The following is a 72089-nucleotide window of genomic DNA, read 5'->3' on the forward strand; positions in this document are numbered from 1 at the left end:
TTGGTAACCATGTCAACCACAACCATGATGGAGTTGTATCCTCCCTGGACTTGGGGTAAGCCTACAACAAAATCCATACTGATGAATTCCCATTTCATTTTGGGGATGTCAAGCGGTTGCAGTTTCCTTGGCATCATGACATGTTCGGCTTTGATACGTTGGCAAGACAAACACTCAGTGACATATTTGAGAACGTCACATTTGAGCCTCTCCCAATGGTAGCTCTTCCTAACTACATTAAGAGTCTTAGCATAGCCAAGATGTCTTGCGAAAGGGGAATCATGAGCTTCCCACATTATCTTCTGCTTAAGTGACTGGCTTGTTGGTATACATAGCCTTCTTCTATAGTAGACAAGTCCATTATCAATGGAAAATTCCTGATACTTAGCTTGCAACTTTTGATTTTGTTCCTTGGTAGAGATCTCCTTTAGCATTGTTTGGTAGGCCAAATCATGGCATGCTTCCTCTCTAGCTAACTCAAGTATAGGGTTGTTTGGCATAGATACTTTTGTAGCTAGAGATCTGGCCGTTGATGGATTCTGCAAGATTAGGGAATTTAGGAATGCCTTGTGACTAAGTGCATCGGCAACTACATTCTCTTTCCCTGGTCGGTACTTGATTTCAAAGTCATATTCCTCCAACACTTCAATCCACCGACGTTGCCTCATGTTGAGCTCGTTCTGGGTAAAGATCCATTTGAGACTCTTATGATCGATTACTAGAGTAAACTTGTTACCCAACAAGTAGTGTCTCCAAAGCTTTAGAGCATGGATGACAGCTAGTAATTCCAAATCATGCGTAGCATAATTCTTTTCATGGCTCTTCAATTTCCTTGAAGAGTATACTACTGGATGACCTTCCTGCATAAGTACACTCCCCAAGGCAAGAATGCTAGCATCAGTTACTACTTCGAATTCCTTATTGAGGTCTGGAAGTTTTAGGATAGGTGCTGATACCAAACTTTGCTTCAATCTATCGAAGCTATTTTGTTCAGGAGTTGACCATGTAATGGAAGTCTGCTTCTTTAGTAAATCCGTCAGAGGTGCTGCAATCAAAGCATAGTTTTTTATGAAGACCCTATAACATCGTGTCAATCCAAGAAAGCTGCGTATTTCTTTGACAGATACTGGTGTTGGCCATTCAAGCACATCTCTGACCTTAGCTGGGTCTACTGATATTCCTTCTTATGATACTATGAATCCCATATATTCAAACTAACGCTTGAAGAATGCACACTTCTTCATTTTTGCACATAGCTTATGTGACCTCATTGTCTCAAGGACAATCCGAAGTTGAGGTTCATGATCTTCTTCCTGTTTAGAATACATTAAAGTGTCATCGAAGAAGACAAGCACAAAATCATCAAGATATGGCCTAAAGATGTCCTGCATTAACCTATTGAAGGTGACAGGTGCATTCATAAGCCGGAATGACATAACCAGGAACTCAAAGTGCCCATATCTTGTATTGAAGGCCATCTTTGGGATATCTTCTTCCTTGATCCTTATCTGATAGTAACCTGACCTGAGATCAATCTTGGAGAAGATCTTTGCACCCTGAAGACGATCAAGAAGCTCATCTATTCTAGGAATAGGATACTTGTTCTTGACTGTTGATTGGTTCAACCCTCGATAATCAATACATAGTCGAAGTGTCCTATCTTTCTTTTTCTGGAATAGTACTAGAGCTCCCCATGGTGAATTGCTAGGCCAGATGTAGCCCTGATCTAACAGTTGCTTGAGTTGTTCGTTCAGCTCAATTGCTTCTGGTATGGACATTCTATAAGGTCTCTTGGCAATTGGTGCAGCTCTAGGCACCAACCTAATCTCATGATCCACTTCTCTTTGAGGCGGAAGCTCAGTCAACTCTTCAGGGAATACGTCCGCATATTCCTTTAGCCAAGAAGGTCCTTCATGAGACTCTTGCTTTTGATCTAACTTGTTGAGTTTGATCAAGTAAACGGGTAATTCCTTTCTGACTCCTTTTATGATCCAAGATACTTTGGCCAATTGGATTCTTGGCACTCCTGCCTCACCTTGAGTTGTGACTAATTCCCTTTCAGAGTTTCGAAAGGAAACTTGACCCTTTTCACAGTGAATGTGGGTGTCATTGGGCCTAAGCCAATCCATTCCGAGTAGACACTCATGGATACCTAAATTCATGACTCTGAATTTAACTGAAGTCTTCTTTCCTCCCAGAAATAATTCCACCTTAGTAGTTTGCCTGGTACAAGTAACCTCACGACCATTTGCCAATTCCACACGCAGGGTAGGTGCTTCTACTGTGGCTATTCCTAGTCTTTTTGCACATGCTCGTGAGATAAAGGAATGTGTACTGCCACAATCAATCAACATTTTGAAACCTTTACCTTGATAGTCCGACAGTGTCTGAATCACCAAGAACTAGTGATTCAGACCCTTTTTTGTGTAAAGCGGCATGGACTGTCGCTCTTTCGAATTCTGCTTCCATGGTCGGATCTTCCTCTTCTTCTTCTTCACTTCTTTTCCTATTGGCAATGCAGGCGGTTCTTCCTCTTCCTCGGGTAGTGGCTCCTTGACCACGGCCTGTTCCTTGGAAAGGTGCTTGGCGATGTCCTCCGTCGAGCTTGGGACATTGCCTCTTGAAGTGACCGGTTTTGATGCAATGGAAACAACGGAGGTTTCGGCCATTACTTTGAGTAGGAACAAAGTTGTTGATGTTATTCGTCCTTTCTTTCTTTCTTTGTCCTTGATTATGACCTTGAACTTTCTTCATTTGAGGTCTAAATGCTCCTCTGTTCGGGTCATTATAGGACCAAGTTTTGTTACCCCTTGGTCTAGCTTGCACCTCTTGAATTATAGGTGCCGCTCGAATTATAGACGAGTATTTACTGGTGGATTTAAGCCCGCACAAAGCTTGGACACCTGCTGTGTCATGTCCATCTGTAGCACATACTTTAAAAGTGAGATGAATTTAGAGTAGTATGCGTCAAGAGTGAGTCCTAGCTGTTTTAGCTTGTAGAACTCGTTCATTTTCTGCGTGCGATATGCAGGTGGTAAATATCTACCCTACATGGCTTTCTTCAGCTTCTCCAAGGTAACGGATCCCTCTGCAATCCCTTGGTCCTTGCACCATTGCTTCCACCAAAGTCTAGCTTCGCCGGTGAGTTTTAACTTGGCGAGCATAGCTTGATTGGCGGGTGCAGTACCGACTGCTTCGAAGTAATCCTCCATGGATTCAATCCAAATTTCAGCATCAGCCTGGACGAATCTGCCTCTCCCATCAAACTCGGGTGGCTTAATCTGCTTGAGAAGGAACTTCTTCTCCTGGATCACAGCAGTACTTGATGTAGGAGGCGAATTAGGAATCTGTACCTGGGGTTGTGCCTGAATAAAGGTTTTCTTAACGTTATTATACGATAATCAACGTTAGCTTATATTACATCTTTAATTCAGTTATATCGTAAACAATGTAGCTACTTGACTTTTTATCAACTCTTATACACAGCCAGACATTGATATAAAGAAGTCTTTATTTGTATTTACATGGGCATAGCCCTTCCGAATACAATGTTTCATGTGATGATAAGCCAATTGTTACATTTACTTTGGGGAGAACAACGTTGTATTGCATTTATCTACAGGAACTGTGTAATAGTAGGGTTTTGGGTCATGGATCTTCAGGAATCGATAATTCATTGGAAGTTCAGGATATCCTTTCCGTTGGAATCCATACTTCTTATGGCGGCCTCCGACCTCGAATATGTAAAGTCGAATTTACATGAGCTTCCACAAAAACGAACAGCTTCACGACTTTCAGGTCCTCCAACCACTTCATCCTCTTTAGGTTGGTCTGTAGGTAAGCAAACCGATGGGCAGCTATATAGTAGATTCTTGAAGCACCCGTCCATCTTCGTTCCATGTATAAAGGTGATGGATTATAGATCTGCTCCAGGATGTTCATCATCCCAATTCTTTGTCTATAAAGCGGAGAATGCATTGCAATCATAAACATGACCCGAAATACCAAAAACTTGTTCCACGCTTCGTAATTCTACAAGACAACATTGAAGGTAAGGAAATTTTTGGACAACAACAATTTCTTTACTTCATTTCTTTGAGATCTCATCTAAACAATTCCGTTGTTGGTCGGCTCTAATACCAACTGTAAGGTGTCCACTAGTATCATCCAGGACACGTCTTAGCAGTCCATCGGAAAGGATGTCAAGAAAGCTCCGCCCGGCACTCCCATGGAATGTTATGGGGTTTGCGATCTAGGGCTTTCCGCGTCTGCCACGTAGCGGAAGTATTCTGGCCGTTCCCACTTAGGATCGATCAGAATTGGGGTTTTCATGATTGGTCATTTCCTAACAGCAACTAGTGTCAGACCCAAGCGAACTACTTTACGCAGAAACACCAGGTCCGGAGCCGATTCACGCTGCACTTGGTTCAAAGAGAATGGGAAACGAGAGGGATGCAAAGCTCAACCTCTCTGCCATAAGGCATGGTCCCATTCCGTTCCCCTAAAACAGCGTAAATCGGTTAAGACATAACTCTAGGTCAATGCTTTTGTTGTTCGTGTCCTTTGACGATCATCCCGCTGTTCTTCGAGATTTGAGAAAAGTTCCCGGCCAACCGAGACCACCCAACCATAGGACGGACCCATGGCCCATCCTCCGCACTTTCCTCGGTTTGTTTTAGTTATGTAATTATCTAAAACATTAATTGGACATGTAACAATCAGCTTCTTTAATTAAACCGTTAAGCATTGGCTCCTTCAAACACAATATTAGTGAGTTTGGGAATCTCCCAATTCCCATTTTTTGAAATACTAAAAAGGTGGCACCCAGATAACAAGCTTGTAAGTTTCTCAAAACAATATGATGTGACCTATCATTGGAAAGCGCTTGAAAAATGGAATCTATTGAGCTATAGAGTGCTCGATTTGGAGTTATAGTGTTTGAGTTATGACAAATCCAAAGATTTGACCACGTGTCCCAAACTTATGGGAAATTCCCATATTCCCCAATATGGTGTTTTCACGTAATCTTATCACGTGACATAGAAAAACAATATCAAACAAGTTCTTTATTAACATATCATCATATTTATCTTTGAAATACAAGGAGTACTGCCCGTAGGCTTGTCCATAATCCACCCGAAGGCTATCCAGTAATCCGCAGGGATCACTATTCCAAGCTTCCGCCCGTAGACTAGTATGCGGGCCTCAAGATCCAATCCCGAGTCACATTAGCCTCTTGTGCAGGACCCGGAAGGTGAGGGATTTACGGTCAGAGCCCCCCTAGCACCCAAGCATCCTCTTGCTCCAACTAGAGCTCAACGGAGAGACCTCTCGCAGCGGGTTTGGTCCACGTTCCCGGCGCGGCCAACAACCCCCTTGGTTAGGGTCAGGCAGGCAGTCGGGGGTAACTGAAGCTGCCTCTCCCTTTAGGCTTTCAACCTGAAATACAGATATTCATTTAATTTGTAATTCATAAATCAAACAGTGCTCTAAAATCTCTAGCAAGCACAAACATTTCCATTAATCGACCTTGTTGTTGGCAAACTGCTAAGGAAGGAGTCATTCCTTTTGAATGCATCTAGCACTGGACCCGGGGTACCTTGCAACTTGGCAAGATCCCTATATTTTGAGTCAGGGTGTACCCTATTAACCCAACTTGGTCGACCCTAAAGTTCATTGGACACTTTAGTTTCTGGTTTTTAACCTTCCTTACTTAGAAGGATATCAAAGAATACATCCTTTTGCAAGATAACTTGCGTAAGGATCCGCCATCCTTGTTGAGGGTATTTAACTTTTCTTCTTATGAATCAATCACAAGACCATATGACTTCCTACTTGCTGCGCAAGTCCTGCATCGTAGTAGACAATGAAACAATCCGTTTCAGTTTCTTTAAGCTGATGCTTGTTAGAACTAGGGTCTCCTTTTATTATTTTCTTCAAGAACTTCAGGGACAACCCTAGTTCTTTTACATTATTGACCCTACAATCAGGGAAGGTGGGCAAGTATCTAAGGTATAAACGTTTCTTGGATTCTAAATCATTCCCAATGCATATTTTGCGGCATAGGTATTTCTAAGCTTATATTAATTCAGTTAACTTTTAGAAGGTAATATCGAGATCACCTCGGCACGATTTGTTATCTATGTGACAATTGATTTTTCAGTCTTAAACTTTATTGCTTTGAGGTTAGGTAAATTCTGTTAATCTTTCATTTTTCCTTGCGAACAAAACTCATGCCAAATAAACAAATTTTCCCTTGCTAAGATATGCAGTTAGTAGATATAACTTCCTAGAGTTTAAGCAATGTAAGAAACCTTTCATGAATTTCATCTTCTAGGATGATTTGTGTAAAAAAAAATAGGGGTTGATGGTGCAAGATGCAGTTTTTATACCTTCAAGATTTAGCCAAAATATACTACTTTAGTGGGTAAATAATCTTGCTCATAATTCGTTTCAATGCATAATGCTATTTGAAGAAAAACTACGTTTTATACATTATCCATTTTACATGTTCAATTAAACTAAATTCCTTCTTCGTAAATAACTAGGACAAAATATATATTATCCCTAACAATTCATCTTGCATGATTGAAATAAAACCGATATAAAACCAAGAAGGAAAAACCTGGTTTTAGGGTGAGATATCCACATGGATACCGGGAAATGACCCTCCCGCAGCTACTCCTTGGACTTTCTTAGGGGGCATCGTAGTTGTAATCCTTCGAACGTGAAGGCAGCTTTTACTCTCCTTTTCGGAATTCCATTGTCTCTCTTTCGAGGCAAGGAGCCGTTTAAAGGATTGACCACGAGAAGGGGTAATAAGACCTTTAAGGTCTTAGCTTCTTCGGAAGGGAAGGGTTTGTAAAGCCTAAAAGGAAAAGGCCCTATAGCGATTCATACGTCGTGAAAATGGTGTGTGTGAGTGGGGTTTCAAAAAATATATGAAGGCCTTGGGAGATCTTTGGGCTTGGGGTAAAAGGTATAGGAAGGGGAATTTTTGGAGAGGTTTTGGGACACAGAGTAGTAAAGGTTTTAGGGATTTTAACCCGGGGTGATAGGGGAAAGGTGAAGGGTGAAGGCTTATAGCACGGAGGAGAGGGAAAAAGAGTGTGTAAGGAAAAGGGGACACGGGGGTTAAAAAGGGCTTAGGGAGGGTGTGATAAAAAGGAGTATGAGGGGATGCAACACGGGGTTTCAAGGAAAACACAAGAAGGGACTTATAAATTTAAGCACGGGGGGGGAATTTGTGGTTTATGAAGCCAATAGGAGTGGGGGTTTAATGGTCCCACAGAAAGGGTTAAGGGTTTAAGACCGGGGGGAGGGGGGGTGAAAGGATTCTAAGGGAAGGGTATATGAAGGGGGGCTTAAGGAGCCCCCCCCTTAGAAGCTTCAAGAAGCTTCTGGAAGCTTCTGAGGGTTTGAAGGCCCACGTGGGGAGAGGGGGTGGAGTCACTTTGAGACGGCGGATATATGATGGCGACAGCGGTAGCAGAGCTGGCGGTTGGCAGTAGGGTGACTCCTCCTCAGCAGTGGTGGCGTTTCATCACCCTCCTTCTTCTACACAGGGTATAGTCGGCGTAGCATGACGAACCTTCACTCCACCTCCCTCACGATACGGCAGCCTCCTCAATCATTCTCACCTCCTTCTGAGGGTTTGCGGCCCTCCCTAATTATATAGGGGAGGGGAGGGAATCCTCCCCCCTCAACATGTCAATGGGCATGCCACTGAAGCCGCGAGCAAGCTCTAACAAGGAGCTTGTTGGCTCCTCTATCCCCTTCCAGTACGATGCGCCACTATGAGGAAAAAGAAATAATAAATTTTTGATATATATTACAACAGATGACGACAATTTTCGTAATGCTAGCGCGTTTCTCACCGGAGCAGCTAGCATGGGTCAGCCGATGCACAGCTTTCCCGTTCCACCTCAGCACGATCGGTAGACTCTAGATGGTGCGATGCGTCGGTCTCCAGTAAACACAGTCGCAGGTCTCGCTTTGCTTCAAAGTCATGTGGTCGAGGAGGAGGTAGCTCCTATTGTGGGCACGCGGATGCAGTTTCCCCCACTCACACTGCCACCAGGGAGTCAAAACTGTCTTTCACTGGTGGTGGCGGGCAGACGTCTATTGCTCCCACTCCTTCAGGCACCCCACCGATCACTCCCACTCCTTCATGCACCCCACCGATCACTCCCAGGGCCGACAAGAAGTACACGAAACCCACTCCTCCACGTATGTATTTTCACATGAAAATTTTTGCAGTAGCACTTATCAATTCAAATTGTGTTTAACACATTTGTATTAATGTCCTGAAAGTACCCATTTGCAAAATCTTGCACGTTACTCGTATCTCATAGATAAGGCCTCTGGCCATTTATACATGAATGGTGATGGAAAAGCCGTCATCTCTAGGATGCATGAGTTGTGCCAACAAGTATTTTGGCACAACATTACGGACAAGTGGAAGGAGATCCCAGATGCCAGCAAGGAGTACATAATCGATACATTGTATCGAGAGTTCCCTCAGCCCTCTAGCAATGATAGATTTTCGAGAGGGTGGATGATGACACGTATGCCTGATTATCAGTCGCATAGGCGGTCTGATGCATGCAAAGCAGTCAAGCAGGGCAAATCAAAGCCGGAGTGGCTAGATACAGAGGACTGGAGTAATCTCCAGGATGAGGCGACATCCACTCCAAACAAGTGGAAGCAGCAGAAGGACGCAGCAAAGGCACGGTTAGACGCAGGATCGGTGCATCACCTTGGTAGCGGCGGCCACGCAACATTCGTGGCAGATTTTGTAAGTATTAATAGGGTAGAGTACTCTAATTTAATGACATCCATGTTGATGTATGTATTTCGAATATGAATCTCAAGTACATTTTTTTTCAATGTTTGTGTGCCACAGCAAGGTTTTACGAATCGCGACTCGACTGCACTGGAGGTGACATATGGGGAGAAGCATGGTTTGAGTGCCGTGATCGAGAAGCTCTATGCTCGCGGAGGACCGGTAAGTAGTAATAAATATCATTCCTAATTTGAGAAATCTGTCATTATATGTCAGTTTGTATTTGGTACTCACAATTATATATGCATTTGCTGTTGCAGACTCCTTTCGATATGCCACTACAGTGATACGAGTTTTTTGATGTGGATGAGTCGTAGAGAGCAGATTAGGCTACATAGGATTACTCCCCATCTTGTATTATGTATGGCATTATGGCCTCTATCCTCCATATGTAATAGCAAAGTATATATGATTTGGACTTCTATCTTGTAGCATGACTCCATATTTGCTTTGTCGCAGTAGCACTTTTCAATTTAAGTTCTGCTATTTTTCTTTATCAATGCAGTGCACATTTCTGTTAATTAATGTCATGAAAGTACTTGTTTGCAAAGTCTTGTAATTATTTGGGATCGATTGTCTAACTTCTTTGACAGCAGGAATTGTCTCTTAGCCCTATGTGGCTCTAACAGTGGTAGGGCTGCATCTGCAGCCCTGCCACAAAAAAAAATTATTCTCTGTAACCGTCGATATCAGTGTCGGAAAAGTATTCTGCAATCATTGGTATTAGTGTCCGAAATTCACTGTAACCGTCGCTATTTTCGTCGGTATGTGCGTCGCTAAATAGCGACACAAATAGCGATGGTTTTCTAGAGATGCTAATACCGATGCTAATACCGACGATGGGGACATTTTTTATATATAAAGAAAACGTCATTATAAACGTCCTTATAGCATGTATATGTTGTAGTGGGTGGAAGGAAATTCTACAAAAAATTCTTTTGGAAAGTCTCCCAAGTAGTGCGACAATCAATGCTTTTGTGGACAACTGTCCACCATAGGGATGCTCGGTCAACTAGATTGTTAGTGACACACTTAATTTTGTCTTTCTCAGCATATTGTTATTCATGGAAATAATCATCAAATTGACTAATAAAAGCAAGTACAATCTTTCCATCGCATGACCCATTGAAAGTATGAAATTTGAAGTTTATTTTACTTATCTTTGTCTCTTTCCGAATAGATTGCGCTTCAAGTGTTGCATCGATCGTACATCGTATAAGATCTTCAGGTTGTGGTCTATCTTGGTCAGCGGTAGATCTTTGCAGATTGGCCAATTGAGCTTGCAAGCTTTGACGTGCTCTTCGTTCCTCTTGAAGCTGCATCATAATCAAATCCAGTTTTTGCTCCATCGTTAGTTCGGGTAGGTCACCTTCAGCCCATCAAATCTTCCATGGTTTGATCAGACATCCTGCAAAATTCCAAAAGACCTCACACACTCGAAATCTTGTTAGCGAGATGAGTGTAGCTCAAAGTCGGGTTTACAAGGCTTATTTCTCTCTTTTTTTTTTTATGGCTTTTTTTAGTATCTCTCATTTGCGGATGCAGAATTTGATATCACGGTTGTCTTCCAAGAAGATAATCTTGCGTATAGACTGCGTGTTGTAAACTGTTTGCTGGAATCTGGTTCTGTCAGCCCACAGGTGTGAACAGGGGCTTCCAGAGAGTTGAAGGCAGCTTCGTATATAACCAGATAGGAATTGCCACTATGGTAAAGAATTGGAGTTGAAATTTGAAGCTTTAGAAGCTTTGAACTTCTAAAGCTTTAGTTTTTAATAATTTTGTAATTTTTTCGTGGGGACAAGAGGACGTTCTGAACCGTTTCGGCGATGTGCGGTACATACTACCACCATCGACGGAAAATTTTGGGGGCTCTAAGCTTTTTAAAAGCTTCTTCTAAAGCTTATCAAGCTTATAATCCAAACTTTAACGGAAACTGCTCATATGAGTAGAGGAAAAAATGACTTGTTATAGAAGCTTTCCGCGTGGTCCTCGGCCTGCAAAAGCCGGTCCTTCGTGATTTGAGTGTGTAGCAGGGGGTTATTGACTGCCAGGAACACGCTGGTATCGACCATTTGCCACGAGACTGACTGTAGAGCTCGATCGTTCCAAGAGCTCCGCCTTCACGCAAGATGGTAAGCGATTGAAAGCTCTCGATCTCAGCTTTGCTCTAATACCACTGGTGCGCAGATCGGACGTGGTATGCGCGCGTAGTGAGTGTCGAAAGGTCCCCAAGAACAAAAGAACTCTACTTTTGCATAAAGAACAAGGAAGAAAGCTTGCACGACATGAAGCAAGAGACTAATTGGGTACAATTTTCCCCCATGCCTTGTGTGAGCGCTCCACAAAGCATGTATTTGATATATTATTCATCTCCAAGCTCAAAAAACTAGCCCAATTTACAATTAGCACGCTTTTGCTTTTGTGTTTGCTTTTGTCCCACTAAAGAATTAAAGCTATTGGGCGTCCAAGGAGTCGGGCGGTATTCAAATACAATGTCCAATACAAATATTTAAATTGTGCGTCCATGCGCATACAAAAAATAAATAAATAAATGTCAAGTGCTTCAATAAATAAGTGTGTCAAAATATTGGCGCCATGCCTAAGATGCGCGCCCATAAAAAATGATAATGATTTGAATACACGCTATCCTCTAGTGCTTCCCAACGCCACCGTTGCCTGTTCTACACATCAACTGAAGCATTCACAATTGTTAGAAAATAATAAAATTAAACCGACAAAAGTGAATACTTAGTAGTCTTCAGCTACAAAATAAATAAATTGGTTAGAATTCAATCCTAACCTTAATTTATTACGAGTGTGCACTCTAAACTCATAAACGTCTATTAATTTAAATATGTATTTTACGAAATCACCCGCTATGGAATCACCCACTTGCACATTAAAGTAACAAGACGCCCGAAAAGGATAGGCGTCCCCATCGACTTTTCGCACAAGGAATCCACCTTGTGTATGAGCCCCGGTAAAAAAATTTTACGAAATCCACCACAAAACCTCACAGAATCCACCGTGGAATATGCCTCCTGGCATCAAAATGGGATCTACTATCTCTAAAGCAAAGGAGATAACAATACCATATCTTGTATATGTGGTAGAAACTCTTTGGATCTTTTCTTAATCAAGGGATTAACAAAAGTTTCTTTTTCTTTTACATTTTTGGTCCTAAAGGATTAATCTAAGATTGAATCACATTCTAGTACTTTGGAGATAGAAGGAGAGGAAGAAACAGTCATTGGAGTAGTGAGTATCCTAACTAAGAAGGGAGTCAATTGGTGGTAGAGGGGTAAACAAAAGTCATTGTGGATCAATTCGTGTAGTTGAGGTATGCACTTTTGATGTAAAATCCATAAAGATTATGATGCATTTTTTAGAGAAAGAGAGAAAACCCTAGAAAAGAGGGAAGTTGAGAGTGAGAAAGTGCATGTTGAATGTGATATTGGATCTTACGAGCTAAGGAAAGAATGTGATTTGGATGCTTATTTAGTAAGCACTCAAAGGAAGTTGGGGACTCATAAAGTATCTTATCACAACGCGATGTCATGACACTGCATGTCCACCATTGCAAACCTCAGGGCAGAGTTTTTCACCAAGAATTTGAACACATTAGTCAATGTCATTGGGAATTTATTTCCTGTTGTGTGTGTTTTTTTGCATTTGCATGATGCATGAGTACATGTAGATAGACTAGGCACAATTTCTTTAATTGCATCCATATTTTTCATGTGACTATTGTCTGTTTGATTGCATTGCATGGATTTTAATTTACATTTTTCAAATCACATGAATGATTGGGCACACCGTTCTCTTTCAAAGCATACTTTTGCTAGGGCACATTACACGAGAAATAGATTCATATGAATAGGTATTTGGGTTCTCAAAGTTACAGGCTATGTTGAAGCATTAAAAAACTAATGAGATTTGATACGATTCAAAGATAGGAGGTGTTTATCTCATGAAAGATGAATGTGGAATGCAGAGTATTGCCGTTTTCAAGCCCATGGATGAAGAAACCATGGCTGAAAATAATATTCGTGGTTTTACTTCTTTGTACTTTGAGAAAGGTCTCAAGAAAGGGACGAGGAGTGGGAAAGGAGCTATTAGAGAGGATAGCGGCCTGGTTGTCTTGAGGATCGAGGGACTCTTGGTAGGACTAGTGACCAGCAGTAGAGAAAATCCTTGTACCAGCAGTAGAGAAGCATTGGCATCATTCACAACATCTCTCACAAGAACAACTTCAGAGGTGACTTCCACCATTTTCTAGTGATCAAGCTCCCATTCAACAGGTTGGCACTCTAGGAGCCTAGCCAGGCAGTTGCTGCTGGTTTTTTTCAGATTAATACATATGTTTCCACCTTCAAGCGCGTCACGAATACCCTAGGCACTCATTATGATACACCTAATGTAACATTCCGTTTTACTAAACGCGTGAACCTGTCTCAAATGAATCTAAAAAAATGGGAGAAATGGAAAAAAAAAATTCCCCCCTTATCCCTCCAACCGACTGACGAGCTGGACGGGGAGGGGAATAGAAGGAGCTATTAAGCTCCTTGGTGGAGCCTTATGGAGAGAGGGGGACCATGCGTGATGACACGCAGGGAGGGAAGATCCCCCTCCCCTCCAATATTTAAACGAGGGGGGGGGCTGGAGAAGAGGACGTTGAGCCGTGAGAAATAGAGGCCGAAGGAGACAACCCTGCCGTGATTGCGAAGAGGAGAGTGCCGCCATAACACCGAGCTGAGGGAGGAGGACAGAAGGCTGCTGCCGCCTACATCCTGACACCGCCGCTGCCATCACCAACCAGTCCACGAAGAGCCGTCAGGGATTTGTCGTCCTCCACACTCCACGTACATTCAGAAGCTTCCAAGAAGCTTCTAAGGGGGGGATCTTTAAGCTCACTTTCTCATTGATATTCCCTTAAAAGTCCTTTAACCCCGGTTTCCATTATAAACCCCCTTTGTTCCCCTCGGGTTTAATCCTCCCTAAATCCCCTTTGTTCTCTCCCCCCCCCCCATTTTTAAACCCCCCTAGGATTTTTAAATTCCCTTTTCCCCTTAAGCCCCTCCCTTAGACTTTGGGAACCTACCCTCTGTTTTAATTCCCCTAAGACCTTTTTCACCCCCTTATAACCCTCGTAACCCTTCTTCAACCCCCCTCATAACTCTCATTTTCCCACAACTCCCGAAGTTTTTTTTCCCTAATCCCCCATATCCCTGTTATTATTTTCCCCCCCAAACCAAAAGAATCCAAACCATCATCATGGCCTCGGATGGTATCCCGTAAGGAAATAATAGTCGTGAGATAAAAGGATAGGGAGGAAAAGTAGAGGGAGTGAAAAGGAGTGAAGGAGGAAGAGTGGGAAAAAGACAAAAGAAAGGGAAGGAAGGAGAAGACGGTGGAATTCCAGGAGAAAAAGGGAAAGGCTATCTCACATTCGAACTATGATGTCGCCGAAAAAAGTCCAAGGTGTAGTTGCGGGAGGGTCATCCCCCGGTATCCATGTGGATATCTCACCCCAAAACCAGGTTTTTTCTCTTGGCTTTAATTCGGTTTTAAGTCGATCATGCAAAGGAAAAATGTTAAGGATAGGATATATTTGTTCGAGTTATTTGTAACGAAGGAGTTTAGCTTAGGAATGACAATGTATAGAACTTAGCTTTCTTCAAATTGCATCAAGCATTATAAATTACGAGCAAGATTATCCATTTACTATAGTAATATATTTTAGTTAAATCCTAAGGTGTAGAAATTATATCTTGCACCATTAGTCTTATTGCTTTCGCAACGAATCATGGTAAATGGCTAAATTCATGAAAGGTTTCTTTCGATGCTCAAATTACTAGGGAGTTATCTTTGCTATTTGCACATCTTAGCAAGGCAATTGTTGTTATTTGGCATGAGTTCATCTTTAAAGAAAACAGAAGTTAAATGTTAGGAATTAACAAGTATAAAAATTAGATATATGAACTCATTTGGAAAGAAAATGTAATGGGGGATTGTTGGATGACACTCTATTAATACTTTTCCCTTGCTATTTGAGGACTTGGGGACTAATAAAGTGTGTATACACCAATTTCATAGCTAGGCCTTTTTGTCCCAAGGAGTATTGTCGCTCTTTGTATCACCTTGGCATTAGGCTATATGCCAAATTAAACTGTATTGATTGGGAAAGTAAATTGTCACAAGGATAGTAAAACCGTGACAAGACGATTAATATTACCTTCCAAAAGATAACTGAACCAATCTAAACATAGAAACATTCATACCCTAAACACTTGACTACTTTCCTTACCGTAGGGACAATAAATTCATAAAGATAAGAAACTAGGGATTGTCCCTAAGGTTCTTAAAAGAAGAAACCCTAGGCCTGACATACGTCAGCTTAAAGAATCTAAACAGATTATTCCATCGCAGGACTTGCACAACATGTATGAAATCATTTAGTTTTGTGATTGATTCACAAGGAGAAAGGGAAAAAACCCTCATGAAGGACGGCAGATCCTTACGCAAGTTATCTTGCAAAAAGACGTATTTTTGGATATCCTTCTAAATAAGGAAAGTTGTAAACCGGAAACTAGCATATCTAAAGCACTTTAGGATTAACCAAGTTGGGTATGCCTAACACTGGAATGTAAAAGGATCTTGCCAATTTACAAGACACCTTGGGAATGAGTGCTAAAACACTCAAAAAGGAAAGAACACTTCCTTAGCAGTTTGCCAAACAACTCGGTTGATTAACGGAAATGTTTGTGCTTGCTAGAGATTTTAAAGCTATGTTTGAATTATGAATTACAAATTAAATGAGTACCTATACTTCAAGTTAAAGGCCTGAAGGGAGAGGCAGCTTCAGTTACCCCGGACTGCCTGCCTGACCCTAACCAAGGGGGTTGTTGACCGCGCCCGAAACGTGGACCGAACCCATCGCGAGAGGTCTCTCCGTTGAGTTTTACTTGGAGCAGGAGGACGCTTGGGTGCCAAGGGGGGCTCTGGCCGTAAATCCCTCGCCTTCCGGGTCCTGCACAAGAGGCTAACGTGACTCGGGATTGGATCTCGAGGCCCGCATACTAGTTGACGGGCGGAAGCTTGGAATAGTGATCCCTGGAGATTACTGGATAGCCTTAGGGCGGATTATGGACAAGCCTACAAGCGGAAATCCTTGTATTTCAAAGATAAAATGATGAAATGTAAAGAAAGAACTTGCTTGATATTGTTCTTCTATGTCACGTGATAAGATTACGTGAAGGAACCAGTGCTTAACGGGGTTAATTAAAGAAGCTGATTGTTATATGTCAAATTAATGTGTTAGATAATTACATAACTAAAACAAACTGAGAAAAGTGTGGAGGATGGGCCATGGGTCCGCCGTCCCACGGTTGGGTGGTCCCGGTTAGCTGGGAACTTTTCTCAAAAATCTCGAAGAACAGCGGAATGATCATCATCATCAAAACAAATAACGAGAATGATGACCTAAAGTTACGTCTTACCCGATTTACGCTGTTTTAGGAGAACGGAATGGGACTATGCCTTATGGCAGAGAGGTTGAGCTTTGCATCCCTCTCGTTTCCCATTCTCCTTGAACCAAGTGCAGTGTGAATCCGCTTCGGACCTGGCGTTTCTGTGTAAAGTAGTTCGCTCGGGTCTGACGCCAGTTGCTGTTAGCTAATGACCAAACAGGAAAACCCTAATTCCGGTCGATCCTAAGTGGGAAACGGCCAGGATACTTCCGTTCTATGTATGAAGCGTGGAACAAGTTTTTGGTGTTTCGGGTCATGTTTATGACTGCAATGCATTCTCCCCTTTACAGACAAAGAATTGGGATGATGAACATCCTGGAGCAGATTTATAATCCATCACCTTTATACATAGAACGAAGATGGACGGGGTCTTCAGGAATCTACTACATAGTCGCCCACCGGTTTGCTTATCTACAGACCAACCTAAAGAGGATCAAGTCGTTGGAAGACTTGAAAGTTGTGAAGCTGTTCATTTTTGTGGAAGCTCACGTAAATTCAACTTTACATATTCAAGGTCGGAGGGTTGAAATGAACTCATATGTATATGAGGAAGTAACCCGTGTAATCCCAGCCGACAGGATTAAAGTGTTGGGCCGCCATGAGAAGTATGGATTCCAACGGAAAGGGTATCCTAAACTTCCAATGAATTATCGATTCCTAAAAATCCATGACCCAAAACCCTACTATTACACAGTTCTTGTAGACAAATGCAATAAAACGTTGTTCTCCCCAAACTAAATGTAATGATTGAATTATCATCAAACGAGACGTTGTATAAGGCTACGCCCATGTAAATAGAAATAAAGACTTCTTTTATCAATATTTGGCTGTGCATAAGGGATGTTAAAAAGTTAAGTAGCTACATTGTTTACGAGATAGCTGAACTAAAAATAAAAGATAAGTTGACATCGATTATCATATAATAACATTAAGAAAACTTTTATCCAGGCACAACCCCAGGTACAGGTTCCAAATTCGCTTCCTACATCAAGTACTGCTATTACCCAGGAGAAGAAGTTCCTCCTCAAGCAGATAAAGCCACCCGAGTTTGACGGGAAAGGGCAAATTTTTCTAGGTTGATGCTGAAATTTGGATTGAATCTATGGAGGATTACTTTGAAGCAGTTGGTACTGCACCTACCAATCAAGCCATGCTCGCCAAATTAAAACTCACCGGCGAAGAGACTTTGGTGGAAGCAATGGTGCAAGGATCAAGGGACTTCAGAGGGGTCCGTTGCCTGGGAGAAGTCGAAGAAAGCCGTGCAAGGGAGATATTTGCTACCTGCATATCCTACATAGAAAATGAATGAGTTCTACAAGCTAAAACAGCTATTCATCTCACTCTTAAAATATGTGCCACAGATGGACATGACGCAGCAGGTGTCCAAATTTTGTGCGGGCTTAAATCCACCCGTAAATACCCGTCTCGAATCTATGCGTCCATCAGATCTTCAGGATGCACTAATTCGAGCGGCGCCTATAATTCAAGAGGTGCAAGCTAAACCAAGGGGTAACAAAACTTGGTCCTATAGTGACCCAAACAGAGGAGCATTCAAACCTCAAATGAACAGAGTTCAAGGTCACAATCAGGGATAAAGGAAGAAAGCAAGGACAAATAACGTCAACAACTTTGTTCCTACTCAAAGTAATGGCCGAAACCTCCGATGTTTCCACTGTAACGAACCCGGTCACTTCAAGAGGCAATGTCCCAAGATCAGCAGGGGACATCGTCAAACGCCTTTCCAAGGTGCAGGCCGCGGTCAAGGAGCCACTACCCATGGAAGAGGAAAAACTGCCTACAATGCCAATAGGCAAAGATGTGAAGAAGAAGATGAGGAAGATCCGACTATGGAAGCAGAATTCGAAAGAGCGACAGTCCATGCCGCTTTACACAAGAAAGGGTCGAATCACCAGTTCTCGGTGATTCAGACACCGTCAGACTATCAAGGTAAAGGTTTCAAAACCTTGATTGATTGTGGCAGTACACATTCCTTTATCTCACCAGGATGTGCAAAAAGATTAGGAATAGCCACAGTAGAAGCACCTACCCTGCTTGTGGAATTGGCAAACGGTCGTGAGGTAACTTGTACCGGGCAAATTGCTAAGGTGGAATTCTTTCTTGGAGGAAAGAAAACCTCAGTCAAATTCAGAGTCATGAATTTAGGTATCCATGAGTGTCTACTCGGGATGGATTGGCTTAAGCCTAATGACGCCCACATCCACTGTGGAAAGGGTCAAGTTTCCTTTCGAAACTCTGAAAGGGAACTTGTCACAACTCAAGGTGAGGCAGGAGTGCCAAGAATCCAATTAGCCAAAGTATCTCGGATTATTAAAGGAGTCAGAAAAGGATTACCCGTTTACCTGATCAAACTCAACAAGTTAGATCAAAAGCAAGAGTCTCATGAAGGACCTTCTTGGCTAAAGGAATACGCTGACATATTCCCTGAGGAATTGATTGAACTTCCGCCTCCAAGAGAAGTAGATCATGAGATTAGGCTAGTGCCTGGAGCTCCACCAATTGCAAAGAGACCTTATAGAAGGTCCATACCAGAAGCAATCGAGTTGAAGGAACAGCTCAAGCAACTGTTGGATCAGGGTTACATCTGGCCTAGCAACTCACCGTGGGGAGCTCCAGTACTATTCCAGAAAAAGAAAGATGGGACACTGCGACTATGTATTGATTACCGAGGGTTGAATCAATCAACACTCAAGAACAAGTATCCTATTCCTAGAATAGATGAGCTTCTTGATTGTCTTCAAGGTGCAAAGATCTTCTCCAAGATTGATCTCAGGTTAGGCTATTATCAGATAAGGATCAAGGAAGAAGATATTCCAAAGACGGCCTTCAATACAAGATATGGGCACTTTGAGTTCCTGGTTATGTCATTCGGGCTTACGAATGCACCTGCCACCTTCAATAGATTAATGCATGATATTTTTAGACCATATCTTGATGATTCCGTGCTTGTCTTCTTCGATGACACTTTAGCCTATTCCAAACATGAAGAAGATCATGAACCTCAACTTCGGATTGTCCTTGAGACAATGAGGTCTCATAAGCTGTATGCAAAAATGAAGAAGTGTGCATTCTTCAAGCATCAGATTGAATATCTGGGATTCATAGTATCATCAAAGGGAATATCAGTAGACCCAGCCAAAGTCAGAGATGTGCTTGAATGGCCAATACTAGTATCCGTCAAAGAAATACATAGCTTTCTTGGATTGACAGGATGGTATAGGGTCTTTATCAAAAACTATGCTTTGATTGCAGCACCCCTTACAGATCTACTAAAGAAGCAGACTTCCATTACATGGTCAACTTCCGAACAAAATAGCTTCGACAAACTGAAGCAAAGTTTGGTATCAGCACCTATTCTAAAACTTCCTGACCTCAATAAGGAGTTCGAGGTAGTAACTGATGCTAGCATTCTTGCCTTGGGATGTGTACTTATGTAGGAAGGTCATCCAGTAGCATACTCTTCAAGGAAATTGAAGAGTCATGAAAAGAATTATGCCACGCATGATCTGGAATTACTAGCTATCATCCATGCTCAAAAGCTTTGGAGACACTACCTGTTGGGTAACAAGTTTACTCTAGTAACCGATCATAAGAGTCTCAAATGGATTTTTACCCAGAACGAGCTCAACATGAGGCAACGTCGGTGGATTGAAGTATTGGAGGAATATGATTTTGAAATCAAGTACCGACAAGGGAAAGAGAATGTAGTTGCCGATGCTCTCAGTCGCAAGGCATTCCTAAATTCCCTAATCTTGCAGAATCCATCAACGGCCAGATCTCTGGCTACAAAGGTATCTATGCCAAACAACCCTATACTTGAACTAGCTAGAGAGGAAGCATGCCATGATTTGGCCTACCAAACAATGATAAAGGAGATATATACCAAGGAGCAGAATCAGAAGTTGCAAGCTAAGTATCAGGAATTTTCCATTGATAATGGACTTGTCTACTACAGAACAAGGTTGTGTATACCAGCAAGCCAGTCACTTAAGCAGAAGATATTATGGGAAGCTCATGATTCTCCTTTCGCAGGACATCCTGGCTATGCTAAAACTCTTAAAGCAATTAGGAAGAGCTACCATTGGGAGAGGCTTAAAGGTGACGTTCTCAAGTATGTCACTGAATGTTTGTCTTGCCAACGTATCAAGGCCGAACATGTCATGATGCCAGGGAAACTGCAACCGCTTGACATTCCCCAAATGAAATGGGAATTCATCAGTATGGATTTTGTCGTGGGCTTACCCCAAGTCCAAGGTGGATACAATTCCATTATGGTTGTGGTTGACATGCTTACCAAGGTTGCACACCTAATTCCAGTAAAGACAAATTATAAAGCCTTCGACATTGCAAGATTGTTTATCAAGGAGATATTCAAGCTACATGGGTTACCTAGAAGAATCAAAAGTGATCGAGATTCTCTCTTCACATCACACTTCTGGTGAGCTATCTTTGAAGCTATTGGGACTCAACTCTATTTTAGCACCGCCTACCATCCCCAAACGGATGGACAAACAGAGCGAGTAAATCAAATCATTGAGAATATGCTTAGGGCATACTTCTGTCGAGAGCCGAACAGGTGGATTCAATACTTGCCATTAGTTGAATTTGCCTACAATGCTTCTTACCAACAGAGCATTCAAATGACCCCTTTCCAGGCATTGTATGGTCATGATTGTCGAAGTCCCCTAAACTTTTTTGATCCAACCCTAAGAGTTGAAGCTTCAAGACAAATGTTGGATCAAATAAGGTCAATAAGACAAGACATACAAGCAGCCAAGGATAGGCAAAAGACATACACAGATTTCAAGCGTCAAGATAGAGTCTTCGAAGAAGGAGACATGGTCTTCATTTGTGTACGCCCTAAAAAGAGTTCTCTATCCCTAGGAGAATGCAAGAAGCTAAGTCCAAGGTATTGTGGGCTGTACAAAATCCTCAAATGCCTAGGACCCAATGCTTATAGATTGCAACTCCCTGAGAACCTAAAGGTTCACAATGTATTCCATATCAGCCTATTGAAAAAATATGTACCCAACCCTAATCATGTACTTGATGACCAACAAATTGTAATGCCTAGTCAAGGAGTCCTTGAACTAAGGCCGGAAAGGATCTTAGATGTTAGGGAAAGACAGTTAAGATCTAGAACCCTGAGAGAATGCCTCGTCCAGTGGAAAGATTATCCCGAAGAGGATGCCACTTCGATAGATGAAAGCTCTCTCAACCATCAATATCCCCAGTTTATTTTGAGATGAGGACATCTCGATTCCTCTAAGGGGGAGAGAATGTAACATTCCGTTTTACTAAACGCGTGAACCTGTCTCAAATGAATCTAAAAAAATGAGAGAAATGGAAAAAAAAAATTTCCCCCCCTTATCCCTCTAGCCGATTGACGAGCTAGAGGGGGAGGGGAATAGAAGGAGCTATTAAGCTCCTTGGTGGAGCCTTATGGAGGGAGGGGGACCATGCATGATGACATGCAGGGAGGGAAGATCCCCCTCCCCTCCAATATTTAAACGAGGGGGGGCCGCTGGAGAAGAGGAGGCTGAGCCGTGAGAAATAGAGGCCGAAGGAGACAACCCTGTCGTGATTGTGAAGAGGAGAGTGCCGCCATAACACTGAGCTAAGGGAGGAGGACGGAAGGTTGCTGCCGCCTACATCCTGACGCCGCCGCTGCCATCGCCAACTAGTCCACGAAGAGCCGTCGTCCTCCACACGTCGCGTACATTCAGAAGCTTCCAAGAAGCTTCTTGGAAGCTTCTAAGGGGGGGATCTTTAAGCCCCCTTTCTCATTGATATTCCCTTAAAAGTCCTTTAACCCTGGTTTCCATTATAAACCCCCTTTGTTCCCCTCGGGTTTAATCCTCCCTAAATCCCCTTTGTTCTCCCCTCCCCCCCCCCCCCCCCCCGGTTTTAAACCCCCCTAGGATTTTTAAATTCCCCTTTCCCCTTAAGCCCCTCCCTTCGACTTTGGGAACCTACCCCCGGTTTTAATTCCCCTAAGACATTTTTCACCCCCTTATAACCCTCGTAACCCTTCTTCAACCCCCCTCATAACTCTCATTTTCCCACAACTCCCTAAGTTTTTCTTTCCCTAATCCCCCGTATCCCCATTATTATTTTCCCCCCCGAACCAAAAAAAATCCAAACCATCATCATGGCCTTGGATGGTATCCCGTAAGGAAATAATAGCCGTGAGATAAAAGGATAGGGAGGAAAAGTAGAGGGAGCGAAAAGAAGGAGTGAAGGAGGAAGACTGGGAAAAAGACAAAAGAAAGGGAAGGAAGGAGAAGACGGTGGAATTCCAGGAGAAAGAAGGAAAGGCTATCTCACATTCGAACTACGATGCCGTCGAAAAAAGTCCAACCTGTAGCTCTGGGAGGGTCATCCCCCGATATCCATGTGGATATCTCACCCCAAAACCAGGTTTTTTCTCTTGGCTTTAATTCGGTTTTAAGTCGATCATGCAAAGGAAAAATGTTAAAGATAGGATATATTTGTTCGAGTTATTTGTAACGAAGGAGTTTAGCTTAGGAATGACAATGTATAGAACTTAGCTTTCTTCAAATTGCATCAAGCATTATAAATTACGAGCAAGATTATCCATTTACTATAGTAATATATTTTAGTTAAATCCTAAGGTGTAGAAATTATATCTTGCACCATTAGTCTTATTGCTTTCGCAACGAATCATGGTAAATGGCTAAATTCATGAAAGGTTTCTTTCGATGCTCAAATTACTAGGGAGTTATCTTTGCTAGTTGCACATCTTAGCAAGGCAATTGTTGTTATTTGGCATGAGTTCATCTTTAAAGAAAACGGAAGTTAAATGTTAGGAATTAACAAGTACAAAAATTAGATATATGAACTCATTTGGAAAGAAAATGTAATGGGGGATTGTTGGATGACACTCTATTAATACTTTTCCCTTGCTATTTGAGGACTTGGGGACTAATAAAGTGTGTATACACCAATTTCACAACTAGGCCTTTTTGTCCCAAGGAGTATTGTCGCTCTTTGTATCACCTTGGCATTAGGCTATATGCCAAATTAAACTGTATTGATTGGGAAAGTAAATTGTCACAAGGATAGTAAAACCGTGACAAGACGATTAATATTACCTTCCAAAAGATAACTGAACCAATCTAAACATAGAAACATTCATACCCTAAACACTTGACTACTTTCCTTACCGTAGGGACAATAAATTCATAAAGATAAGAAACTAGGGATTGTCCCTAAGGTTCTTAAAAGAAGAAACCCTAGGCCTGACATACGTCAGCTTAAAGAATCTAAACAAATTATTCCATCGCAGGACTTGCACAACATGTATGAAATCATTTAGTCTTGTGATTGATTCACAAGGAGAAAGGTAAAAAACCCTCATCAAGGACGGCAGATCCTTACGCAAGTTATCTTGCAAAAAGACATATTTTTGGATATCCTTCTAAATAAGGAAAGTTGTAAACCGGAAACTAGCATATCTAAAGCACTTTAGGGTTAACCAAGTTGGGTATGCCTAACACTGGAATGTAAAAGGATCTTGCCAATTTACAAGACACCTTGGGAACGAGTGCTGAAACACTCAAAAAGGAAAGAACACTTCCTTAGCAGTTTGCCAAACAACTCGGTTGATTAACGGAAATGTTTGTGCTTGCTAGAGATTTTAGAGTTTTGTTTGAATTATGAATTACAAATTAAATGAGTACCTATAATTCAGGTTAAAGGCCTGAAGGGAGAGGCAGCTTCAGTTACCCCCGACTGCCTGCCTGACCCTAACCAAGGGGGTTGTTGACCGCGCCGGGAACGTGGACCGAACCCGCCGCGAGAGGTCTCTCCGTTGAGTTTTACTTGGAGCAGGAGGACGCTTGGGTGCTTGGGGGGGCTCTAGCCATAAATCCCTCACCTTCCAGGTCCTGCACAAGAGGCTAACGTGACTCGGGATTGGATCTCGAGGCCCGCATACTAGTTGACGGGCGGAAGCTTGGAATAGTGATCCCTAGAGATTACTGGATAGCCTTCGGGTGGATTATGGACAAGCCTACAGGTGGAACTCCTTGTATTTCAAAGATAAAATGATGAAATGTAAAGAAAGAACTTGCTTGATATTGTTTTTCTATGTCATGTGATAAGATTACGTGAAGGAACCAGTGCTTAACGGGGTTAATTAAAGAAGCTGATTGTTATATGTCAAATTAATGTGTTAGATAATTACATAACTAAAACAAACCGAGGAAAGTGCGGAGGATGGGCCATGGGTCCGTCCTACGGTTGGGTGGTCCCGGTTAGCCGGGAACTTTTCTCAAAAATCTCGAAGAACAGCGGAATGATCATCATCATCAAAACAAATAACGAGAATGATGACCTAAAGTTACGTCTTACCCGATTTACGCTGTTTTAGGGGAACGGAATGGGACTATGCCTTATCACAGAGAGGTTGAGCTTTGCATCCCTCTCGTTTCCCATTCTCCTTGAACCAAGTGCAGCATGAATCCGCTTCGGACCTGGCGTTTCTGCGTAAAGTAGTCCGCTCGGGTCTGACGCCAGTTGCTGTTAGCTAATGACCAAAGAGGAAAACCTAATTCCGGCCGATCCTAAGTGGGAAACGGCCAGGATACTTCCGCTACGTGGCAGATGTGGGAAGACCTAGATCGCAAAACCCGTAACATTCCTTGGGAGTGCCGGGTGGAATTTTCTAGACATCCTGTCCGATGGACTGCTAAGACGTGTCCTAGATGATACAAATGGACACGTTACACTTGAACTCCGAGAAATGCTACATAAAACAAGGCAAAACATTGGCCAGCTAGCAAAAGAAACTTCTGCAAAACTAGGCAGCGAGTGAGAAACAGATCATGCTACTGAAGTCAATTCTGCCAAAAAGATAGCAGATGCCAAACTTGCCAAAGACTTTCAAGCTGTCTTGAAAGTATTTCAGAAAGCACAATGAACATCTACTGAAGGAGAGACACCTTATCCACCTTTTGTTCCACAGGCTGTTTTGCCTTGTAATTTCAATGCAAGTGAGCTAAACCTAATTACAATCAGGAGCAGCGGGCTTTACTGGTGAAGCAAAGGAGGCAAGAAGTGCTTTTACTGGATAATGAAATAGTTTTCAATGAGGTGCTTATTGAGGAACTTGATCAAGGTATCCAAGAAATACAACAACAAATTGGAGAAGTGAACGAGATTTTCAAAGATCTTGCAGTTTTAGTTCATGAACAAGGCATTATGATTGATGGCATTGACTCAAATATCGGAAGTTCACATGCTGCAACAGTTCAAGCAAACCGAGAGCTTTCAAAGGCAGTAAAAAGTCAGAAGTCCAATTCATCCCTGGTCTGCTTGCTCCTTGTGATCTTTGACGTGGGGCTTCTGATTCTTATAATTGTACTTGCAGCATGATCTGCAGTTTCAGGGGACAGTTGGATTGCCATTACCTTTGTGTTAACCTTTACCAGCATCAATGATATTGCTTATTGATAGCATCGCGAGGATCCAAGCAGATCTCGACAGCACTGTCACTCTCTTTCACGAGAGCTTCGAGGGTGCCGTTGCAAGTTGGCAAAGGCTAGAGAGGAGGGCATCGATGGCCGGTATTGCCAGCCTGAGCCGATCCAATGTGAATCATCAGCACTAGATTGCCAAGAAGACGCCTTTTGTAGCACCGGTGCTGAAAGCTTTTCTCCGGGGGTTTCTCTCATCCAGGTCATCCAACAATGAAGTGGGGATCCTCATGCAGAAGGCGCTGCATGGAAGAGAAATCTTGTACAACTGCAATTAACGGGAGAAAGAAGGCATGCCGTTCTGAAAGGAGGAGGCAAACAAACGCATGGCAACAAGGCAAGGAAGGTTTTAAAAAAGTGTTCTTCTCCTGAAGGCAAGCAGTAGTCGAGGAAGAAGCCAAGGAAGTAGAAGTAGCAAATCCTGCCACAACAAAAGACAACGATCGACCGAATGACGATCATGAAATCAAAGCAGAAACTACAGAGTCGTCGACTCCAGATGAGACGCACTAGATTGCCAAGAAGACGCCTTTTGTAGCACCGGTGCTGAAAGCTTTCTCCGGGGGTTTCTCTCATGCAGGTCATCCAACAATGAAGTGGGGATCCTCATGCAGAAGGCGCTGCATGGAAGAGAAATCAAGGCTAGTGCTGAAGGAGGCATATTCCTATTCGAGGACCCAGAGACAGAGAATCAATTGGCTTGGATGCAAAGATGACGGTGTTGATGACGAAAGCTGGCACATCAGGTCTGGAACATTAGCACGAATAGAGGAGCTCTGATCATGATGTCTCTGTGAACAATCTGAAGTGATTGAGACCATTGTCGTCATGGATAAAGCAGACGACACGCGAGGGTGGTAAAAAAGCATTATAAGAAAGCTTTAAACATACGCTAGTTTAGCAAAGCATAAGCTTTAATGTTTAAAGATAAACGCTTTATTTTTTTGAGAGCCTAAAGAGAAGCACAATGTGTGAAGAAGGAAGAAGAAAACCTATATAATGAAGACATTATGAGAGCTTTAGGATCATCACGTGTGTGGAAGGCTTGAGGTTGAGATTATATTCTTCTCCTTCTTCGCTCTTGTCACATCGAGTCGAGTGTGTAAGGTTAGAGGTTGAACTTAAATCTTTCGCTTTCTTCGAAGACCACCATCAAATTTCGGAGAGAAAACTTGAGGTTGAGAGCTTTGATCCCTCGCCTACATTGAATATTCCATCATCCCGAGTCGCTAAGAAGATTGGCTTGAGTCGAGCTTAAAGCTTCTCGCCTATTTTTGAAGATTGACAACAAATTCCATGCGATATCAGGCTTCTGAGTCAAGCTTCGTGCTCCTTGAAATTTATCCATAAAATTTTGTCATCCCACCTTCTTCTCTTCTCTCTTAGATTGAGAATTCATCTTGTCTTTTCCAAAATTCTTGTAATCAAATCCGAAAGTCTTATGAACCTATAACTTATTGATATTTTAAATCAAGAAATTGATTTCTCATTCAAAATTCTTCTGTATAAGTTTTATTTTGTTGAATTCTCCCCAGTGAGTGATTTTATGAAACCTTGTGCGAATCCCATGCGACATCTAGTGAACCCGACGTGAAAGCATTGCTTCTGATCATCAAGATGGGAGACTCTTCAAATAATCCACCTTCATCATCGACTACTTCTTCCCTTTCGATTGATGAGATGAAGACTTTGTTGCAAACTCTTTCTTCAGCCATTATGATGCAGAATCAACAGATGCAGTTATCTATGCAGTAACGACAGCTGTTACATAAGCAATAATTGGATCAATAACGAATGTTGCATCAAGAACAAGAGTACACGCACGGTACGACCAAGGTGATCAAGGCTGTGGTTAGTGAGTGCAAATTATTTGATGGTCGATATTTTTCAGCCTACATCAAAGCCTTTGAACGATAGATGCGCTTTTTGGGACTGGAGCAACTATTTCTTGTGGCTTATCACACCTGCTTTGCGGGTTAGAGTGAGAGATTTATTTATACAAGATTCTAACTGGAATGTTCTCAGGAAAGCGCTCAAAGACGAATATTTTCTGGAGGATTCTTGTATTACTACACGAAAGACATTCAGAGAGTGAGTCTATTAGTCCAACAAAGGTCTTGTTGCTTCTGAGTTGTTGGGGGAGTTTGAAGAGCAATATAACCAGTTGGATGCACTAGAGCAAAGAGCTGTGAACTCAGAAAAAGTTGAGTTATTCTTACCGACGGCTGATTCTGCACTACAGAATGAGTTGGGAGTGCTTCTTGAAGACCGTACACAGTCTATGGGATTGAAGACGGATTGGTAGGATGCTATTGATGCGGTCTCTACATTGACAAAAAGGTAGAGATGGAAGGCTCGCTTGCAAAATGGAATGCAAATACCATCAGCAATGTCTTCTTCCACGACGATCTCTCAGGTGATGACATGCAGCATAGCATTGAGCATAAAGGCAAAGTGCCTCTTGTGGTTCATGATGCTAGAAAGAAAAATTTGCATGATGTACTGCATGTCCCATCGATAAAACGAGAACTTATTGTCTGTCGGTGAAGCAGAACTTGCAAGTTAGGTTCAATAAGCAAGGTTTCTTTATTGAAGAGTTTGGAAATGGATGTAAGTTGATTGCTCGTGGTCACAAGAATGGCTGAATGTTTACTCTTGATGCCACTTTGGCATATTCATATGAGCATTGTTTGTTTGATTGTATTGCATGGATTTTAATTTGCATTTTTCAAATCACATGAATGATTGGGCACGAAGTTCTCTTTCAAAACATATTTTTGTTAAGGCACATTACATTTGAAAGAGATTCATATGAAGAGGTATTTGGGTTCTCAAAGTTACATGCCTTGTTGAAACATTAAACAAGTGATGGGATTTGATAAGATTCGAAGATGGGAGGTGTTTATCTGATCATGAAAGATGAATGTGGAATGTAGAGTATTGCAGTTTTCAAGCCCATGGATGAAGAAACCAGGGCTGAAAATAATCTTCATGGTTTTACTTCTTTGTACTTTGAGAAAGGTCTCAAGAAAGGGACGAGGAGTGGGGAAGGAGCTATTAGAGAGGATGGTGGCCTGGTTGTCTTGAGGATCGAGGGACTCTTGGTAGGACTAGTGTCCAGGAAACCTCAAGTATATTATCACAAGTTCAGCAGCACAACTCCTTGTATCAGCAGTACAGAAGCATCACCATCATCCACAACATCTCTCACAAGAACAACTTCAGAGGTGACTTCCACATTTTTTAGTGTTCAAGCTCTCACTCAGGAGGTTAGCACACCAGGAGCCCCCAACCAGGCAGTTGCTGCTGGGTTTTTTTAGATTAATACAAATGTTTCCACCTTCAAGCACCTCGTGAATACCGTAGGCACTCCTTAAGATACACTTGAACTCCAAGAGTGGCTACATAAAACAAGGCAAAACATTGGACAGCTAGCAAAAGAAACTTTTGCAAAACTTAAGGCAGCGAGAGTGATACAAAAATCATGCTACTGAAGTCAATTCTGCCAAAAAGATAGCAAATGCCAAACTTGCCAAAGACTTTCGAGCTATCTTGAAAGAATTTCAGAAAGCACAACGAAGAGCTGCTGAACGAGAGACAGCTTATCCACCTTTTGTTCCACAGGCTGTTTTGCCTTCTAATTTCACTGCAAGTGAGCTAAACCAAATAGTAGAAGACAGTTACAATCATTAGCAGTGGGCTTTATTCATGAAGCAAAGGAAGCAAGAAGTGCTTTTACATGATAATGAAATAGTTTTCAATCACGCACTTATTGAGAAACATGATCAAGGTATCTGAGAAATACAGCAACAACAAATTGGAGAAGTGAATGAGATTTTCAAAGATCTTGCAGTTTTAGTTCATGAACAAGGCATTATGATTGATGACAGTGACTCAAAATATCGGAAGTTCACATGCTGCAATAGTTCAAGAAAACCGACAACTTTGAAAGGTGGCAAAAAGCCAGAAGTCCAATTCATCCCTTGCCTGCTTGCTCCTTGTGATCTTTGGCATGGGGCTTTTGATTCTTATAGTTGTGCTTGCAGCATAATCTATAGTTTCAGGACACATATGGATTTCCACTCCCTTTGTGTAATTAACCTTTATCAGCATCAATGATATTGCTTGTTGATAGCATTGCTAGGATCCAAGCAGATCTCGATAGCACCATCACTCTCTTTCACGAGACCTTCGAGGGTGCCGTTGCAAGTTGGCAAAGGCTAGAGAGGAGGGCATCGATGGGTATTGCCAGCCTAAGCCGATCTAGTGTTAATCATCAGTATTGGATTGACAAGAAGATGCCTTTTGTAGTAGCGGTGCTCAAAGCTTTCACAAGGAACTTTAGACACTAAACTAGATGGTAAATAGCCTTATAACTAGTAAATACACATTTTTTTCTAGTTAGTAACTAGGGTTTTTCAAATTGGAACTAGGTTTTTAATTTTACTAGATAGATGTGAAGCTGTAACTAGTAAAACAAGTGTCTATATGGTAAAGTAAGGCAAATTTCTATATATCATTAATATAGCCATGTTTATTGGATAAAATTATGAAGCTATGGATCATAGGATAATGTGCATGCATAGTAAATCAAAACAAATTTGTATAGAATATCTAACATAGTCATGCTTATATAGTCATGTTAAGTAATATACATCACAATTGATAGGCCTAACCATCAACCATGTAGTCAATCTCAAATAAGACAATGTCGATACACACTTGTAATGGATATGTTTGTATGCATCCAAAATGTACATGTGCTATAAGATACATTTGTTCATTTTGATAACTTTTAATTCTTACTCACATAGCACAAATAGTTTACACATCCACAAATAAAATATCATTTTTAACAATATAAATATTTCATTGTCACATTAAAACAAAGAAGAATCTCATTCAATTCAACTCAATGCCATGGCTCTAAATCTTAAAATTCCCCTCAAATCCCCTAAAGTGTGGGATATACCTAGCATCCATACAAGCACAAATAGTTATCAAAAGTTATTTGAGCCCCTTACAAACAAGGAGCATATCCATCCATTAGCAAAGTAGAAACAGTTCAAATTGTAATAGCCTTTTCCTTAAATGATAGACATAGAACCTCTTGAGTATGCGGAAACTTGAAGAGGGGAGCTCTCAATAGGCAGTCATGGCACATGGTCTATTAACTAGGGTAGTTGTATTAAGTTCATTAAAAAAGAAACATTTCCTACCACCATGTGGCATATACTCCCACTTTCATGCACGTAGCATATTCAAGGGGGGTGAACAAGGAGTAAGAGATGATGGAACACATAGCACTAACATAAAGCAATAGAAGCAAGACAATGGGATGGAGATGCATTATGCTAACATTGTCGTTGCTAGCATAAACATAGAAGAGCTAGAGAAGAAGATGTGGGGTGACCAAAAATGTTTCAATGAGAATTAAAAGAGAGTCACTATAGAATTTGGGGAGCAAGTGCTATGTGCATGAGTGGTATCCTTGTTGCCATGCATTCGGCAAAGCAATGCTAAGTATTCTCTATGCAACATGTACATGTATTTTAAGGGAAGGTCCCCCTTGAGAATGAGTTTGCTAGATTGTTTTGGCTCACCTATGGATCAAAGTGGTGCTCACATTGTTTTGCTTGCCATTAGACTTCTTTTGGGTCTTGCTTTCATCTAAAGCAAAAAGAGATTGGGTTTTGGGTTCACTTGTTTGGCTTAAAGTGAGTCTTAATTACATGCTTCCATGGCATCATGAATTTATTCCTGAGGAGGTCTCGCAAATTGAATGCCCAATATGGGCTAGTTTTCATGGACTTCCTACTTTGCTAGATGGTGAAGTAATGTGCTAGTAGAAGTGGTAGGTAGAGCGCTCTATGTTCTTACAATAATATCAACTAGTGGAGCAAGTGACCTCTTGTACTTTGGGATAAGAGGAAAAAGATCCTTGACATGCTCCAGATTTTTTATCCTAATGGGATTGAGTTGTTGGTCGATGTCAAATTCTCCCTCTTCTTGGATACATGCTTCAAATGCAAAGAAGATGGGTGCTTTGTAAAGGAATGCCCAAAAAGGAATTGAGATAAGAAGAAGCAAAGGAGAAAATAGTGGAGATAAGGAATAACTTCAAAAGAAGCAAAAAGGAAAAAACATAGGTTGAGAAGGGTAAATTCAAGGAAACAAACAAGCCTCAAAAGGAGGAACCTAAGGAGAAACCTAATTATCAATCGTGATCCTAGAGATGCTAAAGTTAAAGCGGGATGGAAACAAATAATTTCAACCACCAAATTCTTTAAATTCTAATGGAGGTAAGATATAAAAAATTTCCCTTTAAAATCTTCTTGCAAATGCTTTGTTGACAAGGTTATTTTGCTATTTTGGATTATGGAGTTTTGAACAAAGATATAATGTTAATTAGTTGGCTCACTATGATCTCTTAGAATATGAGGTGCCTAGGAAGTCCATCCAAGAAGGATGTGTTTAGTAGGAGAAAGAAATGGAAGCCCCTCTCTTTCAACACCTCCTTTCTAGAAAGGGAAGGATTCAACTTATAGCTGAAGGATGCTTGGAAACAAACCAACAATCCAATGTCTAATCCAACGTAGAACTAGATGAGATCCATTGCTATCATAACTGAGATTACCAATATGTATGGCAAAGATCAAGATTGACTTCAAAGAGGGTTGCTTGTTATTAGTTAGCAATGTAGTGAGTATATTATTATGACTCTTTCTAAGTGTTCTAGTAATGGGATGTTTTATCAAATTCTCAAAGAAGTGGAGCATTACATGGAGGATTTGCAAAAACATAAAGGTGAAGTTGCCAAAATTTAGTCTAAGGGAAATGATATCTTATGGGACTGGTTCTTCGACCAATTAATTTTATGAATTGATGAAGCAAAGAAGCAACAAGAGTTCATCACTATGATAGATGATGGAGGAGGAATCGTGGAATTTATGTAGGGATGTTTCAATCTCTTTGGAATGTATTTGTAAATGGTCTATGCTTAGGTCCATTTGAGGTAAAGATGTCGATGCCAAAGGGTGTCCCATTGTCCCATTACTCTTTGCTACCATAATTACCAACCCTTTGCTTAGGAATTTGGATTTGAAGGTGCAACATGGAGTAAGTAAGGGGCTTCCTATACCATTAAGAAGACACTTGGTCTCCCAATTCTTTGCCAACAATAACTTACCAATATTGTGCAAGTAGAGAGGCAACTAGTAGATGTATTTGATGAAAGTGTATGAAAGTTTTCTAGAGCTATCTGGGGTTGTGACTAATGTGAGCAAAAGCAAGCTTATTTACCTAAGATTGAATGAGTTAGCAAAGTTACTAAGGGATCTAGGCTTCCAAGTAGCAAAATTGGAGCTGTAGTTTCTTGATTCTAAAGAATTTGGGTGTTTTCAAGATTTTTAGCTTCAGACCTTTATAACTGAGCATATGATGGAGGAATTAATTTGATTATCTTGTACATTATGTATGTTGTGAGTCAAGTAACATGCAACAGTGACCAAAAATACATGCACAGGAAAGGCCTAATTTTGGCATCATGAATCCAGTGAGATTAATGAAGGTTGAAGATCTATAGCCTAGATTATCATGTAAGACACTAGAAGTGAAGTAGGACTCTTGTTTCACTGTGGAATATGCCTCCTGGCATCAATGATCCTAATGGGATTGAGTTGCTGGTCAATGTAGAATTCTCTCTCTTCTTGGTTACATGCTTTATATGCAAAGAACATGGGTGCTTTGCAAAGGAATGCCCAAAAAGGAATGGAGCTAAGAAGCACCCAAGGAGAAAAGAGTGAAGATAAGGAAGAACTTCATGCAACATAGTCACAAAAGAAGTAAAAAGAAAAAAGCTCATAGATTGAGAAGGGTAAATCCAAGAAAACAAACAACCCTCAAAAGGAGGAACCCAAATCCTAGAGATGTCAAAGTTAAACCAAGATGGAAACAAAGAAATTCAACCACCAAAGTCTTCGGCATCTAATGGAGGTGAGAAAGAAAAGCTTTCCCTTTAAAAGCTTGCTTGCAAATGTTTTGTTGAGAATACTATTTTTCTATTCAGGATTATGGAGGCTCAAACAAAGATACAATGTTAATTAGTTGACTCTCTATGATCTTTCAGAATGTGAGGTTCCTAGGAAGTCCATCTAAGAAGGATCGGTTTAGTTGGAGAAAGAAATGGAAGCCAGTCTCTATTTAGGTTCAACACCTCCTCTCTAGAAAGGGAAGGATTCAGCCCATAATTGAAGGATGCTTGGAATAATATGATAAGGTCTTAAGTTCTTATCTGCACAGTAAAAAAACATGGTAAATTGCAAAGCACTCGACAGATTTAAAAAACTCCATAACTTGGAAGTTAGCTTAATACTCTTTTAGTGATAGTCATTAAGTTGAATGTTTTTGCAACTGCTTTGTAAAGTTATTTTTATGGGCTAACTTGGAAGTTACCTAAGTGCCCTTTTAGTCCTCTCCATTGGAGTAAGGGGGCCCGAGTTTGTGACTTGTATTGGTTTCCACACAGCCTAGACTAACTCTTGCATAAGAATTGATTGCATTACTTTCACACAACTTTTCAAATCATAAGTGAGGTTGGAAAAACTTAAAGCTTGAAATGAATAATAGGGAAAGACTAAAAGATGGAGTGCCATCAATGTTATGCAAAAAATTAAAAGAGATACGTTCGGGATAATAATTAGGAATATTATTTGAGTCCTTGAATATTGATGAGTTAACTACAATTTTATAAGAACATACCAACAATGGATTGTTAGGTTACTTGTTGAGATTTAAAGGTGCCAATGACAACAACTTGTGCTTAGGCATGCCCTTTATCAAGAGAGCTTGCATGTGTTTGGGTTGGGGGCTATATATGCTAGTAAGTTTACAACACTACTTTACGATTGTTCATATCTATCATAGGCCCTTCTAATTGTCCAGTATCACAAGCAAGAGAAGATTGTATTGCAAATCCAAACACCATGACCTTCTTTTGATCTTAAATTTTAAAAAATCACAAGATGATATGAAATTTCCATCTCCCAACTTGCATATGGGTTCTGCTTCTACACTACCAGTGTACGTGTAATCGATGTCAAGGGTGCATTGTACGAGCGCATCGAATTACATTGAATCACATCTCGATGTATGGAGAATGGATTCAAACAGGTTTAGAGGTGAGAAGATGTGAATTGAAAGTATTAAAATAACTCATGGTGTGCAAATTAATGGAGCGCGTTGTAATATATATACTGTGATTGAAGCAGGATGCAGTACCACACCCTAACATGGTGCCATACGCACGGCAAGAGCATGCAAAGCGTCGACGAGATGATGCTGGAGCTTCGGGATCTGTTGTCGGAGATGAGTGGGAAAGGGATGACAATAGCCCTGCACCCCACGAAGTTGTGGAAGAGGAAGTGTTTGATGACATGGTGCGGAATCTTTTTAGGGATGATCGCAAAGGTGTGGACGACAATGATATGGAACAAGAGCATCTCTACAACGCTTCATCGACACCGGTTTTTGAAGGGTGCACATTCTCTATTTTACGTGCTTCACTTGAACTGCTCAATATACAAACAGTTTATGGATGGAGCAATGCAAGTCTTGACGCATTATTGAAGTAAGCATTGTAACTTGCAAATTTGAGTTAGTGGTTTTTGGTTTACAGTATAGGGTTTAGGGTTATGGGCTAATTGATGATATTGGATGCAGGCTATTATCAAACATGCTTCCAAAGGGGAATAGACTACCCACCTCAAGAGACAAAGCGAGGCGCTATGTGACATCTCTTGGAGGATTGGATTATGATCGCATACATGCATGCGTCAATGATTGCATTCTCTTTCGTGGGATGCATAAGGAGGCTCGACAGTGTCCCACTTGTGGTGAAGCAAGGTATAGAACAGATGTGAAGAGTTTTGATGTACCTCGTAAAGTCTTGCGACACTTTCCTATAATTCCTCGCATCAAACACATGTTCAAGTGCAATTCCATAGCAGAGCTCATGTCATGGCATTCCTCGCATCGATCGGATGATGGCATGTGGAGAATTCCTGCAGACACTCCTGCTTGGAAGCATATTGAAGATGAGTGGCCCAGCTTTAAAATAGAGCCCAGAAACTTGAGACTTGGCCTAGGTATGGATGGAGTGAATCCGTTTGGTTTCAAGAGCACCGCATACAGCGTGTGGCCGGTTGTGTTGGTGAATTACAACCTTCCACCATCAATGGCGATCAAGAAGGGACATCTTATGTTATCCCTTCTGATTCCAGGGAAACATAAAGTCAAGCATATGGATGTTTATCTTGAATCGTTGATTGATGAGTTGGAGGAACTATGGAGAGGTGTTGCGGTAGTGGACATTAGTAGGCCTCCCTCCTCTCGACACTTCGACTTAAAAGCAGTGTTGATGTGGACAATGCATGACTTTCCAGGATACAACGATTGTTCTGGTAAGAATTCTAACTACCTCCCGACTCTAATACTACTAGCTATATCAATTATAACTATTGACTTTATTATTCTAAATTTTTTTTTATTTTAACAGGTTTGAGGACATCGGGTAAACATGCATGTCCTATATGTGGCCCTTCATTGGTACATGAGTATGCTGATAGTTTGTGTAAGACCATATTCGATAATCATCATCGATTTCTCCCATCAGATCACCCTAAATATGCTCCTAGTAAGAGAAACATTCATCCACAAACACTTCGTGCAAAAGATTGGAAGCGTATTTGGGAGTCTTCAAATGTTCTTCCTCCAGATGGCATGAACAGGTACATCTCCATTGTTTTCAATCTTGTTTTGTGTAGTCTCTAAAGTTGGAATAAAGATGACAGTCTGCAATCCCTTGTGTAGGTACTCCATTTTCTTCCGGCTACCATATTGGACCCATCTCAAGATCAACCATCTTCTTGATCCCATGCACATCTTCAAGAATGTGGGATCTAGTATTTGGGAACATGTTATTGGTAAAAGAGACAATGTTAGCGTACGGGAGGACTTGCAGGTCGCAGGACGTATGCATCAAGCTTGGCCACGAGAGGAGGGTGGGCACGTTCGTCTTCCGCCTGCTCCCTGGATTATATCAAAGAAGGAGGAGAAGCAGGTAAAGCAAGCCATCACCACTTTGCGTACTCCCACTGGATGCATGAGATCGTTGAAGGGAGCGTTTACAACCACTAAGAAAAGAGGGGTTGAGCAACTACATGGGTTGAAGTCCCACGATTGGCACAAGATGCTCCAAGTAAGTGTTTTCCAATTATTGTAGGTTGAAATTAAATTTTGTAATGCCCTAACCCAAATATACATGTGCTCTTATGTGCGCAGTTCATACTACCTACTAGCATCGACCATTGTGCAGACAGGAGTTTGAAAAGATGTATTTATAAGATGGGCGAGCTTGTGAGGTATGTAAATCCCATGTAAGATCACCCTTCATTATACCTTGCAAAATGAATGTGCATGAGGTATAACGTACTGTGCATTTATTTTTCAGATATGTTAGTTCCAAAGCAATTGATCCAACCACATTGGATGATGCGCGTGTTATGGCAGTGGAGGTGGTTTGTATGGTAGAGGAGACTTTTCCGCGAACCATTCTCACAAGTCAACCACATCTCATTGTGCATTTAGTGGATGAAATTGCTTTATGTGGCACTGTGCATGCCCGTTGGATGTTCTTCCTAGAGCGCTTCATGAAGACCTTAAAAGACTTTGTGAGGCAAAGTGCAAGGCCCGAAGGAAGCATGGCTGAGGGTTGGTTGATACAAGAGTCTCTTGTATATATATCAGAATTTCTTGATCAGGTGGATAGCTCTTTGCCGCGACTATGGAGCAATGAAGAGGACTTGAGGATGACGTCTATTGTGCCTCAAGGAAAAGGACAGAGCAAAGTAATTGAGAGAACATTGATTGATGATCTTAATTTCACTTGCATCCTTAATAGTGATGTGATGAGCAGATGGGTTACAAGATACGAGGATGCAAAGACAAAAAGGCAAGCAGACAGAGCTCTCTTTCGGAGGCAACATGGCTCTCGTAAGGCGTACCCTAAGCATCTAGCAACACTTCCGAATGATATTCATGTTGATTGGTTGCATGAGGAAATGGAGAGAGCAGAGAGAGATGAGGGGCTGCATATCACGGCGGAAGAATGGGAGTATGCACGAGGATGCATGTTAAAGGTACATAGAACAAATGTAAATTTGCATTCTTTGTAAGTGATTGGCTTTTCATATTTATTCACATTAATTGCTTACATAGACATTGCTTATATTTTGGTCCAGTGCACTATGCTCAATGCTATATGGTGTGAAGGCAAGCATTTTCGAACACAAAGAATAGATGAAAAGAGGAATACACAAGATTGCGGTGTCATTAGTAGCTTTGAGGGAGCCAATGGAAAAGTGGATGATTATTGTGGCACAATCCAAGACATATACAGACTTGACTTTCGCCGCTTCTTTGTGTATGTTTTGGATGTCAAATGGCAAATGAACGTGATGGAAAAAGGGCCTAACGCAACGATAAAACACCATGCAAGTGGCTATGTAACTATTGACTCTACAAAGTTTTGGCAAACAAAGAAAGATAGGCTCGTATTGCCACAACAATGTGAGCAGGTATGCATTTTTTTACAAATGTGTTTCATGTACATATATATATATAAGCTCCCGTACCCCTTGACTTTTGATATGCTAATTAATTAATGAATTATGTGTATTTGAGCAGGTTATCTATCTGCCAATGGTGCATGACAGTAAATGGTGGTATGTCATCCCTATTGCACCACGTTCCAAAGTAATGTATAATACATTCACTGATATGGAGCATATGGAGGATGTGGCAAGCCGCAAAGAAGATGATGTCGAACATGCCAATGTAGATGATCATGATAATGAGGACGAGCGTGCCATTTCTCATGATCATGAGGATGACCCTTCCATTGAGGATGATGGTGATGATGATGAGAATGATCAAGGCATCGGTACCATTATCAATGGGCAAAATAGTGATAGTAGAATAAATTTAATCGTAGCCTTACAAATTGATCAAATGGATATTGATGTTGATCGTTTGGCAAGGATGGATCTTATTGAAGATGAGATCGAACCCTAACCAATCCATCACTGTATTGTTCCAAATTCATGACATTTCTATTGTATACTTTGTCTTTCAATAACCATATGAAGATATATTTTTCAATATATTACGTTGTTGTAAGTGCATGTAGTGGGATTTTGTAATGGTTTGTAAACACTGCAATGCACAATGACATTTTTAAAACTTAATGGTTTTCTGTTTTGAAAAGAAATGGATTTCTGTAGTTAGGCTCTGTGTCGCGTGTAACAGAGCGTGTATTATGACAGACTTAACGCGCAAATACACGCGCCCTCACATGCAATTATACACGCGTTGTTACATGCATGTATACACGCGCCCGATATTGCTGTAAGTATAAACGACCATACACGCGCCCGTAACTTTTCGCGTGTAATGGACGCGTGTATGGCGGCATTGTGTTGTAGTGTTTGTCTCTTGGCAAGACAATGAATGTGAATAGAAGACAAGACAGGAAAGCCTTTATTACTGTTGCAAATCAATCCATCCTTTGTTTGTCTTGTCCAAGATGTAGGTGCCAAGGACCACCATGACTCTTGGCTACAACTGTATCACTTGCAAGCATGTCAAGAGAGGAAAATTTACCTAATACAAAAGTGTGTGATTCTAATGCAAAGGTGAAATTTTGGTTTTACATGTATAAAGTGTGATAATTGATGTTCTGATATATCTCTCAAATAACTGATTTTGACTTATTGTCAAGATTGTGGGAGAGAAGGAAGGAGTCTCACTTGTAGCTTTCTTGCTTGCACAATGGGGGAATACACACAAAGGTGGAGGCTGAAAACAGTTTTCCTCTTCTTAGTTGTGTAAGCCAAAAGAACTCAAGTACATAGAAATAGAAGAACCCTATATATGGGTCTCAAACCAAACTCAACTAACTAAGGTGGCATACTAACTGAGCCACAAACTAGAGTAGATAAGGATAGCTGTCATCTAGCTATTATTCATGGGCAGTGTACCAACCGCATCCACAACTAACAAGTCGGTGACATAAATGCACAACGGTCACCCTGGCATACCACGAAAGGAGCTCGATATCTCAACACTTCCCCCTCGAGCTCAATCCCAATTCATGCACACCAAGCAGGTCTCTGAACTTGCGCAGCTTCTCTGTGCCCAATGCCTTCGTAAATATGTCAACTACCTGATCCTCTGTGCTGACATAAACTAGATCAATAAGACCTAGTAAAACCCTCTCTCATACATAGTGATAATGCATCTCAATGTGCTTTATTCTAGCATGATAGACTGGGTTATTTGCCAAGTGTATACTACTCATGTTGTCACAATAAATGACAACTGGCCCATCTGATGCATATCATAAAGTAGCTTATGCAACCAAGCTACCTCACATACAGCCATTGCTACGCCCCTGTACTCAGCCTCTGTGCTCGACAAGGCAACTATAGGTTGTTTCTTGCTGCTCCAAGTGATTGCAGCACTCCCAAAAGAGAACACATATCCACTGGTAGATCGTCTATCAGAAATACTACCAGCCCAATCAGCATCAGTGTATCCATGCAACTGTATCTGAATCCTAGTCTCATAAAGTAGTCCATACTGCAATGTGGACTTCACATACCTGAGTATGCGTCTAGCCGCATCCAAATGCGGTTTCCTTGGAGCCTGCATAAACTAACTTACCAATCCAACAGCATAGCTCAAATCTGGCATGGTAATAGTCATATAAATCAAACTTGCTACTATGCGTCTATACATAGTAGGGTCTTCCAGAAGCTCACCTGCATCTACGCGCTCAGCTTCACATTCTACTCCGAAGGAACTGAAATAGGCTTACAGCCTGTCATCCCATATTTGGACAGCATGTCCAATCCATACTGTCTCTGCAAGAGCCATATTCCACTTGGTGATCTAATCACCTCAATGCCCAAGAAATAACGCAGCTCTCCCAAATCTTTCATCTCAAACTTTTGCTTCAATAGCATTTTCACATGAAGGATATCTTCATCACTGTCACATGTCATAATCAAATCATCAACATAAATGACAAGTAGCATAATACATTTCTCTGTTTTTCTCACATAAAGTGAGAAATCTGCCTTGGAAATCTGAAAGGCAATAGTGACAAGATACTGTCCTATCTTGTCAGACCATACTCTAGGTGCTTGCTTCAAGCCATACAAGGCTTTCTTCAACCTGCAAACAAACTCAGGATGAACAACATGCACATAAACTAGTGGCTGCTCCATATAGACCTCTTCTTGCAAATCACCATGCAAGAAGGCATTCTTTACATCCATCTGATATAAAGACCATCCCTTTGATGTAGTCATAGCAATGACTGCTCTTACGGTTGCCATCCTTACAAGCGGATTGAATGTTTCTTCATAATCAATGCCATATGTTTGTGCATACCCCTTGACTACTAATCTTTCCTTGTATCTATTCACAGAACCATCTGCATTGTGCTTCACCTTATAAACCCACTTACAGCCAATTGCATTCTTATCTTTAGGCAAAGGTACCAATTCCCATGTAGCATTTGCTTCCAAGGCATCCATTTCTTCATCCATGGCTTTCTCCCATTTTTCTTTTCCCATGGCTTGCTCAAAAGAAGTGGGTTCTAGTTCTTGTATCACTTTGACCATATAGGCATAGTGAATGGCTATAAATCCATCATATTTCAGTCTATCCACATGATACCTAGCTCTGGTAGACCTGCGCAAAGCAGGTTCACTCCCGGATGCTCTCAAACCATCCCTAGTCTTCCTTACTCCAGGTGTAACAATAGAAGGAATACCCAACTCATCATCAATGCTCTGTTCTGAGCCACTGGATTCACCATCCACATAAGAGTGACTTGCATTCACATCAAATATGGGCTGATCTACCTTCTCTTTTCCTTTTTGTGGTACCTGCATACCACTATCTGCATTGCTTTGAGAAGATTCTCATGATCTCAATCTGCCTATCCATGACGAAGAATGTGAACCACTGCTAGAGGACGCTCCATGTCCACTAATATCTTGTGACTGCTGCTGTGAATTCTGTGCAGCATTACCATTTTGTGCATCTACATTATCAATCACATTTACTGGTTTATACCAGCTACTCATCTCATCAAAAACAACATCTCTGCTCACTGTAAACTTACGAGTAGAAGGGTTATAGCATCTATACCCTTTTTGCTGTAGAGAGTACAAATACACTTCTCAGCTTTTGGATCCAACTTGGATCTCAAGTCATCTAGCACATGAACATAGGCAATGCAACCAAAAATTTTCAAATGAGAAATAGCTGGTTTCCTACCAGTATATCTCTCCTCTGGAGTCATCCCATGTATTGCTGCAGTGGGAGTCATGTTCATTATGTAGACTGTTGTAGCAACTGCTTCAGCCCAGTAAAAATATGGCAGGTCTTTTTCATTGAGCATGGCACGAGATACCTCTCCAATATGCCTCTTTTTCCTTTTTGCAATTCCATTTTGTTGTGGGGTATGACTGCATGAATATTGCTGCTTTATGCCATGCTCTTGCAAGAACCTTGCAAACTCATTTGAGAGGTACTCTCCCCCTCCATCTGACCTTAGGCATTTTATTTGCAGGCATGTTTCTTTTTCAACCATAGCTTTAAGAGTTTTGAAATGCCCAAACACTTCACTTTTCTTTTTCATAAAATACACCCAAACTTTTCTGCTATAGTCATCAATAAAAGTGACAAAATAATGACAGCCTCCAATAGATACAGCTTTAGTACTCCACACATCAGAGTGGATTAATTCCAATGGCTTCTTACTCTCTTGAACATGTCTAGGAAATGGTTTCCTTGCCTATTTTCCAAATTGACAGGCTTCACATACCTTATGCATTTCTGCAACCTTGAATTTAGGCAATCCTGCAACAATATTTTGGACTTGCATTGATTTAAGTCGCTGTACATTAACATGACCAATGCATTTATGCCAGATATCAATATCTGCAACTACACCAGTCCCATGTGCAAACATTGCTACACTCAATTCAGGCATGTCTGCTTCCAACGTAAACATTCTGCCTTTCTTCTTTCCTTTTGCTATCAAGCGACCTTTATTTTTCATATCCTCAACAAAGCATCCATGAGAATTAAATCTTACCTGCAAGCCCTGCTCAACCATTTGACCGACAGAAACTAGGTTCTTGGTGATATTCGAGACATGAAATACATCCGACATGTATTTCTTTTTCCCATCCTGCATAGACAAAGAAATTTTTCCAATTTGCACAATGGGATGTGCAGTATCATCACCAGTCTCCACAAATCCTAGTTTTTCCATTTTCCTTACATCCTACATCCATTCTGCATGACCTGTCATGTGGTTTGATGCACCTGAGTCAATATACCACACATCGTTGCTTTCTTTTGCACTTGTCACAGAATTGGTCATGTGATGCACCATAACCAAATGCTCATTTCTATCATCACCCTGTCTACTAGAGGATGCATAATTCCCTTGTTGCAATTTTCCATTCATGATGTCATTCTGCTTTTTATAGCAGTCTTTAGCCATATGACCCATTTTACCACAATAGTAGCATTCAACATTGCTGTTTGCATTTTGGCCTCTTTACCATCCACCACGACTTCTTTGGCTCCCCCTGCCTCTAAAGTTACCACGTCCTCCTCCAAAGGACTGGTTCTCTTGAGTTTGCTGCATATTCTGATTTCTACCACGGCCTCCAGATCGGCCTCCTCTACCTCTACCTCTACCTCTTCTAGCATTTGAGTAGAAGACAACTTCTTTTGAAGTTCCTCCTGAAGAAGACGCACCACCATTTCTCTGCTCCTCAAAAATTAGAAGAGCAATCAACTCCTCAAAATCAGGAAATCTTTCACGGACGGAAATGGATGTTCGAAACTGTGCATAATCCTTTCCTAGACCATTCAAGGTCAGAGAAACTAAATCATCATCTTCCACTGGCGACCCAATGGAAGCAAGTGCATATGCAATCTTCTTGACCTTCATGTGGTAGTCATTGATGCTCATACTTTCTCTTTGCACATTGTGCAACTTTTGTTTGAACTCCATTTTCCTGGCTTGTGTATTTGTGCTATATATTTTTAACAAAGTATCCCATGCCTCCTTTGGCATACTTGCATCTTAAATATGCACAATCATAGAGTCTGAAATGCTGATAGACAGCCAGTACATAACTTTCCTGGCTCTCTCATGCCATGCTTTAAATGCCTGCATTTGCTATTGATTGGGAACATCAGGAAGAACTGGTTCTTCTTCATTTCCTGCAACAAATTTCCAATATCCTTTTCCCATAAGGAAATTCGTCATTCTAAACTTCCATGCTTGGAAGTTGTTCTTGTCAAGCTTTTCAATGACAATCTGTGAAAGAGAATCAGACGCCATTACAGAACACTGCAAAAAATTATGTCACTGCAAAAAACACAGCTTCAGCCTCACAAGGGAAAATCTGCAAAACTGACGAAAGTGGTATTTGACCACACAGTCACTTTCTAGTGACAATTTTACATCAACAGGCAACAAGGATGAATCTGTAACTCCCAATGTCTCTGCACATAGGCATACGATGCAATTTCTATAGTAACTTTTCACCGACCTGTAGAACAGTGGTCACACAGCATAAAATGGGACCTTTTCCTGAGTGCGTGCAGAAAACTTCCGCCTCCAAAATAGGCCCCAAAATGGCCTCAAATCAAAAAAACAGAGCAACCAAGGGCTAAAGCCCTTGCCCATAGCATATACTGCTCTCTTGCTACACCAAGAAGGGCGTTTCAATCTGAGACAATGCACTCTTGCACTTTTCGGCTGTGCATGTCAACCACAACCACGATGGAGTTGTATCTTCCCTAGACTTGGGGTAGGCCTACAACAAAATCCATGCTGATGAATTCCCATTTCATTTGGGGAATGTCAAGCGGTTGCAGTTTCCCTGGCATCATGACATGTTCGGCTTTGATACGTTGACAAGACAAACACTCGGTGACATATTTGAGAACATCACCTTTGAGCCTCTCCCAATGGTAGCTCTTCCTAACTGCATTGAGAGTCTTGGCATAGCCAGGATGTCCTGCGAAAGGGGAATCATGAGCTTCCCACAATATCTTATGCTTAAGTGACTGGCTTGTTGGTATACATAGCCTTGTTCTATAGTAGACAAGCCCACTATTCATAGAAAATTCATGATACTTAGCCTGCAACTTTTGATTCTGATCCTTGATAGAGATCTCCCTTAGCATCGTTTGGTAGGCTGGATCATGGCATGCATCCTCTCTAACTAGCTCAAGTATAGGGTTATTTGGCATAAATACTTTTGTAGCTAGAGATCTAGCTGTTGATGGATTTTGCAAGATAAGGGAATTAAGGAATGCATTGGGACTGAGTGCATTGGCAACTACATTCTCTTTTCCTGGTCGGTACTTGATTTCAAAGTCATACTCCTCCAACACTTCAATCCACCAACGTTGCCTCATGTTGAGCTCATTCTGGGTAAAAATCCATTTGAGACTCTTATGGTCAGTTGCTAGAGTAAACTTGTTACCCAACAGGTAGTGTCTCCAAAGCTTTAGAGCATGGATGACAGCTGGCAATTCCAGATCATGCGTAGCATAATTCTTTTCATGACTCTTCAATTTCCTTGAAGAGTATGCTACTGGATGACCTTCCTGCATGAGTACACATCCCAAGGCAAGTATGCTAGCATTAGTTACTACCTCAAACTCTTTATTGAGGTCTGGAAGTTTTAAAATAGGTGCTGATACCAAACTTTGCTTCAATCTGTTGAAGCTATTTTGTTCGAGAGTTGACCATGCAATGGAAGTTTGCTTCTTCAATAAGTCCATCAGGGGTGCTGCAATCAAAGCACAATTTTTTATGAGGACCCTATACCATCCTCTCAATCCAAGAAAGCTACGTATCTCTTTGATAGATGTTGGTATTGGCCATTCAAGCACATCTCTGACCTTGGCTGGGTCCACTGAGATTCCTTCCGCTGATACTATGAATCCCAGGTATTCAATCTGACGCTTGAAGAATGCACACTTATTCATCTTAGCATACAACTTATGTAACCTCATTGTCTCAAGGACAATCCGAAGTTGGGGTTCATGATCCTCTTCCTGTTTGAAATAGACTAAAGTGTCATCGAAGAAGACAAGCACGAAATCATCAAGATATGGCCTAAAGATATCCTGCATTAACCTGTTGAATGTGGTAAGTGCATTTGTAAGTCCGAATGACATAACTAGGAACTCAAAGTGCCCATATCTTGTATTGAAGGCTGTCTTTGGGATATCTTCTTCCTTGATCCTTATTTGATAATAACCTGACCTGAGATCAATTTTGGAGAAGATCTTTGCACCCTGAAGATGATTAAGAAGCTCATCTATTCTAGGGATAGGGTACTTGTTCTTGACCGTTGATTGATTCAATCCTCGGTAATCAATACCTAGTCGAAGTGTCCCATCTTTCTTTTTCTGAAATATTACTGGAGCTCCCCACGGTGAACTGCTAGGACAGATGTAGCCCTGATCTAGCAGTTGCTTGAGTTGTTCTTTCAGCTCAATTGCTTCTGGTATGGACATTCTATAAGGTCTCTTTGCAATTGGTGCAGCTCTTGGTACTAACTTAATCTCATGATCCACTTCTCTTTGAGGTGGGAGTTCAGTCAACTCTTCAGGGAATACGTCCACGTATTCCTTTAGCCAAGAAGGTCCTTCATTAGACTCTTGCTTCTGATCTAACTTGTTGAGTTTGATCAAGTAGACATGTAATCCTTTTCTGACTCCTTTTATGATCCGAGATACTTTGGCCAATTGGATTCTTGGTATTCCAGCCTCACCTTGGGTTGTGACTAATTCCCTTTTAGAGTTTCGAAAGGAAACTTGACCCTTCCCATAATGAATGTGGGTGTTGTTAGGCTTAAGCCACAATCCATTCCGAGTAGACACTCATGGATACAAAAATTAATGACTCTGAATTTGACCGAAGTCTTCTTTCCTCCCAGAAAGAATTCCACCTTAGCAGTTTGCCTGGTACAAGTAACCTCACGACCATTTGCCAATTCCACAAGCAGGGTAGGTGCTTCTACTGTGGCTATTCCTAATCTTTTTGCACATGCTGGTGAGATAAAGGAATGTGTACTGCCACAATCAATCAAGGTCTTAAAACTTTTACCTTGATAGTTTGATGGTGTTTGAATCACCGAGAACTGGCGATTCGGCCCTTTCTTGGGTAGAGCGGCATGGACTGTCGCTCTTTAAAACTCTGCTCCCATGGTTGGATCTTCTTCTTCTTCTTCTTCGCACATTTGCCTATTGGTGATGTAGGCGCTTCTTCCTCTTCCTCGGGTAGTGGCTCCTTGACCACGCCCTATTCCTTGGAAAGGCACTTGGCGATGTTCTCCACCAAGCTTGGGACATTGCCTCTTGAAGTGACTGGGTTCGTTGCAGTGGAAACAACGGAGGTTTCGAAGGTTTCGGCCATTTCTTTGAGTAGGAACAAAGTTGTTGACATTGTTAGTATTTGCTTTCTTTCTTTGCCCCTGATTATGACCTTGAACTCTCTTCATTTGAGGTCTGAATGCTCCTCTGTTCGGGTCATTATAAGACCAAGTTTTGTTACCCCTTAGTCTAGCCTGCACCTCCTCAATTATAGGCGCCGCTCGAATGAGTGTGTCCTGAAGATCTAATGGACGCAAAGATTCGAGACGGGTATTTACTGGTGGATTTAAACCCATGCAAAATTTGGACACCTACTGTGTCATGTCCATCTGCGGTGCATACTTAAGAAGTGAGACAAACTTAGAATAGTATGCATCAAGCGTGAGCCCCAACTGCTTTAGCTTGTAGAACTCATTCATCTTCTGCGTGCAATATGTAGGTGGCAAGTATCTTTCCTGCACGGCTTTCTTCAGCTTCTCCCAGGTAACGGATCCCTCTGCGATCCCTTGATCGACCCTGCACCATTTCTTCCACCAAAGCCTGGCTTCACCGGTGAGCTTTAGCTTGGCGAGCATAGCCTGATTGGCGGGTGCAGTACCGGCTACTTCGAAGTAATCCTCCATGGATTCAATCCAAATTTCAGCATCAGCTTGGACGAATCTGCCTCTCCCGTCAAACTCGGGTGGCTTAATCTGCTTGAGAAGGAACTTCTTCTCCTGGATTACAACAGTACTTGATGTAGGAGGCGAACTAGGAACCTGTACCTGGGGTTGTGCCTGGATAAAGGTTTCTTAATGTTATTATATGATAATCATTATTGATTTATATTACATCTTCAATTCTACTAACACGTAAACAATGTAGCTACTTAACTTTTTATCAATTCTCTTGCACAATCAAACATTGATAAAAAGAAGTCTTATTTGTATTTATATGGGCATAGCCCCTTTTGAATACAACATTTCTTGCGATGATAAGCCAACTGTTAGATTTAGTTTGGGGAGAACAACATTGTATTACATTTATCTACAAGAACTATATAATAGTATGGTTTCGGGTCATGGATCTTCAGGAATCGGTAAGTCATTGGAAGTTCAGGATATCCTTTCCGTTGGAATCCATACTTCTCATGGTAGCCCAACACTTTAATCCTGTCGGCGGGGATTACACGGGTTACTTCCTCATATACATATGAGTTCAATTTGGTGAGGCACAAGAAGGGGGTGAAAGGCCCTTAAAAGGATTAAAACTAGGGGGGTTAATAAAAAGGTATAGGAAGGGGGGTTAAGGAGGCCCCCCCTTTGGAAGCTTCTGACTTCCAAAAGATTATGTGGGGGGGTAATAACAAGGTCATCAGTCGACGGCGGCGACGGTGGGTAGTCTGCAGGCGCTGGCGCTGGCTTTAATGGAGGCGGCTCCTCCCTCCTTCCCTTCTGATACAGGACGGCGCAATTAGACGGCAACGGCCGTCAGTCAGACGACTTCCCCCCCCCCCCCCCCCCTTTCCTTATGGTAGCACGGCGTCATGAATCTCTTCTTCCCTCCCAGAGCCTTAACCTCCCACTCTCTTCAATTTTGATCACCTTTTCCCGCTAGCAACAGCAACGCAGCGTTTAAATAGGGGAGGGGAGGGGGATCCTCCCTCTCCTATGTGTCAGGCGGCATGGATGTGTCCCTCTACGAGCTCCAGCGAGGAGCTTTTGCAACCTTACTATTCCCCTTCCCCTCCAGCATGACTGTCGGCTGGGGGGGATTTAAAAAATTTGCATTTATCGAAAAAAATTTAATAAAATTTTCCTTATCATTATCCCCCTTTCCTATAAGGGGTAGTTTACACAAGGAAGGAGATTTAGAACTTTACATACAAGCAGCTCCTAGAAAATGCACCACCTATCGGGACCGAAAATTGGCCCAACAATGACCCTCTAGACACTAGCCGGGCCTCTCAACACTCAACGAACACACCCTCTTAGCCTCACTGCCAGGAGCGTCTAAGGGACACAGTGCCCTAACTTCTATCATAAATTTCGTGTTTGTTTCGAATTGTGATCCAATGGTTAATACTTCCCCACATTCCTTAGAGTGAGTCCCTATACATATCAGTGTAAAACACCACATAGGCATAGACAGAGAAGGCATCCCTTGGCTGAATGTCGTGGCTCCACTGCGGCTCTCCTACACCTCAATGAGGATTGGCCCCTCGATGCACTGCTAATATAAATAGCACATACGTCAAAAAATCCACTCTTATCTTTAAACATTCCAGGAGATATAGATATTCTCCTCACTAAATAGTCCCCAAAGAAACCGAACATCTAAACCTACCGCTTAGGATATCTCACATACTCAACGTAGATCATATGCATGAATACAATTGCAATGCATCCAGTAATGATACCATGAGTTGCGTGCAACGCAATTGTGTATGACAAATATATTTCTCAATCATTTTATCATTTAGAAATCAATGTTGTGAGGTGTAAAGACAGTTCTTTCAATTATTTTAATCTACATGTAATGCTGCATTTCTGAGGGTCAGCACCAAGCATTCTCGTGCTGCTAGACCCTCTTAAATTTAATCCATAAGTGTCTTATATGCCATGCCTCAGCAAAAGATCAGAATTTAGAATCTTATTAGTAAATTAGAAACCCTCAAAACTTCTCCTTCTCCCTACTACTTAGGTTATGCATGCGTTGATAGGTGTATGAAGCATTTTTAATGTGTTTTTCTTTATAAAAGTGATAAAGACTCCACTTGAATGCAAAGGCAAGGCTAAACTGAGGGTCATCCCTCATGATCTAGCCATGTCATACATCCACACACATAAATCTTATTTTTTAAAAATTTTCCAATGCAAAAAACTTATTTTTATCTATTTGTTCTATTTATTATTATTCTTTTATGCATAAAATATGATATTTTCTGATTTTTCAATTTGGATTGATCATGTATAGTAATGAGAATTAACTTTTTATCATATTTTATTCCACACAAACCCCATAAACACCACAAAAATCCCAAATTAATTGACCATTTTCTTTAAAATCGCATAGTCGCGGGTTTATGTATAAATTATTATGTGACTAAATTTTCTTATTTTCTTCAGCATCTCTGATAGATTACGGCATTACTAACCAAAGACAACAATTTCCAAAAAATTCAATCAAAATCTATCATAAAACAAGTAAAACAATCGCTTATGCATAAAAATACACTTTTTGAGACTCATATTTCAAGGTTGGGAGGCCGCCGCGGCTGACGCTCTTTCTTGGCCGTTGATAATCTTCCACAGCCCGATCTATGATCATTTGCACTCTAGCACCATCACTCCATCAGCGTCTTTCATCAAACACCACCCCCTTCTCTCATAGAATCAAGCATATGAACGGGCAGCAAGAGGAGAGAGGAGAGAGTAAGATTAAGAAATCAAAATTTCATTTCCTTGATCATATTTCACATGCTTACAATCAAAATCTTGCTCTTGGCATGTAGATCAGGCTTCTCTCTCTCTCTCTCTCTCTCTCTCTCTCTCTCTCTCTCTCTCTCTCTCTCTCTCTCTCTCTCTCTCTCTCTCTCTCTCTCTCTCTCTCTCTCTCTCTCTCTCTCTCTCTCTCTCTCTCTATTGCATTGTATTGAAGAGACACAAATCCATCCAAAAATGGGGCACAAAACAAAAAATGTCCCCTCCTCTTGTCGGGCAAGAATTTGCATGTTTTCTTCATTTACATTTCATTTTATGTCATTTATTAAATGTCCACTTTGGAAACCCACTTTCACACTACTTCGTGAGGGTTTTTAGCTTGTTTGGAGGGGCAAACACACTCGAAATTGCGATCTGATAGGACGGCTGGCTCCGTAACATCGAAATCTATAAACCTTGACCTATCATCCACTTTTGGGCTTCCAAACCACATAACTACTTTAGAGCGCTAAACCTTGTGGGGATTAAATGGGGGTCAAACGACCTCCGATCGGTGAAGGGAGACTTCCGTTGGATTCCTGGCGTCGAAATCCACTTAGAAAAACTCTAGCTTGACCATCTGCCATCGTTCAATTTTGCATGAACATTTGGTCCTTGATACCTCCCAGCCACTTTTCCGCTCTAAGAATGAACTCAAATGCTTAAAAAATGGGTCCCAAAATCCATGTCTCAGTTATAACTACCAAAATATGTCAGACCTTAGATATTTCAACTTTAAGAAAAGCTCTCAATTTTTGAAATCTCGAGTATTAACTTCAAGTTTCATCTTTTGATAGCTTGTATCAATGAATTGGACTATTAGGATCAACAAAGCATATCCAAATTTGACATTTTTACTAAAAAAGAGAAGAGAACGATGAAATGTAGTGTGCAGATTGGACGATGTATGCGCGCGTAGTGAGCCCTGGAAGGTTCCCAAGAATAAAAGAACTCTACTTTTGCACAAAGAACAAGGAAGAAAGCTTGCACAACATGAAGCAAGAGACTAATTGGGTACAATTTTCCCCCATGCCTTGTGTGAGCACTCCACAAAGCATGTATTTAATATATTATTCATCTCCAAGCTAAAAAAAATAGCCCAATTTACAATTAGCATGCTTTTGCTTTTGTCCCACTAAAGAATTAAAGCTATTGGGCACCCAAGGAGTCGAGCGGTACCCAAATACAATGTCCAATACAAATATTTAAATCGTACGCCCATGCGCATACAAAAAAATAATAAATAAATGTCAAGTGTTCAATAAATAAGCGCGTCAAAATATTGGTGTCATGTCTAAGATGTGCGCCCATAAAAAATAATAATGATTTGAATACACGCTATCCTCCAGTGCTTCCCAACGCCACCGTTGCCTACTCTACACATCAACTGAAGCACTCACAATTGTTAGAAAATAATAAAATTAAACCGACAAAAGTGAATACCTAGCAGTCTTCAGCTACAAATTAAATAAATTGGTTAGAACTCAATCCTAATCTTAATTTATTACTTTTGTGCACTCTAAACACATAAATGTCTATTAATTTAAATATGTATTTTGTAGAATCACCCGCTATGGAATCACCCACTTGCACATTAAATTAGCAAGATGCCCGAAAAGGATAAACATCCCCATCGACTTTTCGCACAAGGAATCCACCTTGTGTATGAGCCTCGACAATAAAATTTTACGGAATCCACTGCAAAACCTCACGGAATCCACTGTGGAATATGCCTCTTGGCATCATACCCCCGGGGTGGGATAGCAATTGTCCTCAATTGCTATTAGCTCAATGTGGAGCCAGGATTGTAGGGAAAGCACTTAGGTCTCGAGCGTGCATCCATTGGGCCTCTTCAACAGGATGATTTCTAAACTAAAACAAATATCTAGAATATCTACAGCGAGTTCTAGTGGTCATAAAGTCAGTATCTAGAATAGTTTCAGGCTCAAGGGTTTCAGTTTCTTCTTTTAGCAAAGGAGGGTTTTCATATATAGGATGTATAGGTAATTGTCCTCTAAAAGGTTGTAATAAACTGATATGAAAGGTGTTGTGGATTTTCTAGTGTTGTGGTAATTCTAGTTTAAATGCATTGTCATTGATTTTGTGAATGATCTTGAAAGGTCCATAAAATCTAGGGGCTAATTTTACAACAGGGTGTTTGTTAACACTTTGTAATCTTCGCTTTTCAATTCGTAACCAAACATAATCATCAACTTTGAAACTCATAGCTTTTCTTTTCTTGTTGGCTTGTTTTGTGTATGATTGCTGGGCTTTGGCAATCGTATCTTTAACTTCATCAAAAATAGTAGCATGCATGTTAGCAATAACATCAGTAGCTTGAACTTTGTTTGACAATGATGTAACAGGTATAGGCAATCTATATCCATAAATAATTTCAAATGGTGCTTTTTTTGTAGCTATATGTCGTGTGTTATTGTATGCAAACTGAAGCAAATGTAAATATGTATCCCATGTTTGTGGTTTTGAAATTGTGTATGCATGCAAAAGATCTAAATGGTACTGTTAGTAGCTTCTGTTTGGCCATTTGTTTCAGGATGAAATACAGATGAAAAATCAATCTTTGTTCTTAAGTTAGCAAACAAAGTAATCCAAAAATTATTGTAGAATCTAGAATCACGATCAGAAATAATAACTTTTGGCAAACCATGGCTAGTGAAAACAGTTTTCAAGAACAATTGAGCAGCTTGAGATGCAGTTAATATTTTCTTGCATGGAACGAAATATGCTTGTTTGCTAAACCTATCAACAATAGCCCAAATCATGTCATGATTAGCTTTAGTATTAGGTAAACCAGCGATAAAATCCATTGAAATCTGTTCCCATGGTCGTTCTGGAATTGGTAAAGGCATTAATAAACCATATTGTTTTCCATGGTGTCTTTTAACTCTTTGACAATTTAGGCATTCAGATACAAAGTTAGATACATCAGTTTCCATGTGTTGCCAATAAAAATCTTCAATCAGTGTACGCAAAGTAGATATAATTTCTCTATGACCTTGGTGTGGGGAATAATGAATTTCATGCAAAACAAATGATCGAAATGGAATAGTTACACATAATCTTTTTTCATAAAACATAAATCCATCAGTGTAAGACAATGAATCAATACGAATCCAATTATTTGCAACTAGTTTATTCCAATAAGCTTGAAAAGTAGGATCTTGGTCATAAGTGTCTTTCATAGGGAGAAGCGAATCAAAAGATATCACAGAAATATTATGAATAGTCGGTCTTCTACTTAAAGCATCAGCAACAACATTCTCTTTTCCGGGTTGATATTGTATGAGTGGATGAAAACTTTGAATAAAAGCAGCCCATTTAATGTATCGGTCAAATATTTGTGGTTGACTAAGGAGATGTCTAATGCTAATTTGTTGGTCAGTTTTGATCATGAATTCATATCCCATTAAATAATGAATCCATTGACGTAAAGCTTGTACTATAGCTAGCAATTCCTTATCATAGGTAGAATAATTAAGTTCAGAGGGTTTAAGTTTCACCACAACAGAAATGAGGCATAGACGCACAAAGTCGGGCGCTCTATCATTGTGTCTATATGCGTGTGTAAAAGAGCGTGTAAATAGACGTGAATTTTGCGTCTATATATCTGCGCAAATAGACGCGAATATAGACGCATCTTCAGACGCGTAATTATTTAACCACCTGAAATTGGACTTAATATAATTAAAAAACCAAAGTTAATAATTATTTTTACATAGAATGGCAATTCCTCCAGTTGACAAGCTTGATATAAGTAATTAGCGATAAGTGACAGAAACCTTATTATACAATTAGTAGCAAGCGTTGCATGTATCTCCTAATTTCTCTACTTGAAGATGATAAAAAATATTTTCTTTTTATTATGGAAATATCAATTTAGCTTTAAACTTGACTATTGATTCTTGAGTATGCACGTGTGTGCATGATATTTTCCATAGAATTAAGAATACACATTGCATCATTAAGCAAATTAAGTATGTTATAGTGAATGATCCATCTCATCTTCAATGAGATCATCAGCTCTTGCTAAACTATCTACTTCTAGGTCTATGTTACCAAGAGGTAATGAAACAAATAAGTCTATCCCACTATCAGATGTGTTGCTATATTGCTCAATAACTTCATCAATATCATCAATCACATTATTGTCCTCTTTTGTGTTTCCTTAAACATCCTCGCGAGATTCATCTTGTACTATATCACGCATATAATCCATTATGGTGTCATCATGTACATCATCATTAATTGTTGGATTGTCATCTAATATCTCTATGTCGGTAATATTACCATATATTGGTTTTGAATGATTAGATATAGGGATGGCATACCACCGTCGGTTATTATTTACCATTGGATGATACACAACCTGTATTTGAAAAACAAAAGTAAGAAACTTAAATACTTATTATATTGTATATATATATCACATGTATACATATAAAAAAATTAGCTTTTGCATATATACTTGCTCGCATTGTTGAGGTAGTACTAATGTGTCATTCTTGTTTTGGTGAAATTTTGTAGAGTCAATGATTATAAAACCACTTGGATGACATCTGACTGTGCAATGCTCACCATTTGTTACCACTTCTTTAAACCACTTCACATCTAGTACATATATAAAGAATCGTCTGAAGTCAAGCTTCAGAATATCTTGGATCAAGTCACAATAACCTTCCATGGTACCATTGACATCCTCGAAGTGAGCAAGGACACCACAATCTTGGGTATTTCTCTTTTCATCTATACGTTGATTTCGAAGATGTTTACCCTCACACCAAATAGCATTGAATAATGTACACTAGTAGTAAAAGATTAAGATCAAACATGTCAATTTATTATATAAAATATAACTTATAGAAACAAATTAATTGATAGTATGTCTCACCTTTGATAAGCCATCTCATGCATATTCCCACTCTTCTTGAGATATATTAATTTCCTCCTCTTTTTCCATTCTCTCCATTTCCTCATGTAACCAATCTATATCAATATGACGTGGGAGCGCATTTAGATGATCTGAAAATGAGACATTACGTCCATATCTGGTGCGAAATTCTTGTCTTTCGCTTTTTCTTCTTGCCCTTGCTTCATTATATAGTGTCACCCATTTGCTCATTACATCACTAATGAGCACACAAAAACTATTTAACTTACGAAGTTCTTCTTTTGTTAGCACTTTACTCATTCCTTTTCCTTGAGGTATTATAGAGGTCATCCTCAAGTCTTCATCATCTTTCCATAGTTGTGGTTGAGAGGGGTCCACTTCAGCAAGATATTCAGAGATATAAACAAGGGATGATTGCACTAACCAACCCTCAACCATGCTTCCCTCAGGCTGTGCTTTTTGCCTCACAAAATCTTTCAAGGTTTTCATGAAGCGCTCAAGAAAAAACATCCACCTTGCATGAACTGCCCCACAAAGTGCGATCTCATCAATCAAATGTACGAGTAAATGTAATTGAGTAGTCAAAATGGATCGAGGAAAATTTTCTTCCACCAAACAAACCACCTCAACAGATAATACTCGAGCATCTTGCAATGTGTTTGGATCAATTTCCTTCGAGCTCACGTATCTATCAGGATGTATTTGACAATTTTCATTTTTGTGTAGAAATTCAAATATATATAATGAAAAAATACAATGTATGCACACCTCACAAGCTCTCCTATCTTGTAAATGATATCACGTACATCTTTGGATACACAATGGGATATGCTAGTAGGAAGTACAAACTGAATGTAAACAATATTCATAGATCAAATGATTAGTTGAGGAAAAAGTCATCATACCCCAAAGTTTACACATAGTTACTCCACTAATTACTATATTCATGGTTAGAGATACTCTTACTTGAATCATTTTGTTCCAATCGTGGGACTTCAAACCAGATAGTTGCTCCACACCTCTTTTCTTTTTCTTTATGAAGGCTCCCTTGAGACATCTCATACATCTTGTGGGTGTTTGAAAGCTACATATTTGTTCCTTCATTATTTTTTCCTCATTCTTTGACAACATCCAAGGTGCATGGGGTAGCTCAATCTTTCCTCTGGGTCCAATGCGTGGCCAGGCTCGTCTCATGCGACCAATGTTACGTAAATCCTCCCTTACATTGACTGAATCATGAACCCCTATCAAGTGATCCCATAATGTAGATACAATATTTTTTAATATGTGCATGGGGTCTAACAGGTGATTGATCTTGAGTTCATTCCAATACAAAAGACAAAAAAATATAGAGAACCTAACAAACAAACAATATATTATGTAAACAATTCATCATGCTAAATACTTTAAAGTCAATCGAGAGAAATGCACTTCTTACCGACTCGTACCGAGTGGAGGGTGGCTGTCGGCATTAATCCATCTCTCCTTCCAATCTTGAATGGTTAGAGATTGTGGAGTCATTCCATTAGTAGGGAGAACATATTTGGGATGGTCAATAGGAAAAAATCGATGATGATTGTCATAGATAACCTTCTTTAAATGTGCCGGCCTAGAGGAAACTAGAGAGGGACCGCAAATAGGACATGCATGATATCTTGATGTGGTTAAGCCTGAACAAAAAAGTGAATTAATAAAATGCAATTGATTCAAGTCTTGAATTTCAAATATAGAGTTATATACATGTACCTGAACACTCTCCGTATCCTAGAAAGTCATGCATGGTCCACAACAACATGGCCTTCAACATGAAATCTCTAGAGGATGCAGACGCGTGACACGCTTGTATCTTACACCTCAATACCTTCCCATAACATTTTTAACTCGATGCCCGAGAGGGAGCATCTGAGGATATGGCACCGCATCCTGCTCAACCACAAAAGGGAGTTTCATGTACGTTGATATATATTGAGTAACATAGAATAGAAATCTTAGTGTTTAAAAAAACAATGAATACTAGTGATTTTTCTCGGTCCCATTCTCCATACATACTGAGGTGTGACACTGCAACTCGACGTGCTCGAAAAATACACCCTCGACAACGATCACATATGCATTTAATTTTTCGTCGTAGCCATGCATCTCGATTATGAAGACGTAATGTTTCATCCTCACTTGAGGATGTGCTCGTTGACTCATCAGCATGCACCGCACTAGGTGATGATGACGACATGATTAAACCTAATTCATGACAACATCAAATTTGTTATTCATATGTTTACGCGTCTATGTTCATCTGTGTTTATCTACATGATTAAACCTAATTCATCTGTGTTTATCTACGCGTCTATTTGCGCGTCTAACTTCGTGTCTATCAGCACGTTTACGTAAACTTAGACGCGTATATACACTAGAAATAGACACAAATATCAAAATTCAAAAGATACTTGAATCATTTCTTTTCAAACTGTGACTTTCCTTGCCTGCGTTTTTTGCGCATTCTGAAGCTCGAGTTTAGTCGACATGCAGTCTCTTCATGCCTCACCTCCTCATGACTCACCTCTTCTTTCACTCAAAGAGACAAGAGGGGAAAAAGGAAAGCCAAGGAGAGGAAGAAAGAGAGAACAAGAGAGAGGAGAACAAGAGGAAGAAGAAGCAAAGGGAGGAGACAACAAGCAGCAAGCAAGCATCAAGGGAGAGTAACTCACCAAGGAGAGGATGAAGGAGAAGGAAGAAGCGCCACCACCCGCCACACCAAACACCTAAGGTGAGTCCTCTCTCTCTCTCTCTCTCTCTCTCTCTCTCTCTCTCTCTCTCTCTCTCTCTCTCTCTCTCTCTCTCTCTATGTGTGTGTGTGTATTAGGATCTATGTTTGAACTTTTTATAGCATAAATAAATCATGAATGGCGGTCGTCGGATTGAAATCAACCGACTGAGCGCGTTTGCCAGCGTATCTACATTTCAGTACAGACGCAGGGATAGACGCGAAGCTATATTTGCTGTCATTGCGTCTGCGGCCGCGTCTCGTAGCGCGTGTATTGTGTATCTAAGACGCGAGAATACACGCGCTCTACACAGAAGAAGCTTTGACTTCAGACTCGCCTCTCCAGGCGTGTGTATCCTGCATGTGAGATGTGGGAATACATGTATCCTGCCCAAAAGCTTTGACTTCAGAGTCGTATCTCCAAGCGCCTGTATTCTGCATTCCACATGCGAGGATACACGTGCGCCCAGAAGCATTGACTCTAGAATCGCATCTGAGAGCGCGTCTATGCTGCATCTTAGATGCGGATATACATGCGCTCTGACCAGAGGGTTGACTTCAAGGATGCGTCTGAGAGTGCGTCTATCCTACATTTTAGACGCGATTATACACGCGCCAACCAGCTCTGATAAAAAATAATTTTTTATTTCTCGAATTGTACGAATTTGTCTTTTTCCTATGTTTCTTTTGCATATGTCGCATCCTGGTTCATTTAGCAATGACCCAGATTTGGATCGCATGAATAATACATTGGGCTTGTTCGATAGAGGGGTCAATGCATTTTTTGGAAGTTTTCCTAGTAAGGAAGACTTCATGGGAGAGTTGACTAGACACCTTGGCATGGAGCCTATAGCCAACCATCTATGTGCGACTGTATAGAGTGGAAGAAAGCCAAGAAGAAAGCAATAGAGAAAGTGAAGAGTCGCTAACACGCAAAGGCATGACGTATCCAAATGAAAACCATGGGATCGTCGCATTATGGATCGGACGGCAGAGAGTCGTGGGAGGCAGAGTTTGTAAGTATATTTTGATTTTTAGTTTTTTAAAATTTATATTTCTTTCAATTCTTTATATAATTTGTTATAATACATTGTGTCTCCTACTTGTTTGTATATATCATAATTGTTTTGCAAACTACTATCATTGGTAGGATACCTACTTCTAGAGAGGTAGGTTACCATCGAGGCCATAACGACGCAGCCACATGGCTTCACTTCTATGAGGAGGGTCTCATCACTGAGGAGCAATACAACCGGGCTATGAGGATTCGACAGCCAGAGGAGGTATGTTCTTGCTTTCCTATTAAAAGTATAGCTAATTATAACTTTTTCTTTGCAATTGTACGTTAGCAACCTTGATCTTTTGTGTGTGTAGGCGAACCCCGATGTGGAGCATAGCGAGGAGGGGGATAGCGACGCTAGTAGCCATGGTGGTGCCAGCGAAGATGTTTCTTCTTCAGATTCGTAGAGGAGCACCATACCTCCTCTATGGCCTTGTTTTCTTGTATATCTATTATCCATCGTTGAGCCTACTGCTTGCGGCCACGCTTTAGGTCACAAGCAAATGTGTTTTATCTATAATGAATACATGGATTTTTGTTTTCAATTCTCGTGCTTTCAGATCCGTTGTGTTTTTCCCAAATACACAATTTGATGTATGGGAGGGGAAAAAAAAACCAGAGAGCATGTGGTTGCAAAGTTATGTTTTTCGCGTCTATCTACGCGTCTAAATTGCAGAAAACACAGGTTTATAAACGCATCTAAAATACAGAGTACATGCGCTCATACATGCACTACATAATTCAAATTAAATGAATAAATAAATATCTTTTTTTTAAAATGAGATTTTTGGTTTTGCGTTCGCGTATATCGGCGCTTGTAAAAGCGCGTCTATGGTCGTGTCTATATGCCCATCTAATTTGCCATTTAGACACGCTGGTAGACGCATTAAAAAATTAAATAAATAAAAATTTTGGTTTTTTTATGCGCTTGTATTCATGGGTGTATATGCGCGTCTACCATGCGTCTATTTCTGCGTGTAAATTTCTTCATACATGCGACTATAGACGCGAGTTTGTAGACGCGCAAATAGACGGGCGAGTAGACACGCCCATAAGATTTTATCTCAATTCAAAAATCGCGTCTAAAAGTGCATCTAAGAGGCCTTTTTGTTGTAGTGTTTGCAGCTAGATTAGGCTATAGGATGAGAATCTTGCATAAGGACTGCTCCTATTCCATATCCACTAGCATCAGTAACTACTAAGAAAAATGGTCTATTGAAGTTAGGTAATTGCAATACAGGAGCATGAGTTAAATCATGTTTCAGTAAATCAAAGGAATTTTGTTGATTGTCAGACTAATGATACACAATGCCTTTCTTTAAAAGTTTTGTCAAAGGTAATGCAAGCAATGAGAAATTTCTCACAAATTTTCTGTAAAAGCTAGCAAGACCTAAGAAAGAACGTAATTCATGCACATTTTTGGATATCGGCCAATTCAAAATTGCTTCTATCTTTTTAGGGTCAACTTTAATACCTTCAGATGAAACAATATGTCCTAGATATTCAATTTTTATTTGGAAAAATTCACTCTTTTCTGGATTGGCATATAATTGACTCTCTTTTAATAATTTGAAAACCAAAGATAAATGTTCATAATGCTCGTTCTCATTCTTACTGAAAACCAATATGTCATCAAAGAAAACAATGACACAATGCTGATGCTTTAAAAATATGCGATTCATCATATGACTAAATGTGGCTGGTGTATTAGTTAAACCAAAAGGCATAACCAGGAATTCATAGTGTCCAAATTGTGTCTTAAATGTAGTTTTGAATATATCAGATGTATCCAATCTTACTTGATGATATCCAGATTTAAGATCTATCTTGGTGAATATGGCAGATCCTTGTAGCTTGTCCATAAGATCATCTACCCTAGGAATCGGATATCTATTCTTAACAGTAATTTTATTTAGGACACGATAATCAATGCACATGCAATAGGTATTGTTTTTCTTCTTCACTAATAAGACAGGTACACCAAATGGAGAACTACTAGGTCTAATAAGTCCTCGGGTTAGCAATTTTTCAATTTGGGCTTGAATTTCTTTCTGTTCAATTTGGTTATGTCTATATGGTACTTTACATGGTGGTTGTGATCCAGGAATTAGGTCTATCTTGTGATCTTCAGGACGTACAAGTGGTAATCCATGTGGTAAATTGGCAATAAAACAACCTTGAAATTGGAAAAGAAATTGTGCGTGCCTAGGATACATCTAATTTTCTTTAGCTTTTATTTCATTCACCCATATTAAATAGGATTTGCTACTTTTCTGTAATGCACATTTAGCCTGAGTATGAGTAAGCAATGGAAAATTATTGAAAGTGTGCATACCATGCAATGTGATTTGTTTTCCTTGAGAATGGATTTTCATTGAATGCATAGAATAATCTATATCAGGATTGTATTGATGTCACCAAGGCATTCCTAAGATAATGTCACTAGACTGCAAAGGCACAAAAAAGAATTTATTCATTCAACATAATCACCAATTTTAATTTCTAAGTCATGCACCTCTTGTGTTCCATTATATCTAGTGCCTAGGAATGCAGCCTTGATGTGCTAATGTGTAGAAACAGTATGTAAATTCAATTCTTTGACCAATTTTGCAGAAATAAAGTTGTGTGTGCTCCCATCATCATGTAAAACAATCTTTTCTTTACCATGCACAAGACATTTCATTGTTAATAAGGAATGGGGATTTGGCATACTTGGTAAAGTATCTGAAGTAGTACCAATGTTGTCATCATCTTCCGTGAAATTCAGCATCTCTTCGTATTCTTCATCTTCTGCCACTCCCAAATAATTGATATGAACAGTTGGCTTTTTGAATTGACAATTGGCCGCTAGATGTCCAGGTTGATGACATTTGTAACAGACTATGGGTTTGGCTTTGGATACATTATTGGTAATAGCAAGAAGTTTAGGAATGTTGGGATTTGACTGGAGAGATGGCTTAGGGTTTGAATTTGTGTTTGATGGCAAAGCAGGTGGTCTTGTCCAAGATTTACGGAATGAATATGGAAGGAAATGACTTTGATTGAATCTTCAAAAAATTGAATTGAATTTTTTTGAACCAAAGTTACCATTAGTTTAAAATTGTTGTGGTCGCTTCTCTCGTCCTCGAATTCTGTCTTCAGTGTCATGAGCCAAGGAAATTGCATCTTTGAGAGTTGTTGGCTTCAACATGTTGACCTCCGCATAAAAATGTCCAAGTAAGCCAGATATAAACTTGTGTTTATGGGTTGCCTTAGGTACATCTTCAAGCATTCGTAGTTGTAATAAAGCATCCCAAAAACGCTCAGTATATTGTGAAATAGGCTCACAATCCCTTTGTTGCAGAAGATCCCATTGTTTGATTACTTTTTCATGGAATTGGGGTCACTACAAGGGTACACACATATAGCGACGCTAAGTTGCGACATTTTTTTTCGGCCTCGGTATTAGCGTCGGTATCTGCATCTTTAAAAACATCGACATTTTTAAAGACGCAGATACCGACACTAATACCGACGACTTACTGTGGCAAAATTTCGCCGAAAACCGAACGTTTGTTTCATTTGAGCGCGCGAAGGCAGAGAGAAAGAAAGGATTGTGAGCAAGAGAGGGAGGTGAGCAAGAGAGGTGAGCAAGGGAGGTGAGCAAGAAAGCAAGCCACGAGCCGCACGCGAGGAGAGGAGCATCGCCTGCACGAAGAGGTCGTGGATGAAGAAGAGAGCACGACAGTATGCCCTGTTTTGGTTTCTTTAAAATCTTTGTTTTGCTTTGCAATGTAGGTTAGAAAGTGTTGGTTTGTCTTCGATCTTTGTGTTGCTTTGTGTTGCTTTGCAATGTAGGTTAGAAAGTATTGAAAGAGAGAAAAATGGAAGCGAGTGTTTTCAAAATTTTTCTTGTGTTGGTTTTTATTCTTTGCAATGTAGGTACGAAAATGTATGTGTGTGAGCATAGTTTAGAGCTGACCTCAAAGATAGATAAGTTTAGAGCCGAACTCAAAGAGATAGGTACAAAAATTTAAAAAAAAGACCTGAAATATATATAGTGGATTGGTCCCAATATACAATATAGAATCGTTATTAAATTATCATTCCATTACATCGCAGTCAAGATGTCTAGCACTCACGACCAACATGGTGGTGATCATGAGGCTTGACTCAATCAACGTGTCCCCTGTCCATGCACGCAATGCAAATTGGCCATTCGTCAGAAATGTCGCTTGTCCATAGAGCATGTGCAACGGTATGGAGAGTTTCGAGTTGAGATAATCGACCAAGCAGTCTTGAATTACGAGATTGCGGTAAGTTCTCTCTCATTACTATACGACATGTAATTGATTTAAGTATAACAGTGTGGGGTTATCTTAGAAGTTAGCTCCTTAACGTCCTTTACAGGGTCAGGGCCATGTCGATACATTGCAGTCCGTAGATCTCTTGCGTCTAGTAAGACGGGTTCGTCCGCGCTCTATACAAATGCCGTTCAAGATAACTAACTATCTCATAGAAGGTGATAACTCTCAACCTCCTTCTATGGGTGAGAATGCTGGAGACATGGACGATCCTCTTGCTTTTTTGGAGCCCGAGTTAGACGACATGATCGAATCATTGCCTCCGACGAACTCGAAATCCCAAGATCCTTTAATTGTGGAGGCTGCCATTCCATTGTATGATGGGAGTCGGGTAGCCCGTTTGAAGACACTTCTTGCATTATTGAGCATACAAACAAAGTATGGATGGAGCGATGCGAGTGTGATAGAGCTATTCAGGTATATTATGATGTGTATGATTCTTTATTGAAAGCCATTCAAATGTGTTGTATAGCACTCTAATAACGTGCTTCATTGCAATTTGTAGAACGTTGAAATCTTATATTTTGCCTATCCAAAACATGATGCCTGAGTCTCGTGACGATGCAAGACAAGTGCTGCAAAAGCTGGGCATGGATTATAATTGCATTCATGCTTGCCCCAATGATTGTGTTCTCTTCCGGGGAGAGTTTGAATTGTTGGCCACATGTCCCAAGTGCAGTGCAGACAGGTATCGAAATGAGTTGCAAGGACAGACTGTTCTGCAGAAGGTTTTCAGGCACTTTCCGCTGATACCACATGTTCGTCACATTCTTTGGACCAAGAGTTTTGCAAATTTGACTACATGGCATGCGGAAAATCGATCCACTGATGGTGTACAGTGTACACCAACTGACTCAGAAGCATGACATCACATTGACGAGACTTTCCCTGACTTTGCAAAGGAGGTGAGGAATCTACGATTTGGTCTTGCCATGGATGGGGTAAATCCTTTTGGTTTACATTCCACCTCCTATAGTGTATGGCCCGTGGTCCTTGTTAACTACAATATACCGCCATGGCTTTCCACCAAGAAAGGACACCTTTTGATCAGCTTGCTTGTGCCTCGACGATACAAAGTCAAGAATATGGATGTCTACCTCTCTCCACTGATTGATGAGCTAAAGGAGTTGTGGGAGGGAATTGTAGTGGAGGACATGAGCAAACATATTGGTAGGCGATCCGCAACTATAAGGGCAATTCTTATGTGGAACATGCATGACTTTCCAGGTTATGGAGAATGCTCCGGTAAAGCGTGTTTTCTTATTTTGCTAGTTTTCTTTGAGTGATGTTGGTATTATGACATGCCTCATTGTACATGTGTGTTCTGCAGGGCTAGTCACATCAGGTTACCATGCATGTCCTCTGTGTGGACCAAGGTTGGATTCTCGTATGTCAAAATCTATGAAGAAGATGGTATTTGAGGGACATCGGGCTTTTTTTTCCAGAGGGTCATGTCATGAGAGAAGGATTTCTTGGTTGCCCTCCTGCGAGAATGAATGCACTGAGCTGGTTTGATCACAGGATGGTGGATCAAGACTCGCTTCCTAGTGGAATGCGACGCTTCTCAATTTTCTATGAGCTGACTTATTGGAAAAAACTGAAGATTAAGCAGCTTTTAGATCCCATGCACATTTTTAAGAATGTGGGTAGCTTGCTATGGAACCACCTCATTGGGCAGCAAGACACACTAGGAGCGAGGATGGATTTGAAAGCAGTGGGAAGGATGGAACCATATTGGCCTGTAAGTGGCGTCGACGGTCGAGTGCAATTGCCGCACGCTCCTTGGGTTTTTTCTGGCAATGAAGTGCGACGAGTAAAGGAAAACATCAAGTCCTTTCGCATGCCGACTGGCCTAATGCGTTCTCTCAAGACAGCATTCACAAAGGATGACCAACTGACAAGACTCAAATCCCATGATTGGCATAAGATGTGTTAGGTATGTATGGTATGAGGCTGCGTATGGCATAATTCTGCATATTAGATTTCAGAATCTCCGTTTGTTTATACACAATATTAAGATCATGGTTTTCACAGTTCGTATTGCTGATCGCAATCGCGGGGTCTCTGACATGGAAGGTACGGACAACCATTTACAAATTGTCCGAGTTGGTTCAGTTTGTCTCCCAAAAAGAGATTCACACATCATCGATTGAATCCGCGAAATGCATGGCAGTAGAGACTGCTTGTCTTTTGGAGAAGTATCTTCCCACTAGTATGCTCACGATACAAACCCATCTTCTAGTGCATATTGTAGATGAATTGCAGGTTGCAGGTCCAGTCCATACTCGATGGATGTTTTTCCTTGAATGGTTCATGAAGACCTTAAAGGGATTTGTGCGACAATGGGCTCGTCCTGAGGGTAGCATAGCTGAAGGTTGGTTAGTGTCGGAGGCCTTGGTGTACATTTCTGAGTGGTTGTCCACTGTGGACCGGGACAAAGGCTTGACATGGTCACTTAAGGAGGATGATCGTCTGAATGGAGATGTCCTAGTGTGAAACGGAATAGAGAAGAAGATGGACGCATCCATGGAGTCCAAGGTGAACCGATTTTGTATGCTGCATAGTGCTACGATGGAGAAGTGGCTACAATGGTATGAGGATGCTTGCGCTGAGCGAGAGTCTGCAAGATCTGACTTTCGACAGTACGTGGAAATGGCCCATTCGATATCCGAAGGGCTTAGAGGAGATGCCTCTACTCATGTCCACTAGATGGCTACATGAGGCCCTAACCAAAGCACCTCAAGATGGAGAAACAGTTACTGAAGAAGAGTGGGACTTCTCACGTGGATGCAATCCCAAGGTATGCAATCCCAAGAAATTACAATCTATATTGCAAATCACAACTAATATACTTGTTCTTCTCCCAGTATAAGGTCCATAGTGCAGCATGGTCATGTGGATGACATTTCAGAGTAGAGCACATCGACAAGTTACGCTCGACAATGGACTGTGGAGTGATGTCAATGTTTGAGCAGGAAAGCCGATGACATGCCACAGATCCAAACCGTGTAGTTGCAGAGATGGAGTATTTCGGATGTTTACAGAGTATCCTTGCAGTGGACTATCGAAGTTTCTCTGTTACCATATTTGATGTGCAATGGTTCAAGGTTACTCTCGAAGGAGCAGGTGCAACTGTTCGGCGAGGGCCGAGTGGCTTTGTTGAGATTGACTCAACGAAGAAGTGGACCCATTTGAGTGACACATTGTTTTGCCAAATCACTATGAGCAGGTAAGCGTCCCTAATACTTGATGCGCTTTAGCAATCTCAAAGGGGACTTTTATACTAATCGTAATATGGATCAGGTCGTTTTTTCCCTAATCGGCAACAACCTCAATGGTGGTATGTCATTCCCATGACATCTAGGAGTATCCCAGTGTTTGCCAGAACCCCTGTACCGATCGTAGAAGAGACACCTTTAATAGCGGCAATGACAGAAGGCATACAAGAAACTAGGATGAAATGCCTGGAGGACCAAGACATCTCACCTATGTAGATAGAGGAGATAGAGGATGGGTTTTTTGAAAATGAAGCAAAGTCCTCATTTTGTGGAGAATTTTGTATAGACTTTCCGGTGTATACTAAGCTATGTCAAGATGAGATTGTGGAACCCTAAACAAAAGTGACTCGATCAAAACGTTCCTCCCACTACATCATGTCCACTTTTTGCAAATCGGTTAGGACAGTTTGTATGTTTTTGGAGTATCGTATTTTGTATTATCTAATTTTTTTCATTATTTTAAAATGAAGTCTTGCAAATTAAGTCTTAGTTTTATTATGTCTTGCAATTCATTATCAGATTGACTTATTTTTCCTTGTATGTGCAGGTTTAGGATTTGGGCACGGACGGCAGGATGAGCCGGGATTTTACAGATGTAAGGTGTCCACCAGTATCATCCAGGACACGTCTTAGCAGTCCATTGGAAAGGATGTCTAGAAAGCTCCGCCCGGCACTCCCATGGAATGTTACGGGGTTTGCGATCTAGGGCTTTCCACGTCTGCCACGTAGTGGAAGTATTCTGGCCATTCCCACTTAGGATCCATCAGAATTTGAGTTTTTCTGATTGGTCATTTCCTAACAGCAACTAGCGTCAGACCAAGCAAACTACTTTACGCAGAAACGCCAGGTCCGGAGCGGATTCACGCTGCACTTGGTTCAAACAGAATGGGAAACGAGAGGGATGCAAAGCTCAACCTCTCTGCCATAAGGCATAGTCCCATTCCGTTCCCCTAAAAGAGCATAAATCGATTAAGACATAACTCTAGGTCAATGCTTTTGTTGTTCGTGTCCTTTGACGATTATCCCGTTGTTCTTTGAGATTTGAGAAAAGTTCCCGGCCAACCGGGACCACCCAACCATAGGACGGACACATGGCCTATCCTCTGCACTTTCCTCGGTTTGTTTTAGTTATGTAACAATCTAACACATTAATTGGACATGTAACAATCGGCTTTTTTAATTAAATCGTTAAGCACTGGCTTCTTCACGTAATATTATCATGTGACATAGAAAAACAATATCAAACAAGTTCTTTATTAACATATCATCATATTTATCTTTGCAATACAAGGAGTTCCGCCCATAGGCTTGTCCATAATCTGCCCGAAGGCTATCCAGTAATCCACAGGGATCGCTATTCCAAGCTTCCGCCCGTAGACTAGTATGCGGGCCTCGAGATCCAATCCCGAGTCACGTTAGCCTCTTGTGCAAGACTCGAAAGGCAAGGGATTTAAGGCCAGAGCCCCCCTGGCACCCAAGCGTTCTCCTGCTCCAAGTAGAGCTCAACGAAGAGACCTCTCGCGGCGGATTCGGTCCACGTTCCCGACACGGTCAACCCCCTTGGTTAGGGTCAGGCAGGCAGTCAAGGGTAACTGAAGCTGCCTCTCCCTTCAGGCCTTCAACCTGAAGTATAGATATTCATTTAATTTGTAATTCATAAATCAAACACTGCTCTAAAATCTCTAGCAAGCACAAACATTTCCATTAATCGACCTTGTTGTTGGCAAACTGCTAAGAAAGGAGTCTTTCCTTTTGAATGCATCTAGCACTTGACTCGAGGTACCTTGCAACTTGGCAAGATCCCTATATTCTGAGTCAGGGCGTACCCTATTAACCCAACTTGGTCGACCCTAAAGTTCATTGGATACGTTAGTTTCCGGTTTTTAACCTTCCTTACTTAGAAGGATATCAAAGAATACATCCTTTTGCAAGATAACTTGCGTAAGGATCCGCCAACCTTGTTGAGGGTATTTAACCTTTCTTCTTGTGAATCAATCACAAGACCATATGACTTCGTACTTGCTCGCAAGTCCTGCATCGTACTATATGATGAAAAAATCCGTTTCAGTTTCTTTAAGCTGATGTTTGTCAGAACTAGGGTCTCCTTTTATTATTTTCTTTAAGAACTTCAGGGACAACCCTAGTTCTTTTACATTATTGACCCTACAATCAGGGAAGGTGGGCAAGTATCTAAGGTATAAACGTTTCTTGGATTTTAAATCATTCCCAATGCATATTTCGCGGCATAGGTATTTCTAAGTTTATATTAATTCAGTTAACTTTTAGAAGGTAATATCGAGATCACCTCGGCATGATTTGTTATCTATGTGACAATTGATTTTTCAGTCTTAAACTTTATTGCTTTGAGGCTAGGTAAATTCAGTTAATCTTCCTTTTTTCCTTGCGAACAAAACTCATGCCAAATAAACAATCTTTCCCTTGCTAAGATATGCAGTTAGCAAAGATAACTTCCTAGAGTTTAAGCAATGTAAGAAACCTTTCATGAATTTCATCTTCTATGAAAATTCGTTGTAAAAAAAATAGGGGTTAATGGTGCAATATGCAGTTTTTTATACTTTCAAGATTTAGCCAAAATATACTACTTTAGTGGGTAAATAATCTTGCTCTTAATTCGTTTCAATGCATAATTCTATTTGAAGGAAAACTATGTTTTATACATTATCCATTTTGCATGTTCAATTAAACTAAATTCCTTCTTCGTAAATAACTAGGACAAAATATATATTATCCCTAACAATTCATCTTGCATGATTCAATTAAAACCGATATAAAACCAAGAAGGAAAAACCTGGTTTTGGGGTGAGATATCCACATGGATACCGGGAGATGACCCTCCTGCAGCTACTCCTTGGACTTTCTTAGGCGGCATCGCAGTTGTAATCCTTCGAACGTGAAGGCAGCTTTTACTCTCCTTTTCGGAATTCCACCGTCTCTCTTTCGAGGCAAGGAGCCGTTTAAAGGATTGACCACGAGAAGGGGTAATAAGACCTTTAAGGTCTTAGCCTCTTCGGAAGGGAAGGGTTTATAAAGCCTAAAAGGAAAAGGCCCTATAGCGATTCATACACGGTGAAAATGGTGTGTGTGAGTGGGATTTCAAAAAATATATGAAGGCCTTGGGAGATCTTTGGGCTTGGGGTAAAAGGTATAGGAAGGGGGATTTTTGGAGAGGTTTTGGGACACGGAGTAGTAAAGGTTTTAGGGATTTTAACCCGGGGTGATAGGGGAAAGGTGAAGGGTGAAGGCTTATAGCACGGGGGAGAGGGAAAAAGGGTGTGTAAGGAAAAGGGGACACAGGGGTTAAAAAGGGCTTAGGGGGGGTGTGATAAAAAGGAATATGAGGGGGTGCAACACAGGGTTTCAAGGAAAACACAAGAAGGGACTTATAAATTTAAGCATGGGGGGGAAATTTGTGGTTTATGAGGCCAATGGGAGTGGGGGTTTAATGGTCCCACTGAAAGGGTTAAGGGTTTAAGACCGGGGGGGGGGGGGGGGGGGGGGGGTAAAAGGATTCTAAGGGAAGGGTATAGGAAGGGGGGCTTAAGGAGCCCCCCCCTTTAGAAGCTTCAAGAAGCTTCTTGAAGCTTCTGAGGATTTGAAGGCCCACGTGGGGAGAGGGGGGTGGAGTCACTTCGAGATGATGGATATATGATGGCGGTAGCAGTAGCAGAGCTTGCGGTTGGCAACAAGGCGGCTCCTCCTCAACAATGGTGCCATTTAGTCACCCTCCTCTTCTACACAAGGTACAATCGGTGCAGCATGACGAACCTTCACTCCACCTCCCTCACGATACAACAGCCTCCTCGGTCGTTCTCACCTCCTTCTGAGGGTTTGTGGCCCTCCCTAATTATATAGGGGAGGGGAGGGAATCCACCCCCCTCGACGTGTTGATGGGCATGCCACTCGAGCCGAGCAAGCTCCAGCGAGGAGCTTGTTGGCTCCTCTATCCCCTTCCAGCACGATGCGCCACTGCAAGGAAAAAGAAATAATAAATTTTATATATATATTACATTCTCTCCCCCTTAGAGGAATCGAGATGTCCTCATCTCGAGATAAACTGGGGATATTGATGGTTGAGAGTGCCTTCATCTACCCGAGTGGCATCCTCTTAGGGATAATCTTTCCACTGGACGAGGCATTCTCTCAAGATTCTGAATCTTAACTGTCTCTCCTAACATCTAAGATCCTATCGGGCCTTAGTTCAAGGACTCCTTGACTAGGCATTACAATTTGTTGGTCATCAAGTACATGGTTAGGGTTGGGTACATATTTTTTCAATAGGGTGATATGGAATACATTGTGAACCTTTAGGTTCTCTGGGAGTTGCAATCTATAAGCATTGGGTCCTAGGCAATTGAGGATTTTGTACGGCCCACAATACCTTGGACTTAGCTTCTTGCAATCTCCTAGGGATAGAGAACTCTATTTAGGGCATACGCGAATGAAGACCATGTCTCCTTCTTCGAAGACTCTTTCTTGATGCTTCAAATCCACGTATGCCTTCTGTCTATCCTTGGCCGCTTGGATGTCCTGTCTTATTGACTTTATTTGATCATCCATGTCTTCCAACATCTGTCTTGAAGCTTCAACCCTTAAGGTTGGATCGGAAAAATTTAGGGGACTTCGACAGTCATGACCATACAATGCTTGGAAAGGAGTCATCTAAATGCCCTGCTGATAAGAAAAAGAATAATACCTATCGTATGTGTATTGATTACCGAGCTTTAAATAAGATCACTGTAAAGAATAGGTATCCTATACCTAGAGTTGATGACCTTATGGACAAACAGCAAGGATCTTCTATATTTAGTAAAATTG

The 72089-nt window shown here is 40.9% G+C and overlaps 1 protein-coding gene and 2 pseudogenes across 1 annotated transcript; all 3 read left to right on the forward strand.

Moving 5' to 3' along the window:
* The first annotated feature begins 12875 nt into the window (after window positions 1-12875).
* Window positions 12876-25864, forward strand: LOC148011155 (syntaxin-22 pseudogene; annotated as a pseudogene).
* Window positions 25865-28849: 2985 nt separating this feature from the next.
* LOC148011156 (syntaxin-22 pseudogene) lies at window positions 28850-29943 on the forward strand (annotated as a pseudogene).
* A 6183-nt stretch (window positions 29944-36126) lies between these two features.
* On the forward strand, window positions 36127-36722 carry LOC148011157 (uncharacterized). Its single transcript, XM_087669897.1, has 2 exons — window positions 36127-36352; window positions 36448-36722. The coding sequence occupies exons 1-2, from the start codon at window positions 36127-36129 to the stop codon at window positions 36720-36722; spliced, it is 501 nt and encodes a 166-aa protein (XP_087526023.1).
* Window positions 36723-72089: the final 35367 nt, after the last annotated feature.

This window comes from Lygodium microphyllum, chromosome 28 (assembly GCF_053477565.2).
Source record: "Lygodium microphyllum isolate KBCC chromosome 28, Lygodium_microphyllum_v1.1.10, whole genome shotgun sequence".
Taxonomy (NCBI): Eukaryota; Viridiplantae; Streptophyta; class Polypodiopsida; order Schizaeales; family Lygodiaceae; genus Lygodium; species Lygodium microphyllum.

Excerpts from the sequence above, each read along its gene's own strand:
- LOC148011157 (XM_087669897.1), top strand. The coding sequence starts at position 36,127 with ATGGCGATCAAGAAGGGACATCTTATGTTATCCCTTCTGATTCCAGGG. Across the intron at positions 36,353-36,447 it reads AGGATACAACGATTGTTCTG|GTTTGAGGACATCGGGTAAA; the intron begins GTAAGAATTCTA and ends TTATTTTAACAG.